Source organism: Electrophorus electricus, chromosome 10 (assembly GCF_041902795.1).
Source record: "Electrophorus electricus isolate QZ-2024a chromosome 10, ASM4190279v1, whole genome shotgun sequence".
Lineage (NCBI taxonomy): Eukaryota > Metazoa > Chordata > Actinopteri > Gymnotiformes > Gymnotidae > Electrophorus > Electrophorus electricus.
This window is the reverse complement of record NC_137506.1, coordinates 10,338,805-10,410,893: the sequence shown is the minus strand read 5'-3', so window position 1 is coordinate 10,410,893 and position 72,089 is coordinate 10,338,805. Positions and strand designations below refer to the sequence as shown.

At 40.4% G+C, this 72,089-nt stretch overlaps 2 long non-coding RNA genes across 2 annotated transcripts; both read left to right on the top strand.

The window, feature by feature from the left end:
* The first annotated feature begins 41,796 nt into the window (after nt 1-41,796).
* LOC145659478 (uncharacterized) lies at nt 41,797-45,119 on the top strand. The gene is made up of 3 exons (XR_014125705.1): nt 41,797-41,901; nt 43,731-43,805; nt 44,145-45,119. It is a non-coding gene; the product is annotated as an uncharacterized LOC145659478 (long non-coding RNA).
* Nucleotides 45,120-51,067: 5,948 nt separating this feature from the next.
* On the top strand, nt 51,068-54,767 carry LOC145659422 (uncharacterized). The gene is made up of 3 exons (XR_014125633.1): nt 51,068-51,280; nt 52,042-52,072; nt 52,337-54,767. It is a non-coding gene; the product is annotated as an uncharacterized LOC145659422 (long non-coding RNA).
* The last annotated feature ends 17,322 nt before the right edge of the window (nt 54,768-72,089 follow it).

Sequence of the window (72,089 nt, the reverse complement as noted above, 5' to 3'; positions counted from 1 at the left end):
TCGGCGTTAAAACAAAAAATGCTCAGATTAACTTGTGTCTCATGGCACGCAGCTGAGTTTAAAATGAAACACAATGAAATCAAATTAAATTGACCCAGCTGCAACAAGCTCAGCAACCACATTTAATTTCACTGATTGGTCAGTTAGCCAGGCTATACAAAACAGGCTATTGTTAGAAATTCTGCACATGTGCTTCGCTTAGCTTCACAGCTCACACTGCTTATAATTAGAAGATAACGTATCCACGTTCGTAATAACGTGGTGAAATCTGCCAAAAATGGTGAGACTGAGCATAATAAATAAGACAATCTGAGCACTTAGTCCACATATTTCTAAATGAGACGAAAAAGTTCTTCCAAACAATATAAAGCACACAATTCTATATGGGAAAACAGTTACATTTGTCATTAAGACAAGCACTACTTATTACACAAATGTCAATAACTGTCCTAATATTAATAGTTCAACAGTCTTCCTCTGTCTATTATACGCACTGTACACGTGTGAAATATCTGCCTTGAAATTACAATGAAATGACTTCCGGGCGCACTGAAAATTGTTATATACACACAGACACCCCCATACCAACATAAGCATAGTGCAACTCTATGTTTACGCACCAGAGATTGAGTGGGCAAGTGCGTATATATGCACGTTTAAATTATTATACACAAATGTAAGTAGTAGGCTATTTATGTGAAAATGTTTCATATGTATGTACAAGTAGTGTTTCCCTGATTTCTCCCTAAATGGCCCCTCATAGTTCAGCAGTAATGAGGCTAGTTAGATTTTGCTCAGAATTAAGTACACTTTGGGATGTTATATGTATCACAGTCTCCGGTGAGCCGTACATGGTTAATCAATCCAGGTTGAGGTAGAGTCACTGCATTAATGACACATCTGTTTGCATTGCCAGTTGTTGCTATGGCAGCAATGAAATTAGGAAATTCAAAGAAAAACAACTCATCTACTCTCTTGGAACTTTAGAACCCCATATGTCCTGTGGCCCAATGTCACACGTGAGGGGAATCCCATCAACACCTCTACAGATCAGTCTGTGGAAAGACACTGAAGAGGACAGAGGAAAAATGAGGCGTTTCTGGAGATGGTGTGCTGGACGCATCGAGGACGAATACACAGACACAAAGGATGTGGAGGGTAAATGTAAATATAATGCCAGTCACACCTGCGGTTGCTGCTGCTGCCACTCATACCTGTGGTTAAAATTCCTTTTTTGTCTTTAGCACTGCATTGTCGCCTCTATCTCCCAATAATTCATAGTCGAGGCTTTAGAAATCTAATTTTTGGGGGGGTATATGCCATTTCCTGTTATTTGTGCAGAATACACACACTTTCACTTAGGAATCCACAAAGTGTTATAAATGAGGTCCCTGAATAACATCAATCTATTTCTACACTATATGGCTTTCTAATTTCATATGTCTGTCTGTCTTTCTGTTTGTCTGTGTGTGTGTGTGTGTGTGTGTGTGTGTGTGGTTCTGTGTCAGTAGTGGGGCCTGTGGCCCGATTGGAGTGTTTGCGGTGTGAGAAGGAGGAGTTGGAGAACAGTTTGTTGGAGCAGCTGAAGGAGTTCAGGTGGCAGAAGCAGAAGGAGCTGCAGGTTCTTCAGGAGATGCTAAAACACAAGCAGCAGGAGGAGACAGAGCTCCTGCAGAAACAGCAGGAGGAGGAGGAGCATAACAGGTCCATCAAGAGTAAGTACTATGAAAATGCGATAATACTAACATAACTAATAATGAATGTTAGCCTTTAGGCTCCAATAAAAGTGATACTAATATATGTATAGTACTATATATATTATATTTTATAGATCCTGTAGAAATTATGTGGTATATAGAATCTGTGTTCTATATATATATATCCAGTAGTAATGATACTTGCTCTGGCAGATATGAAAATGGCCTGTGAACAGGAGAAGAAATCTCTGGAGGAAGAACTTGAGAAGCTTAGACTGTCACTGCAGGTAGAGATCCCTTATAGTGTCAGTACACATCCACCAGTACCTCCACCTTTCACTTATAGCAGCAGTACACATTCAGTACACATTCCCACCTTTCCATTGTACTGGCTGTAGTGATGATTCGTGTGTGTGTGTGTGTGTGTGTGTGTGTGTGTGTGTGTGTGTGTGTGTGTGTGTGTGTGTGTGTGTGTGTGTGTGTGTGTGAGTGTGTGTGTGTATGTGTGCGTGTGCGTGTGCGCGTGTGTGTGCGTGTGCGTGTGCGTGTGTGTGTGTGTGTGTGTCTGTGTGTGTGTGTTATACCAGCCCATAGAGGAGGACATTATGAATCTGAAATTGGCTCTGGAGATAAAGAACCTGGAGATCAAAGATCAGCACGATCATCTGGTAAAACTATATACTCTGTTTATATACTATATACTCTGTATGTAGTACCTGGTTTAACACAATATCCTCTGTATATATACTATATACTGTTTATGTAGTACCTGATTTAACACTATATCCTCAGCTTACTCTAGTCTGCAGATGTGAAGAAATTAAACAGAATGTGTATCTGTGTATATGTGCGCACCTGTATGTGTGCCTCTCTGTGTGTGTGTGGAGAAGCATGTTCTGGTTCTCCTGCAGCAGAATGCAGCACTAATTGCCAGGAAAGACCTGCATGTCGCCAAGTCCAGGTCTCTACACCTCTGCACTGTTTCACTCACACATCAGCATGTGGTATTAGCAGGACTAAGACCTTTAAAGGAGACTCCTTTAAACCTTTAAGGGACTAACCCAGTACTTGTTTTCTTCATATGGCTGGGTTTGACACCTTTCATCACAAGAATCTGTAGCACTCAATCTGGTAAAACAATGCGCTCTCTATGTATACTATATACTCTTTACGTGTCAAGTTGAAATCAGCTCATAATCAAACTCATAAACATATATATCAACTTATGCTAGTGTATCTACAGATGTGAAGAAATTAAACAGTATCTGTATGTCTGTATGTGTGCCCGTGTGTGTGCGTGTGCATGTGTGTGCGCGTTGTCATCAGGCCCAGAAGAACGTGCTGTTGGAGAAGCGTGTTCAGGTCCTCTAGTAACAGAATAGCACCAGAATGCGAGGATAGGCCTGCATCTCGCCAAGTCCAGGTCTCTACACCTATGCACTGTTTCACTCACACATCAGCATGTGGGATGAGCAGGACTAAGACCTGCAAGGGATTTAACCTTTAAGAGATAATCTGTTCAGAACATCCTAAAACATTTTAAGAAAGTTCTTAAGGGCTATGGTAGTGTTATTCAAATGAGTTCATGAAAGTTTGTAAGGGTTACATTAGGGTTGATCGAATGAGATAATTCCATATGACCTCTATAAGGCTTCATATAATAAGCGCTGTTAGCCTCACAGATGTACTATATCTGTAGCCTTTAACAGCAGGCTACGCTTCACACCACGTCTCTTCTACCCTCAGGCGGTTGGCAGAGGAGATGCCTAACCTGCAGAAGTACCTGGAAAAAGAGGACATCGAAAAGAAGCTTCTGAGCCGAACCAATGAGGAGCTGCCCTGTAAAGAAAATATAAATATCTGTATAATATGTAAATAAAAGGAAGATGTGGTTGTATAGTGTAGTCGTTTGATTATAAATAATCTCATAATAATCTTATCTACAAATTCTGCAGGAGTACCTGGACAAAGAGGACATCGAAAGAAGCTTCTGAGCCAAACCAATGAGGAGCTGCCCTGTAAATAAAATATAAATATCTGTATAATATGTAATTAAAAGGAAGATGTGGTTGTATAGTGTAGTCGTTTGATTATAAATAATCTCATAATAATCTTATCTACAAATTCTGCAGGAGTACCTGGACAAAGAGGACATCGAAAGAAGCTTCTGAGCCGAACCAGTGAGGAGCTACCCTGTAAATAAAATATAAATATCTGTATAATATGTAAATAAAAGGAAGATTTGGTTGTATAGTGTAGTCGTTTGATTATAAATAATCTCATAATAATCTTATCCACAAATTCTATTACATTTACATAGTAACATTCACTCATATACTCAAATTCCATATGATACATAGAAAACGTCCACCTCATCTATTTTAGTTTTTTCCTGATCAATAATACAAAAAAAAGAAAAGAAAAAAAGATGAACAGCACCTTCTAGCGATGAACCTCAATTATTTCAAGATAACTTTAAAACATGGCTAGGTTAAGTCGGCGTTAAAACAAAAAATGCTCAGATTAACTTGTGTCTCATGGCACGCAGCTGAGTTTAAAATGAAACACAATGAAATCAAATTAAATTGACCCAGCTGCAACAATCTCAGCAACCACATTTAATTTCACTGATTGGTCAGTTAGCCAGGCTATACAAAACAGGCTATTGTTAGAAATTCTGCACATGTGCTTCGCTTAGCTTCACAGCTCACACTGCTTATAATTATAAGATAACATATCCACGTTCGTAATAACGTGGTGAAATCTGCCAAAAATGGTGAGACTGAGCATAATAAATAATAAGACAATCTGAGCACTTAGTCCACATATTTCTAAATGAGAAGAAAAAGTTCTTCCAAACAATATAAAGCACACAATTCTATATGGGAAAATAGTTACATTTGTCATTAAGACAAGCACTACTTATTACATAAATGTCAATAACTGTCCTAATATTAATAGTTCAACAGTCTTCCTCTGTCTATTATACGCACTGTACACATGTGAAATATCTGCCTTGAAATTACAATGAAATGACTTCCGGGCGCACTGAAAATTGTTATATACACACAGACACCCCCATACGAACATAAGCATAGTGCAACTCTATGTTTACGCACCAGAGATTGAGTGGGCAAGTGCGTATATATGCACGTTTAAATTATTATACACAAATGTAAGTAGTAGGCTATTTATGTGAAAATGTTTCATATGTGTGTACAAGTAGTGTTTCCCTGATTTCTCCCTAAATGGCCCCTCATAGTTCAGCAGTAATGAGGCTAGTTAGATTTTGCTCAGAATTAAGTACACTTTGGGATGTTATATGTATCACAGTCTCCGGTGAGCCGTACATGGTTAATGGACATTCTCTTGCGACTTGGGTCTCGGACACATACACACTATCGGCACAAGACTAGAACCTCCAGAAAGTTGGACTAAACATTAAATGCTTATTTATTTTTTTTAATTTATGTCTCTCTTTAAACAGCCAGAGGAGGATGGGGCCCCCTTTGAGTCTTGGCTCCTTTCAACGTTTCTTCGTCATGCTCTAGGGAGCTTTTCCTTGTCACTGTCAGCCTTGGCTTGCTTACTGGGGGCTTGGACTTGGACATTTAAAAAAGCAGCTTTGTAACAACACCTGTTGTAAATAAAATAAAATAAAATAAAATTTTAAAAAGTACTTTATAAATAAATGTTGAATATTTGATTTTTATATGTAATCTTAAAATTCATAAAATAACTAAAAAAAAATTTTAATGATAACATTTTTTCACTTAAACCAAAAATATAATTTGGATAGTCCCAATAATCTAGTAAAATCAAATCTCATCATTACAGTGCCAACAACACATCAACATCACCAGACTTCAAAGCACTTGTCTGAGAGGAAGATTTGTATGCCTGTAATGCTGTTGTTGAAGAGACTATAAAATCAAAATAAGCTTTTAAATTTTAAATTTTAAACTCAAATAAATACAGCCTTATTTTACATGCCTAAACACACACACACACAGTTACCTCACAGTGTGAATATTGTTATTGGTGGAGACAGTATCATAGATCGTCTTTGCTGACACATCAGTGATTTCATTGTGACTGAGGCTGAAATTAGATGGATTATAATTACCACATTGTTCAGGATTCCCAAACACACCTCCCTCTACTAAATCACCGTGTAGTAGTACAAACACCTGTAGATTTATATATCAATGAATTAAATTAATGAACGAATGAATGAATAAACGAATGACTGAATTAGCAAATGAATGAATAAGCAAAGAAATAAATAGTATATTTGTGTCAGTGGACCTGAGTCATTAATGGCCAGATAATTATGCATTTTGACATTTTAAACAAAATATCATTTCTTTCAGTTCTTGTACACATGACTTGTTATCTATCAGGCATGAAACTGTAAATCGTAAAGAGTCTGTTATGCCTTATTTCTCTTTTTAATGAGAACATGTGTTTCTACAAGCAGTCTGGATATTCTGTAGACCACAGAGATCCATCCTGCCAAGTACAGGCAGTGATCAGTGAACCAGGCAGCCAGTGAGAGAGGTTGTCATTTCCAAATAAAATCACCAAGAAAATCAAGCTTTTTGCTGTTTGCTTTTGAAAAAAATAAGTCGTTGAAGGAACACAGGATATGACTGAATGAGCCAAGTTACATTTATATAGAGCCTTTCAAAGAACATACAATGATTTACAATGAACACACACAGCTTCTATGTTCAGTCACATGCCGAATTTTGTGTTAAATTGTGAGAAAAAGAGTAAAATGTGTTATATCTATGTTAGTGTTCACTGTGGACTCAACAATCAAGACTCTCTACACATCCCTCCTCCCGCTTGTCCACTCACTCCAGGATGTGGGCTTTGTGCTGGTGTGGGAACAGCAGCTGCGGGCAGTGGTCAGTGAGCTGTCAGTGGCTAAGGTCCAGTTCTGACAGCCCTTCAAAATGTTCCAGAAACAGCGCCAGTGACCTAGAGGCCTGCTGGTCCAGCCGGGTCTGACTGAGGTCCACCATCTTACCCAGAGCCCGGGAGGGAGCCACAGCGCATCTCACACACTCCATATCAGTCCACACACAGAGAAGAGACAGGAACTGGAGCAGCATGGCTTTATTGCAGCTGAACACACTCAACATTCACCAACATGTAGAGTCACAAAACACTAACACACTCACATAACTACTAACATTAATGCTATTTACACAAATTTTGTTTCAAATGATAAAATTATTTCCCCTTTTCCAGAATGTTTCCCTAGTTTGTGTGGTGTTGAGTCAGTGGCTTACTGAAGGGTGACTGTGTGTAAAATGGGGAAGAGTTGCCCTCACAGCCGTGTAGAGTGAGCTGTGTGTGTGTGTGTGTGTGTGTGTGTGTGTGTGTGTGTGTGTGTGTGTGTGTCTGTGAGCTCGCTCTCTGGATGACCATGGAGACGACTCTGCAGTCCTCAGTGCTCAGAGTCAGTGTGTGTGTGTCTGTTTTTCTGCTGTGAGGTCCAGAGCAGAGCAGAGCAGCAGGAGAAATCCAGTCTGTGCTGCAGAGCGAAGAGCAGATCTGCTGCTGCTGCCCCTTGCTGTAGTTCAGAGACACTGTAGCAGTTGAGCAGCCTCAGCAACAGCAGCCTGTCAACAAGGAGAAAACAAAACACACACAGACAGTGGCAGGGCAGTTAATTTCAGATTAATATAAATATTTCACCTAAATTTACCAATTTCCTCCAGAAAGTCATTTTATTCTGTCCTAACACACCTGAGGTAAATATCCATGGATATTGCTGATTACCTGACAGGAGTCTCAATAAAACCTAAATGATACTGGCACAAAATGACTTTTGAGGAAACTCCTGAAAAACACATAAACATACATAAACGTTTATATAACACTCCCTAAACAGACCTGTTGTGTGTTAAAATTCTGAATGTAAGAAAAGTTCAAGCCTGAGACGGGAGACGTGTTAGAGCAGTGGCTCGATGCTCTCCAGCTCCGCCTTTGGTATGGAGGTGAAAAGCAGGCTGAGAGAGACTGCTGTGCAGTGCTGGAGGGTGAAACACAGGGCAGCACAGTGGACAGAGTCCAGCTCTCTGCTGTCCAGGTTGATGCAGTTCTCTGCTGAACTCAACAAGCTGGACACACAGTGAGCAGAGCCAGTCTGATAGATCTCTCTGATGATGGACAGTACAAAGCTGGAGCTCAGCCTGGGGAGAAGACACACACACACACAGACAGACAGACACAGACACACATTTCCAGGTCTCATGCTGTACAGTATAATTAAAGTGTTTGGACTGTTACTAACTGTGTGAACAATCTGAGCCACACAACACATGACTGTATTCTCTCACCTTCTGATCTGAAGTCTGGCCAGTACAGGCAGAAGGTCTCTGGGGTTTTGCTACTTAATGGTGGGAATGTGTAGTGCTCCCATGAGCTGGTCGAAGCTCGTCTACTTTGCCGTAACGTCACCCATTTGCCTTGCTGTCTGGATGCGCACTTCTGGTGCTAGAGTCTTCTCTGTCAGACTAGCAATTCATCTACACTTCTCACAGATAAAACTGCCACTAATGACGAAGAATAAACATGCTGCATTCAGTGCTCTGAAGTAGAACATAAGTCATGATGAAAAAGCAAAATGTTAACATTACTTATGTTTGTTGTAGTTCCTTAGATATAGTTTGTGATGATAAAGTAGTTTTCCATGGAAGTTGCCAGTTTCCAGGTAGAAAGTAATTAAATCCAACGAAAAATTTGTTAAACAGATAGAGAGCAGTAAGAGCTAGTATGCTGAAACAGTTTCAAAAACAGGAAGCTTCTTTATGAAGGAAAGAAGTTCTTATGAACCTCAGCATTTTGACAGCAAGTATTAACCATGGCTATAAAACCATGTGAATAATTCAGTTATGGGATTAAGCCACAAAATAGCACATCAAATCTAATTATTTGGCCAGTACAGGGTTATGCAATATTTCTTCATCTCAGCATAATGCAATATCTTGACTTCCTTAACTGATTAATAATTAAAAAAATATCTTTCTTGACTATACGAATATATCTTACCCATTAGAAAGATTAAAAATCCAGTCAGTGTGTTTCCTGGCATGTTAATGTAAAAGGCAGCTCCTAGTGGATTTGGGGAAAGATTAGTAAAAGATTTCAAGTATCTGCAAAGCAGAAAACTGCCTATTCAACAGGCATGAATGATGTGCTACAGAAGTAGTTGTGTTATTTGCATAGCCTAATTAATATGCATGCAGATTATATTCTATAGTACCTATATTGTTATATTAAAATTTCACTATTGCTTTTTTGCTTCACAATTGTTACACATAATTGCCACACCCAATACAAGGATAGGAATTCCAATTTATTCATACTGGACCGAAGAATCATTAATGGCTGCTGAGTGAAGCACTTTCATTGAAAATTCATCCACCAATTATTATTTTTATTTTTTTTTTGTAACCAGAAACAGGGCACGTCAGCCAGGAATACATTCCAGCTCTGTTTTAGAACACTGGCTGTGATTCATTACATTTTGGCAATTGCGAAAACAAACTGGATGATACTTCTAAAAGTAATTGTGTTTGCAGGTTATTTGCACAGTTACATGAACAACACTGGTAGCATAGTCAACAGGCTTGATGGTTTTCCAGTGCACGACACTGTGATACCAGGGCTGGCCCAAGCCTGTGTGGGGCCCTATGAAGAAATCTGAGCTGCCACTGACATAACATAGGTAAAAAAACAAATAGAAATAAATACATGGTCTTTGGCACCCTCTTGGTGGCCTTAGCAGGCTCTCATTTTGCTTATATGGCAGGACAATTGTTCTGCTGTTATCCTACCTATTGAGCAGTCCTATCTAGATTTAATGCACTTATTTACATCACCCTTAATCCAGGTTTCTGGTGTTTATTTTAGATGCATTTTTGGTTGTATATATTATAATTAGGCTACTGTGAACAATTGTATACCGTATAGCTACAGCACCTGTACTTCACACACATGTAGTAATCGGATCTAGAAAGTTGCCAACCCTATTAAAATATTAGGTTTATAGTATAATATTTGAATTAAACAGACAAAGCGTTAATCACAATAATTTGCATAATGATTCAATCTTGAACCAAAAATGTATCAGAGAGCTGTAGTGTTTTTTAGAGACACACAGCCAATTAAACTGTGCTTGACCATTTCTTGCCCTCTATATCATTCTCTGCAGTTTACTGAGAAAGACCTGACACTGGGTAATGCCGTTGTCTATTTGAAGGCCAAAACAACAACAATCTTGGTTATCAAAGACTCACTCCACCCTGACCACAGCCTCTTCTTTTAAAAGCCATGAGAAAACCACCATCGCAGCTTGAGAGCACAAATCTAGCCTCTTAAGAGGTGTTATGTTCCACAGGCAGTTCGATATCTCAATGCAGTCCACATGAAAGCAATTTTCTTTCCATGAGTGCAAATTGCACTTTTAATGCCTGATATTTCAGCCACTCATTTCTCTCACTACATGACAAAACTCTCGAAACTTTTCTCCAAAAGTACTGAATGTTATTCTAACCATTTATGGCCTTTCTCCATTCATGTACACAAAGTCCAGTATGATTCCATATGTCATCAGATATATCTGTTTGTAGCTGAACAACTTATACAATGTGATCTTTCTTCTTTGTGTCAAATGAACTTAACAATTGAAACATCCAAAACTGGCTGTGTTTCTTGCCAACATACTGGTGTTTGGACATGTGGGATTACTTGCACGTCACTTTCAATAGCTCAGTTGGTAGATTAGAAGTTAAAACTGTCATCCTTAGGCTGTCGGTTCAACTCCGACTCCCACAAACTTTATGTTTTAATGCAGAATCTGTCATTTTATATGAGCAAAAAAAGAGATTTTTTGATAAAGCGCCGAATCCTAACCACTAGACAACCAGGGACAAAGCCGCAGAGATTACCTGACACTACCATTTTTCAAAGTCTGCACTCCTACTATTCTGACAATGTTTGGATGCATACTGGAATTGGTATGCATGAGTGGAAAAAGGCCATAAAGCGAGTTATTCATCTTTCTCTTTGTTCTTCAAAAAAATGAAGTTTGCAAGAGTCAGGGCTCTTTTTTACCATCTGGGAAAAGAGGGAACGCTGGTGTCACTAACACATGGAAAGAGCTGTTATATATTCCCCATTTGTCTCCTTAATGTTTCTGAAATTTTAGCCACTCATTTCTCTCTCTACATGAAAACACTCTAGAAAATTTTCTCCAAAAAGTACGGAATGTTATTCTAAGTACTCGGAAAATAGTCTTTGCCTCCCCCCTTCTGACGCGTGAACTTATAGACGCCCTTGATTGCACGGTGTCTCTGTAATTAACAAGGGAGAGAACGTGTGCCACTCCCTCTCTCCCTAAGAGTACAGCCAATTATGCTCTTTTAGACTCCCGGCCACAAATGGCTGTGACACCATCAGTTTCAAAGTTAAACACAACTCCTATAGTACTAATAAAAGCTTCACACTCACCTCAGCTGGGACATGGCAGACACTGAAGGAAACTCCTCACTTCACTCTCTTCATCTGACCAGTCATTAAGCTCCACTGGTTTCTTCACTGTTTGGAGTTTCAGTACTTCTAGCACTTGTAATATTAGAATAGAATCCCTTTATTTACTAAAGGTACACAGAAATGTACACAGCTACACAGAAACTTACTGTATGTAAGAGTGCCATAGTTCAAAGCTGTATTAGTGCAGATAAATACAACTAGAGTGCCATTGCAGCTTTTAATGCTGTTTCAGTATCAGGGTCTTCAGGTAGGCTCCACCTGGCAACCCTGAAGTGCCTTGCTATGCTTAAAACTACACACACACACACACACACACACACACACACACAAACAAACACAAACACTCAACAAGGTGAGTTCTGCTTATTTGTTATTGGAGATTTGTTAAGAAGGCTGATCGCCATTTAAAATTAGATTTCAAACACTGTAATTGTTACACTGGTGAGTTTGAGGTAGAGATGCACTTTCATTAATACTGCTTACACTGTGTTTCTTTACAACACGCATGGACGTGTTGAAGCATCTCATATGCATGGAACACTACTACTCAGAGCATTGGAAGGTTGAAAACAGAAGCTATCTGGCTCACACAATGTTTTAAATGTGCCAAGGGAAATTCCAAGTGTGGCCATCCTTGAGTGGAGTGGAAGATAAATATGTTTTTTTGTATTTCAAAGCAGCTGTAAGAGTATAACAGGCAGTTTAGAACATGTCAGTCCCTCCATGTAATTTGAGAGAAAATATCCTATGAAGATTGGACCAAGATTCCTGTAGAGTATTTTCAGCACATAGTGGAAACTATGCCAGAAAGAATTGCTGCAGTTCTGGAGGCCAAAGAAGGTCCAACATGCTACTAAATGGGTGTACTTAAGCCCACTGTGTCCTATAATAGGATGTTGCTGGAATGTATGTGGATGTTGTTGGAATGGCCGCAGAGTTGCGGCAGCAGTACAGGTCGTCTGTAATGCTTTCCCCCATCCGAGTGAGTTTGCCCTATTACACGGGGTCGAGTTATGATGTGAATGTTTAATTACACAGGATGGATTGTGGGCGACGGAACCGAACAGCCTTCAGGATTCAAGTAGAGAAAGGTGAAACTTCTCCAGCCTTTGAGTTAATCACATGACTATTTCATAGCAATTAGGGATACAGCTTTCGGGGGGTTTCGGTGGGTTGCCTTATCCGCTCCTTTAACAGAGTAGTCACAATTCAAATTTCCCTTCTTCCATTGTTTACAAGGCATTATACATGTGGTTTATTTATAGTGCACGGAGTAATATGCAGCAAGTCTGGTCTCTCTGCTTTGGAAGAGAAACATTTGGCCAAAAGAGCAAGACACAGCCAGGAGGATGATTGGTAAGAGCAAATCATAATATGCACCTTAAAGCTGTGCTCTACAGCTAGGTCCTGTTCCATGACTGCATATATACATTTACTACTGACATTGTCATTTGTATCTGGCCATTTACAGTGCACTCTAGCTCAATGCAGCACTTGAAGCTGATTTTCCATTGTGTAGTTATTATGTTCAAGAGATGTTTGACCCGGTCAGGGTGACACACTTTAGTGAGGGCAGCAGTATCCTAGAGGACACTACAGACAGTGACAGAGACATCTCAGAGCGCGAGGTGAGAGGTTGAGTTTTTTGTTACTCTCTCTACGACATACTTTTCATGCCAGGTACTATTGTCCAGTTCAGCCCAATTTAATTTACTGCCTTGTATTATATATAAATTGCTGAACATCTTATCACTCAGTTTCAAACATCCCCTCAGCTCTTTTAAGCCATTTTGGTTATTCAGAAGTACTGCTAAATGGATGTGGTGGGAAAATGAGAGCATATCAAACACAGACAGCTTTATGCATTGAGTAGTAAAGAGTAAAAGTTTATTGGGTTCTGTCCCCTGTATAACAGAGTAAGAGAACTGACCCGCAGTACGGTCCCCCTCCCCTTATACACAGAACAGAAGAAAGAGAAAAAAAGAAAAACGACTCCTACAGAGTATCTGCTAGTTCATGTTTTGGTTAGCCTGAGCGCTGAAGGCTTCTTCTATCTCTATGGTTAGAACGGTATCTGAGCAGCTGGTGTCCCTGACTCACATGCTTATCTGCAGACTGTTATGCTGTGACTATAGAAACATAAAGCAAAGTTAAATAAAGCAAAGTAAATTTCCACAAAATGAAACAAAGTAAATTTCCACAAAATGAAACAAAGTAAATTTCCACAACATTTCCCCCTTTTATTCTATATCACACATTATCACACATTTATTCAGCAAATAGTACTACGATGTCTTCATGTGGATCACCAGCACCGCCACTCTTGGGGAGCGGAATGTCTTCACAGAGCTGGGGTTGGTCATTGGCATGACCGCTGAGTGCTGGCATGGTGAACACACTAGAAAGACGTCTGACACGGTATGACAAAAAAGGAGGTAAACACAGAAGAAGAAGAAGAATGGGTAGCAGAATGGGCAACGCTACAGCTGCTAGGTTCGCTGCCCAACTGCCCAACCAGGCCGTCAGCCAGTCCCAGAATCCACCTGGAACTGTAGGCTGCGGAGTGAAGGCAGATCGCATATGATTCATATAATCCTCCTTCCTTCATGGTTAGGAGATTTAATACCATTCTATGTTGAAGGACTACTGCCCTTATCGCTTGTTGTTCTATCTTTAAGGCACTTGCTGCTGAGGTATCATTAACTACTTGCAGTAACTGATAAGCTAAGCCATTGATCTTTTGCAGGTCTGCTACTGTGCCACCGCCCAGGAAAAGGGACCAACCAATGGTTTACCCGGAATGGTCCATGGGTCCCTCAGAATTCTACCACAATAGTCTGTGCTGGTTATGTCTCTCCTCACCCTGTGCTGCTTGGCATGGGGAAGTGTATACACCTGCGTCCTTGGGCGCACTACAGCTGGATAACAACAACCAGTCCAGTTCTGTGGCAATTCACCATAGGCCACCGAACCACCGACCCACATTACATTCCAATACCCCTGCAGGGTTGTCATGGAGCAATTCCACAGGGAACTGCTATTGGAGTCACTGCAAGTGTCATTGCTGTGCACCTGCACATAGTCGACCCATCTGGACCAGCCTACCGGCACCTGCTGCTTCATCAATAGTAAGATTGACTGATCATAAGATCATAAGAACCAGACGGAACCCTAATGATTTGACACTGCTTTGTGGTGTTTTCTCTTAGGTGGCCTGTAATTGTCTGCTGCACTGGCTTATTGAAGGCTTGATATCATGGGATTTGTTCCTTGTTAGAGGTGCTAAAATAGCCGTTGTTTAACCTGGTCCAATAACCGGAGGAGGAGGTATCCCAGGTTATACGTTCGGATGTACTCAAGTGGACACTATGCCAGACCCCAAGTATCACAAGCACCAACACACCCATCTTATGGGTTTCTTGACGGTTCCAAGTGTCAAAAGGGTAGGCCTTGCCTTTAACACCCTACTCAACACAGTTCCAACTCAACCAGTACTTTAATATGCTGTCCACGATTCCCCCTTTGCTCATATGGCTACGCCCATGAGCAATTCTGATTAGGCCCTGCACGTATGATTTGGGTAGGCAAGGTTTGCCCGTAGGTGTGTGTGTCCAAGCACCATTGTACACTGTGCAGTTATCTCCACCTGGTGCGCTCGGTGGCGGTAGCCCCTGACTGAATCTCCCATAATGTGGCCTGCAGGGTAGCAGCGGTTCCTGTATTGCTTGCACAGCGGTTTTAGTTGCAGCTGCCTTTGCTACTCTATCTGCAAAATTATTCCCCTTGCTGATTTGGTCTTTTGTAGTCCTGTGAGCTGCACACTTAACAACTGCAATTGTCTTTGGCAGCGAAATGGCTTCTAGCAAGATGGTGATGTCTAATATATTTACCCGAGCTTGTCAGGAATTGCCTATGTTTCCATATGGCTCCAAAATCATTAACAGTTTTGTCTGCAACTAGTTTGCATGCTTCCGTCAGTGCTACTAGTTCAGCAGCCTGCGCTGAATAGGAGGATGGTAATACTTCTGTTTTAAGTATTTCATGATCTGTTACTACCGCGTATGCTGCCCTATTGACCCCTGTGTCGTCCCTGCTTGCTGACCCATCCACATAGAGGCATAGGTCTGGGTTACTTATGGCTTCTTCAAAGAGATCAACGCGCGGTATATATACTTCAGCTAAGACTGCTGTGCAGTCTTGTGGATCTCCATCCTCCTCCGTAGGAAGGAGTGTAGCTGGGTTCAGTGTTATACACCTTTTGACAGTTATATTAGGCATATCTAAGAGGGTGGTGTGGTATCTCAGCTACCACTGGGCTGATAAGTGTGACACTCTTTGGTCCTGCAGTATTCGGTGTACTGCATGTGGGACTAAAACAGTAAGAGGGGAGTATGCCACTATGGTTTAGGTAGCGAAATTATGGCTTGTGGTCGGTTTTGAGACAGCTTGTGTGTATTTCCCTTAATGATATTCCCCAAGAACGTCACTTCCTCCTTACAATTCTGTAATTTTGCTCTACTAGGTCAGTTACATGTATGTTACATCTGAAATATTTCCATGAGCTTTTACGCAACATACTAAACAAAGGTTAGGAACAGGCTGTCAAATCAGGCTAACTCTCAGCAGGTCAAAAGTACTTCAGACTACAAACTATGATCCAGTATTTTATCAAATTTTATCATAATTGTAACGCAGGGAGGCTTGGCAGGATACAAAAGAGGAGCAGTGATGCATACAACGATGTTTATTTAGAGACTTGGAAGACAACGTAGCACTAAGGCTATCGTGGGATCAAACACTGACAACGTTAACGTTTACACAAAGGACTTATATACGCAAACAATAACAACACAACGAAGAGCAGGCATGAAACACAAGGGAGCGTGGCCACACGGATGAACACACACACACACACACACACACACACACACACACACACACACAAAAGCAAACACACACGGGGAGACGTTTGGGGGGGGGGGCGTACCGTGACAAGAATATATTCACACATGCTCGCTCCCTCTCTTTCTCTCTCTCTCTCCCCATCCTTTCAGCCTTTGGGTTTCAATAATACCCCCAGGGCAGACAGAGCCACTATTCAAGCAATGTAATATTCTGTAATATTCTGCTCTGGCTCCTCCTACCTCTGCAATGACATCCTCAGCTTTTATTTCAGTGGGTGTTGCATAGCCACTCATAAATATAAATATGCCCCTGCCTGAGCTCCTGAAATTACTACAGCCTATTAAAAAAAACCCTAATGAATGAGCTTTTACGTAACATACTAAACAAAGGTTAAGAACAAGCTAAATCAAATCAGGCTAACTCTCAGCAGGTCAGAAGTACTTCAGACTGCAAACCATGACCTAGTATTTTGTCAAACATGTTTGTTATTACATTATCAGTGACTTAGCCTTGTTAAAGTAGATGAGGGCTTGTGCTGGTGAGAGAGTGACAATAAGCAGCAGCATAACCTTGTAGAGCAGCACCTGCTCCGAGTTACGCATACGCACCAACGGGTCCGTGCATCTCTGACTACAGGTGAACAAACCGGTACAGTGTGCTGGTGTAAGTGCCGTTAACCACTCTAAACTGGAGTTTTGAGTGTATATACGTGGAGGAAGGACAAGTAGTTAAAGAGGATTACGTCTCCACGTGTTGTGGTTGCTGGCGGTACTGGTCAGCGCAGGGCACGTGTGTCAAAGCTGGACATACTCCTGTCCAGCGATCTGGCAATGCAAAACAGAGAGAGTGAGCTGCAACAGAGTTCCAGAGTTTTAACAAGAATTTTGACTTATTGACAACTCGCATATAAGAACAAAGTGAAAGATTTAGGGTCATTCTTTTATGTTTCCAGGAGATTAACTCACCTGCCTTTCAGAGACGTGCAGAGCGGAACTTTCAAAAAGCTTATCAAGGTGACGAGAATGTGAGGTTTAGGTTCATCTATAGTGTTACATTAACAATGTAAAATATGGATATTGAGGTCAGCATCACTTAAGAGTGTATGTGTGAAACATCCTTGTCACCATAAATGTTGTGTTGTTACAAAATTAAGCAGTCCATCCAGTTTCATTTCCCTGATTTATTAGCAGCCTGTGCCCACGGTCTGACTCAAGTATTTTTATTTTAATTTCCTCCATGTTGTTTATAATAGGCCTACAGTAAGAAATCCTTTTAAAGGTGATCGCCATTTCTCCCACTGTATACTGTTGAAGCATACAAGTTTTTATTCAGTGAGAGATATGTCATTTATGGGGATTAGGTACAGCACGTTTTGTTCAGGACATTCGCGACGATATATGTGCTAAATGGGATTGTAAAATAACTAGCTAGCTAGCCATGTATTTAGACAGAACCTGAATTGTGTTACATCGGGATTTTTATCCCATGTTTTTAAGGCTGCATTATGTACAGCCTAGCATAAATAAATACGCAAGAATGCAGAGCAGGAATAGTCCATAGTTTATTTTCCCTTCTATATAAGCCCGCAGGTTCATAGGTGACTAGCTTTTATAATGTCATGTGTAATTTGAGCATAATGGTGGAAACTACAAAGAACAATATGGAAAAAAAGGAGGGTTGTTTCCATAATTGCCCTTGAAAAAAATTATAAGAATTAAACTCTTGTTTCCCCCTCAGACAGTCTCCGGGGGGTCCCTCAAAAGCATGTTTATATTTAAGTTGCAATAAAGGACGGGACCAGCTATTCTCTTCAACTAATTCTGGAGTCTGCATCTTTATTTTCTATTGAAATATTTAATCTTAAAACTATCTAATTGGGGATGGGTTTTCTGAACATACAGGCATCTGTGATGGTAATCCCTTAATATTAGAGGGGTAAAGTTATATTATCAGATAACTAACTAGATTGCTAGTTTTCTGTCTCTGCCATGGTCGATTGTACTTTCATCAGTAGGCAAGGTAACCCGGGTGCACTAGCGAGTTTTCCGTCATATCTGCCATTGCTTCAACAAATACAACGCAGCAAGTCCATTATTTTAGATCTGGTGTCTCACAGCAAGCTGGCTACAATTAGTTGGTTAAAAAATTATAGTAAATAAAGAAAATAAAACACTAACATGATAGTCAAGCTAGGTTCATTCGCAAAGCTAGCTAGCTAACGATAACTCAACAGAAAAATTAAAGTTCAGTGTCAGTCAATTTAGCCAAAGAGGAACAGATTTTGTCGCATTTTGTGACTGGCTCTTTAGACATTAATGTGGCAGACTACCTGAACGTCAGCCCTCATTTGTTCTGTTAGTTCAACCCTTTTAACAAGTGCCGTCAAACAAGAGAATGGGTGCATTTTAAAGTGGTCAGCATTGCTATCCATTGGAGCCTGCTGTTTGATTAGAAAACCAGCACACACATTGTCATGTATGACCTATTTAACATATTTGTCCCAAAGTAATTGATCCACGGAATGCAAGGATCAGCATGGCGTGTTCTAAACTATGCTTACTCCTTGCTCCACTGGAACGTTTAAGTGCGCGGGTGCCGGTAAAGGGGAAAAGACAGCGTGTGGATTGCGTTTGGGGTGACTGTTACATAACATCTGTAGCCAGTGTTGAATACATAATGGAATTTAAATGGAATTTAATTAAATGGAATTTAATAAGCCATGGATGTACTAATATCGATATACCGTTTTTCTCCGCAAATACTAATTCCACCTTACTCTCTTCTGTTCACATTCCACTTGATCCGAAATAGTCCATACAATATGGGTAATGCATTGTCCATACCAATCTGTGTTAAGGATTATGGCGTCTTGGATTTGACAGCATCTCAGATAGAAAAGAAAAAGAAAACCAGAGTCAAGAAATGCCAGTTCTTTACCCTGCTCTTCCGAGGACATTCTGGCAAAGCTCTGTCACCCAAGACAAAGCGGTTCATGAAGCTTGCCTCTGGCGATGGCCTGGATGGAGTTACTGTGAGTACCGTTATCAACCAACGTGAGGACAAAAGACAGGAAGGTGTTGAGCCCACTGTTATCACTCATAATCCGGTTCCAGTTGTGAACTGTCTTTAGTGATGTTTCTTTAACCCAGTCCGCCACTGCGAGTAAGCCTGAAAGGCTGGGCCAGGCCAGCACTGAAAGCATGCCTAGACTGCTCATGCAGTCCTCCACCAGCGAGCTGCTCACATGCCTGGGTGCGTTCTTGTGCCGGCGTTGCTGCCTGCTGAAGGACCTGACTGCTGACGAGCCCGTGCAGTGGCTGCGCATTGTGGACCGCTACGTGACACTGACAGAATGGCAGGAGCAAAGCTTCCTCATTCCAGGCACCGTGGTCTTTCTCTTCATGCTGTGCCGTGACATCATTTCAGCTGAGGTGGCCACCAAGGAGGAGCTGCAGGCCGTGCTGCTCACATGCTTGTATGTGTCTTGCTCCTACATGTGTGAGGAGATCAGCTACCCAGCCAAAGCTTTCCTGGTGGAGGAAAACAAAGGGGCCTTCTGGGCCCGATCCCTGGACATTGCTAACCGCATGAGTGGCAAGATGCTGCAGATTAACAATGACCCGCAGTATTTTTGGCAGGTCTTCACTGACCTGAAGAACATGATGCTTCATTAAAGGATTAAAGAATAAAATGTTTTATTAATTAAACATTTTGTTAAAATTTAATTTAATTTTAGTTATAAAAAAAACCACATAACTGCAAAGTCAGTTGTTATAATGTGTGATGTAATTTCTCCCCACCTAGCGTTATTACATCTCCTAATCTTACCAAAAATGTGCCACTTGATTTAGTTATGTTAACTTGATATCAAAGATGTCAAAAGCAGCTATTAATGTCAGCTGATGCTTGTTGGCATAAGCATTTATAAATGTTCAAGTATGTTTATGTCAATTGTCATTAAGGGCTTATGTGGGAGTCATCTAGCACTCTGAACAGTGCCCTTCAGTAATGTTACCCAAATTTCTTATCTGCACCATCAAATGAGCTCCACTAGACCTAATCTGCCATATGACAGCACTCAAACACTGCCAGTTTGAAGTGGTTCTGCTGTGCCCCACAACTCTAGATATGTCTCCCTATTCTGAGGGAAAACATTTATTTTCACAAAATGAATTCTATACTCAGCTCAGCAGTGAGAATACTGTGAAGTAAGAACTGAAGCCTGAACCAGGCCTAAAAGCTATTTAACTTTGTGGCTCAAGGTGAAGATGCACTGACATGCAAAACAGCCCTCTGATGTATTGTGGTTGGGTGGAATGAGTCTTTGATAACTAAGATTGTAAAAAAGATTGAAACTGCTCACTGCACTACAACAAGTACACAAGGTGTAATGAACTTGCTATGAGAATGACCTCAGTAAGTAACTCAACAAGGATAGGCTCATCATGATGCATTAGCTAACATTCGGCACTCATACACAAGGGTGAATGTTAAATTTTTATTCAAGCATCTCATGGTCACAGTCTGTAGTGTGTACAAAAGGAATCTAAAGGAAAGGTGTGAGCAAGTACATCTTCCACTGATAAGAGATGTAAATTAAGACTCGAATTGTAACGTTAGAAAAAAGATGTACAGTTCTATCAATTTATTTAAGATGCCACACCTTAAACATTTAAAGCTGTTATTTACAGTACATTTATTATAATGCAAAATAATTTTAAAATGTTATTACAATGACATCTCATGAACTATTACACAATTATTTTACAAGCGACAGACTGACTAAATTTAAAATTAAGAAAAGCTTAAACAAATTTTAAACAATACAGAAACTCTACATATAGAATATAAAAAGTTAATAACAACAATCACAATAATAATAAGAATAATAGCAATAATACAAACAAGGATGACAATAACAGTAACAATAATAATAATAAAGTCAGTGTCTTCGGCTTTTCTTCTTAGGCTGTTCAGGCATGGGTTCTCCACTCATGTCCACTTCAAAGTGCGGCACGAAGCTGTTGAAAATTGGAGTAGAGAAGCTCTCAGTCACGTCGAACTGTCCATCAGGCTTCACTTCCTCTCGCAGAGTCGGACAGAAGAGCGCTTCCCACAGGCGCTGCTTGATCCTGCGGCCCAGTACAAGGCTGTAGGGCTTGGCCTGTCTGGAGGGACTTTAAGTTCAAGTTCAAGTTCAAGAGGTTTTATTGTCATTTCAGCTATATAGAAGTACACAACAAAAACGAGACAATGTTCCTCCAAGACCATGGTGCAACCTGAAAACAACAGTGCAACAGACAACATGCTACACAAGTGCAAACAGTCCAATATAGTGCAAAATGTCATTAAATAAACATTAAATAAACAATAATAAACACAGGACAGGACAAATAAAAAATAGAAAATGAGTAGACAGTGCAATTTAGTACAGTACACAGTACTGGGCATATGTAAAGCGATTTGTGCATAGCAATCAGTGATATGCTACCCTGAACATAACAGTCACCGGTAGCAGCCAGAACAGTTCAGAGTACAGTGTTGGTTTAGTACAGTACTCTAGCAGCAAGTAGGATAATGTGCAAGACTGCAACAGGAGTGCATAGTTTATTTGTGTGACGTTTGACTTCAGCACTGGTCCAATGCAAAACAATGTGTGAGTGTGTGTATAGATATGTATATATGTGTGCATGTATGTATGTACGTGTGTGTGTGTGTGTGTGTGTGTGTGTGTATGTGTGTGTGTGTGTGTATGTGTGTGTGTGTGTGTATGTGTGTGAGTGTGAGTGTGTGTGTGTGTGTGTGTGTGCCCATTTTGGAATCTGAATTGGAATTGGAGTTAGCCAGAGTTCAGGAGTCTAATGGCTTCTGGGAAGAAGCTGTTGCACAGTCTGGAGGTGCGGGACCGGATGCTGCGGTACCTTCTTCCAGATGGCAAAAGGGTGAACAGTTCATGTGAGGGGTTTGTGGGGTCTTTCACAATGTTGGTGGCTTTCCGGATGCAGCGTGTTAGGTAGATGTTCGTGATGGAGGGAAGAGAGACCTCAATTATCTTCTCAGCTGTTCTCACTATTCTTTGGAGGGTCTTGCGGTCAAAGGTGGTGCAGTTCCCAAACCAGGTAATGATGCAGCTGCTTTTGGCCAATGTTTTTTTTAAAAAAGAGATAAGGAGATACCAGAACAAAATAGAAAAGTAAATAATAGAGGAAGATGGCATGGGATGGAGGGATGGAGGGATGATAAAAGACAGGGGTAGCAACGGATAATTTATTCTATTCCCTCAGCTATTTAACTAATTCTGAAGTCTGCATTTTTATTTTCTATTTGAATGTTAACTTCACGACTAGCTGATTGGGGATTTAGGAATGACACTGATTTTGATTCTAGCCACAGTTCTAGTAATAAGCAGAGTTACAACTCTGCATGCAAAGTCACTGAACTTTTGACTGTTAATTCTGTAGTAAGCATAATGCAAAAAATACAACAGCATATTTTGTTGTGATTGAAAAACTTACATGTCCTAAATGCATATGTCGTAAATACATTGACATTAGTATTTTTAATTAATTTCTAACTTTCGGAGACATTCAGAAGTGTTTCTATTAGGCCCAGAGTCAGCTAGGTCCCCACTCTCTAATTACTCAATGAACCTCAATGGTCTCCCAATCACATCTTATCTAACGGTTAAAGATCTTGGAGTTATGGATCCCACTCTCTTGTTCGAAGCTCACGTAAATAAATAATGTTTCTAGGACTGCTTTTCTCCATTTTTAAATAGACTTTATTAAGAAAATTCAATTCAATTCAATACAAACACTCCATCACAAAAACCTCACAAACAATATCTATCAGAGGACACAGACTACCTTCATTCTATACATTAATAATTAACAATACAATTTACATCTGTAAATTAGGTATACATCATCCATTTATATGTCCAAAAGAGTCCAGGGAATTTTTCCTCTCATATCAAACGTCTTCAACCTTTTTAACTCACACACAATCTGTTTAAAAACTATTTCTGCAGGTATTATACATTGCTCAATAATCATCTTACATCGTGTTTTCCAAATCTTCGAATTTGTCACACAAACAATCATCCAACAAAGGTCCTTCACATTCTCAGTCAAATTCTCATTAAACACTCCATACCTAATACTTTTCCTGTTAAGATCCCATTTAAACCCAATACCTTTCATTTTCTCCCAAATTTCAATAGTCCTTGTGCACTGCAGTAATAAATGTTCTATCGTTTCATCGGCTATGCAATTATACATCGGACATTCCTTTGTTGTAACAAAACAACTCCATTTGACAATACATCGTACAGGCAGTCTTCCAACAGATATAAGCCATGCAGTATCACGAACATTTTCCGAGATACTTTTTGACTGCACATTTTTAACACAGGTTTCACATTCTGTCACTGTCAGACCCTTATAATTGACATTCCCCCAAAATCACAGTCTTGTATTGTTTTATCTATCATTTTATTTGGGGACTTATTCCAATCAATATTAAGCTGCCTATATTTAAACAAAAAATCTCCATATACTAATTTAAAATTAGGAGCATGTTTCCTTGACTTGCCTCTTTTCTTTCCACTGATTTACATCTCCTACCCAAATTGCTTTCCGAAATATAGCTTTCGTTACATTTTTGCAAAAAGCATTTTCTAATTTCCGAGTTAACTCAACTCCCCCTAATCTGCCTTTATCTTTCCATTTGTACATAATTTCCCGTGTTGTCACTTCTCTGTTATTTCCCCAAATAAAACGAACACACATTTTATTCAACCTCTTAATACATTTCTCATTTGGAGGGAAAACCGTAGTCAAAAACAACAATTTCGACAAAACAATGGTCTTAACCTCCTGTTTTCTAGTCTTATAGTTTGACACCCTCCATTTTCCCAATTCTAGTTTAATTTCACACTCCTTCTTCTCTCAATTCCATTCGCTACATCTACCATTTACTACCATCAAACCTAATATTTTAATTTCATTTTTTATTTCTAAATTTATTGGTACAGGTTGCCCATCTCCTATCCATACCCCTTCACTTTTACTTTCATTTAATTTCCCTCCAGCCACAACTTCATACTTTTCAAAGTGTCTCTTAACTATATGAAACTCATTTTGATTCTTGACATAAACCGTCACATCATCTGCGTACGCAGATATTTTCCATCTTTCCATAACTAACATTTGAACACCTTGTAATTGCTGATCATTTTTAATTTTATATAATAGTGGGCTAATAGCGATGACATATAATGCAGCAAGACATATAATGCAGACATATAATCCTTCAGTAACCAAACTCCTTATTACTCCTAAACTATCCCACATGTATCTTCCTCTTATCGCACATATCTGTTCCAACTCTATGATATCATTCAATATTTCTGACATCCTATTAACAATTATTTTTGCACAAATTTTGTACTCCAAGTTCAATAGGCTGACCTGTCTCCAATTATCCAACTTACAAGGATCTCCTTTTTTATATATTAATGATATCACACTATGATAAAATGAATCATGCAATTGCCCCCCATCTAATGCTTCATTAAAAACCTCAGCTAGAAGATCAGCAATTTCACTAACGCACACGTTATGAAATTTAGCAGGTAAACCATCAGCTCCTGGAGTCTTGCGTATGTTTAATTCCTCTATTGCTCTGATAACTTCTTTTTTTCTAATTAATTCTTCCAACTCCTGCAGCTCCTCCCCTTGAATTCTAAAATAATCACTTGGAATGTAAACCTAGCCGAGGTCCACAACGAGGTGCAATTTGTAAAAGGACATTTTTTTTTCTCTCAGAGATAGAAATCTGGAGAAATAAATATATTAATTTATTACCCCCCATCAGAGGACCTTTAGAGCTTTATTATTAAAAATAAGACAGACAGATGAACAGACAAACGCAAAATGTATATAGAATATTTTTAAGTATTCGCCATCTGCACCATTACAGGAATGATGTGTGTGTGTGTGTGCGTGTGTGTATGTATGTATGTATGTATGTATGTATGTATGTATGTATGTATATATATATATGTGTGTGTGTGTGTGTGGTTATGTGCGAGTACATGTATGTTGGATTGTATATGTACACGTATTAGAGTGTGATATTTATCGTTTATTGATTCGCTCTGTATGGATTTTATCAAAGGTGTCCAGTCTAGATTATTGGTTCTGTTATTGATTAATTCTGAGAATTATTCTATTGATATATAGTCTATCAATAGATTTTTCTATTGGGTGACACTAACATTATTTTTTGTTTTCCAGTTCTTGAGTATGTTTTTTTTGTTTGTTGTTTTTTTGCAATAATATTTTTATTATATCAATATAATAATGTTATACATAGTATCCTGTCATATTGGTTGATGATATGTCTCCTAGGAGACATAAAGATGGTGTTGGATGGATATGGTTATTTAAAGCATGGGATATGTTGGTGATGACGACTTGCCAAAATTGCTTGATAGGTGTGCTCTGCCGAGTGGTGTGAATGTAATCGTTAGCTGTGTTTTGAGTAAAGTATGTACAGATTGCTGAGCTTGTGAAACCAATTTTAAACATCCAATGTGTAGTATAATGTACTCTGTATTATTTTGTACTGAATGCATTGTAGGTTAGTGTTGCTGTCATGTGGTAATGATTAATCCAAACTGCGGCGCCGGGGGCTGGTAATAAATCTTCCTCCCATTGTCTCGATGGTAGGGTAATTGTGAGATTTGATTTCACTATTATTTTGTATATCTTAGATAATAGGTTTTTTGTATTAAGAATGTTTGTTTATAAATTCTGATATAGATGTAGGTATCGGAATTGATTTTTGAACACATAGGCGATCTTAGCTGATGGTATTATAGGAACTGGGTGCTTTCTATACCGTATTTTGGGGCTAGTTGTGGGCGTGACATGAAAGAAGTCTTATGATAAATATGTTTAAGGTGTGTAATGCCCTTTTCTATCCAAGATGTAAAGTTTAATATTTTTGTTCATGGTAAAGCCTGGATTGTTCCAAATGGGAGAATGAATAGTTTGTGTGAGTGTGGAGTTTGATATCTTGTGGAATTTCCACCAGACTGTTAGTGTCATGGCCACCTTCAAACTGTTGAAACATGGATATTTTTGAATATGAGTCTGGGCACATTTGAAACACCTGCCGCAAACATTACTGACATTATATCTTGTTTATGTGATTGGCTGTGTTTCTCTAGCCACAAGTACTTTTTGATTTATTTATTTTTTAATTTGGTAATTTTATATATAACAGCAACAACTGACATCTTAAGTTTTATGACAAAATGTGCAAACAAGCTGGCCTGAGAGGTGTGTAGCGGGATATGACTCAGTGCATCTCTGGTTCTGCTTTTGATGAGTACAGTGTCATAAGTGTGTCTGTCCAGCAGTGCAAAGAGGAGATACAGCTTCTTCTCCCGGAGGTTTCCGATAAATATGTAGATATGTTAGCACAATATAGAAAGATAGCTGCCCATTCTCATAGTCTAGGTACATGCCCAAATTCCTGGGCAATTGTGTCAGTGCCAGAGGGGTCTCAGGCTTGGTGCAGGTGTACAACTTCTGGATGCTCCTCCAGAGCACCCAGAAACCCTCATAGTGGGTTTCTCAACTTGCTCAGACTCAAATCTGAATATCGGCGTCCGAAAGGTCTTAGAGAGGAACAAAAAACACAACACATTTGATTAAATTGTTCCAGTATAAATATGGTTATCAAACATGCTTTTAAAAATATACTTCCATGGAGATGGTGCCCTACAGGGTAGTGTTGGAACAGTGTGTATAGGCTTAGTGTCATGTTGTGGCCCCGCCCCCTCCTCAAACATCTTGGTTTGTGTGTGTTCGTCTGTGTTGCCACACCCTCTCGTGTCGTTCACCTGTTCTCTGTTATGTGTAATCGGCTTGGGTGTATATATGTCTCGTGTGTCATAGTACGTGTGTTGGTGTTTGAGATGTGCATAGTGTTTGAGCTTTGTTGTATGTTTTGCATGTTTGCAAAAATAAAAGTGCGTTTCATCGTGCCTCGTTCCCGCATCCTGCTTATCCTCGCAACGTCACAACTAGACCACTTTAGATGTAACTTAGAACCTCCAGTGACCTCTGTATGTGTTTCTTTAGTTGTATGAGCTCCACTGGAGGACTCTGAATAGTTGACAATGGAAGAGGGGTATATCAGAGTCACCCCTTCTGCCTCAGTGTGACAGATTAACACACTGCATTAACGTTTAGAAATAAAAACATATGGTAAACACAGTCTAGAAAATATTACCTTGTAACAATTCATTCAGTATATGAACTGTTTTCTCTGTCCTTATGTCTATAAACTAAAAGTAATAAAACATTTAAATGATAAATAAATTACATAAAATGTATAAATGTTCACAAATAAGAAACTACATTGGTCTGCACTTTTCTCCACAGATTCAAGGAACTCATGAAAGTTGGAAGCTATAGAAACACATAATACAGAATTATAGACTAACTGATGTGTGAGCAGAAAGATCACTGTGATGTTCTCATATCTAAAGCACTCAAAGCATTGATGTTATGTAAATGAACTGTGATCTGATTGGTTTAAGGAAATAGATTCACCTACTTTGAAGTTCAAGTTTTTATCAAAAGGTTAGAACTGGTTGACTATACTTTGTCTGTTCTGCAACAGGAAATGTAAACATTTATATCCAAAGTATTACGCGATAGAAATCAATTCAAGACTACCCGTTATTGACCGCTAGATGGCGGAAGATACGAAGAAATAAATGAGTCCAGATCCTCCTGCCCGACTTTACGGTGAGACTCTGCTTTTACGTCATTAAAACGCTAAAGAAAAAAGGCCGCCATATTTGTAGTTCCACAACGTGAAAAGGCGTCATTTTGTATGCCAACGAATGAATAAACACCATGCCATGCCTTGAAGACGACGAAATTGCAATCTATTTAGCTAGCCATAAGAATAAGAATAGCTGTATGATTTACACAATCACAAATATATTACATGTACATACATTTACATTTCAGTCGATCAAAATGTTTCACGCACTTATAACCGCAACTTTATGTTACAGCAGTCATATCAGAGATTTACCAATATAAAACGCAACAGGTGTCGTGTTCTGTAATAGAACATTTTAACATTTATATCCATATTACACTGCAGAAATCAATTCAAGGCTGTAGATTCGTCGTACCAAATGACGTAAACTCAATATAAACCGCTGACTTAATTTAATGAACAGTATTAAGATAATGAGTGAGTACAGCGAGTCTTGTCTTACTGATGCCTGTTCTAACTGAACATAGGCAGACTCCTGCATGTTGACTGGTCTAGTCACCAAACACCTGCAGCTATGGCAGCTCGTAGCAGACAAACAGGACAGTCGTTTATTCAAATGATCTACACTGACAACAGTTCTGAAATGTTACCCCTGCTGACATCCGAATTAATAACATTCAAGTTCAGCAAATGTTAGCACATTTGACAATGGGACAGAGACAGAGCAGGACGAAAATCCACCCTCTACCGACTGAACAAGAGCGGCGGAGGATGAGCAATGACTGGCCCATTAGACCAATCTTGAAGCGGATAGATTTCTGGGCAGAACGTGACCAAAGCTGGAGGTTTGCAGCACGAAGATGAGGCACTTCTACAATTAATTCTCCAAGAGGCCTAATAAGAACACCTGTGGAGGAAAACGCCATTATTCCGGGTGCCATGTTGACCTTTCCATCAGTACCGTCAAAAACCAACAACTTCACGGTATCTTCAACCACGTATTTTGACTGGTACTTACCTGGTGCAGTGATTTGTGAGCAGAACCGCACCCTGGTCGCCTGGAACAACGGAGGAAATTCGAGTCCCGCACCTGATTTTAAAACGGACACCTCTCCATGAAGATTATTTAAAACGCCCGCATGTACAGTTCTTTAAAAATAAACAAATAGCAAACAACACACGACCCATTGTGTTTGATTTTATGATGTATATGTACTGAACAGATATAAACAGCCTGTGTATTGTGAAAATACATGCATGTGTCTTCTACAGCAATTACTGTGCCGTGCACACTACGTTTGGCATGAAGTGTTTGCTTTTTCCAAAGCAAGTAGTATTAAATTATTCTCATAGAACAAATTTCACAAAGACATGGACTTATCGGTTGACCGTAGAAAGATGGTTTTTTTTGTATTTAATTTCTTTAATGTGAATCGTATGTAGGTTACCACTGCTAAGCTTCACCAATGCCAAGGTAAGACCTCGAAACGACGCAGAAAATTATTTTAATAACAGCTTCTGCTGATTTATTCAATAACTGTATGACACCGTTTGAGTGTACGTACCGACTGAAAACAAACTCAAATTATTAGAGACACTCTTACTGCGTCTCCATATTGAAACATATCAGTTAGCTAGGCTGGCTAACTAGCTTAGCTTTATTAGCTAGCTAAGCTAATGGCGAAGAGGATTACGTTAAAGAACCCCCGGTCTACAGTTGTGCACATACAGGAAAATTAATGAATAGCATGGCAATACACGCATTTATTCAAACAGTTATGTAGCTAATATGCATTTGTAGTATGTGTGCCTGGCGTAGAAATGAGTCTTTTTTAGCCCATTAAGGCTATCTTAGCTAGGCTAGTTCGAGCAAGCTAAGTGCTGGTTGCTATGACAACGGGCTTGGTGTATTTTGCGAGCTTGTCGGCTACATAAGACAAGTGTTTATTGCTTTACTGCTGCGGTGAACTGTTATTATTGTAACACTCTGCTAATACCAGATGTGTAGAATAACTCACTAGTGATGTTTACTTCGAGACTTTGGCAGTTTTAAGATGGATAGAAAGTGAATGAGCCAGCTAGCTGTCCTAGCTAACATGCAACCTTCTGTACATCCCGGGTACTCCCAGCCCTTATCAGGACCTCACAGTTCCCTTTGAGAACTCCCTGGTATCACGATCATAACTTTGGACAACCAGTTGTCATTCTCAACTTATGTTTCAGATGTCTCCTTTGTAACATACGAAGGATTCGGCCCCTTCTCTCGCAGGAAGCTACCCAGGTGCTTGTGCGGTCTCTTGTGATCTCAAAGCTAAACTACTGCAACTTACTACTTGCTGGTCTAGTAGTACTCTAGTACTTATTGTTTATTGCACTTATCAATGTTTAAGGTAGATCTTATGTATTTCGTACTTCTTGTTAGGAACTGGTTCAAAGTGACAAGTCCTTGAGTTTCGATCTCCTCCAAGTTACCCTCTGCCCTCTGTCCTCTGTAGCCGGATCTCAAATTCAAGTTCAAGTTCGGTTTATTCGTCACATACATAGTCATACACAGTATAACTCACAGTGAAATGGTGGAGAGTGCTCTGTCCAAACTGAGGAAAAGAAACAGGGGTGCATAGAGAAAAATATATATATGCAAGATAAATATATATATTCTATGTACAAAAATATATTAACAATGTATGTACAGTATATGTATATTATGATTATATACACAATGTACAATGTATATGGTTGGGTATATATGTACACAATCTACAGAATGTACAGATCCATTTTGTATAATAACATATCTACAGTTGTTGTGTAACAAGGTAATTGAGTATAAATCTATATATACAGATGTACAGATATACAGTTATGTTACATGGTGGTGGTGGTCCCCACAGTTTATCAGTTTCCCTGATTCAGGGCCCGAATGGCCTGTGGGAAGAAGCTCCTCTTCAGCCTCTCTGTCTTGGTCTTCAGGGAGCGGAAGCGTCCTGACCTCCCTGACCTCAACAGAGAGAAGAGTCTATTGTTGGTATGGGTGGGGTCCTTCACAATTTTCCTGGCCTTGGTCTGGCACCGCTTGTAGTAGATGGTCTGCAGGTCAGGAAGTTCCGTGTGTGTGATGCGCTCTGCTGAGCGCACTACCCTTTGGAGTGCTTGTCTGTCCTGCTTGGTGCTATTCCCAAACCAGACTGTGATGTTCCCCGTGAGGATGCTCTCGATAGTGCAGGTGTAGAAGTTCCACAGTACTTTGGAGGGCAGTCTGAAGTCTCTTAGGCATCTGAGGTGGTAAAGACGCTGACGAGCCTTCTTTGCCAGGGAGTTGGTATGGCGGGACCAGGACAGGTCCTGCGAGATGTGAACTCCAAGGTACCGGAAACTATCTACTCTCTCCACCGTGGTTCCACCGATCCTCACTGGTTGGTAGTGCCGCTCCTGCTTCTTGCTGCAATCCACGATCAGCTCCTTTGTCTTACTGACGTTTAGGAGGAGATTATTTTCCTGGCACCAGTTTTCCAGGTGTTTAATCTCCTCCAGGTAGGCCCTCTCGTCGTTGTCCGAGATCAGACCCATGACAACGGTGTCGTCAGCAAACTTGACAATGATGTTAGAGCTGGAAGTGGCTGTGCAGTCGTAGGTGTACAGTGAGTAGAGCAGGGGGCTTAGGACACAACCCAGAGGAGCTCCAGTGCTGAGGATGAGGGTGGATGAGGCGCAGTTGCCCACCCGTACTGATTGTGGTCTGTCTGTTAGGAAGTTGGAGATCCAGTCGCACAGGGATGTATGCAGTCCTAGATCCCCCAACTTAGTAATGAGTAGGGAGGGGATGATAGTGTTAAATGCTGAACTGTAGTCGACAAATAGCATTTTAACATAATTTCCCCTCCCTTCGTCCATGTGAGTCAGTGTAGTGTGGAGCAGATGTGCAATTGCATCGTCAGTGGAGCGGTTGTGGCGGTATGCAAACTGCAGTGGGTCCATGGAGGCTGGCAGTGAAGATGTGATGAAGTCTCTGACTAGCTTTTCAAAGCACTTCATCACGACTGATGTGAGGGCGACAGGGCGGTAGTCATTGAGTTCGGAGGGTCGAGGTTTCTTTGGGACGGGGACGATGGTGGACTGCTTGAAGCTGGACGGGACGATACCGAGCGTCAGGGAGAGATTGAAGATGTCGGTGAATACCGGGGCTAGCTGATCTGCGCAGGCTTTGAGGACCCTCCCGCAGATACCGTCTGGTCCCATCGCCTTCCTGGTATTCACCCTTTTAAACACTCTCCTCACGTCACTCTCCGTGATGATGAGAGGGCGCTGTTCTATGGTGGGCCCCGCGCATGTGCCATTGGCTGCGCCGATACTGCCATTTGGACTAGCGCTGTTAGCACTAGCGCCGTTAGCATTGGCCCTGTTAGCATTAACGCTGTTAGCATTAGCGCTGCTAGATGTAGCCTCGAAGCGAGCAAAGAATGTATTCTAACCCTAGCACATTTTTATGACAATGTTAGTCTTTATAGTTTCCATAACTAGGTGCTTAACTGAAATCAGCTCGCGTGATCCACTCCACAGGTCAAAGTACTCTCTCATCTAGTCCTCCCTCATAATAAGCTCTGAGCTGGTTGTTTGGTTGTTTGGCTGGCTTTCATTGTCTTGTCCTATTAAAAGCATCATACAATCAGCAACAAAAGTTGATGGTGTAGTTTGATTTCCAGCCATTCTCTCTTCCTCCTTCAGTGATTCGGTCGCACCGTTGACCCTCCTCCGTCATATTTGACTTGTTCCAGTAGCTTGTGTGATTGTGGCTGTTATGATTTAAGAAGGCTTCTCAGATGTGTTTTGATGTTCCGACTTGCCGTGCCTATTCTTTCATCTGCCTCCATCTTAGTTCTCCCTCACAGCCACTCGAATCCTCCTGATCTTCCCTCGTATTCCCACTATACAGACAGCCCACATAAAGGCCCTATAAGAACGATTCAGCCAAATCCTGAGCACCTCAGCTTCTCTGAGGAAAGGCCTCTCTGTAAACTTTAATTATGCTGTGCTGTGCTGTGTTGTGCTCACCCCCCCACCCTCGTTGCCATTCCCCTTCTTCTGCATGTGTGCAGTCTCTCTCTCTCTCTCTCTCTCTCTCTCTCTCTCTCTCTCTCTCCATCTTTTCTGTCTTTTGCTAGTTTTTATGTCCACACCCTCATTATTCTCACATTTTCTACCTCAAATCCCAGCAGCTGAACAGCCAGGTAGCAGAGCAGGGGAATGTCATGTATAACGTGGACAGTGCTCAGGTCCTTCCTGCTCCTGTGGACTTGAAACCAGGTCAGGCCTCACTGTCCCTTTCAACCCTCTAACTACATCACACACACACACAGCTGGTTTAGGGCTAGCTAGCACATGCATGAACTTCCTTATGAAACTAGTACTAGTTTTGTGGATGATTTGCTTTTGACTCCACTGATTATTATTTTATTTGAATTTTTTCCCCCCTTTTTGGTGGTTCAACTTTCCCAACCCTCATCTGTGATTGGCTGTAGATGACGAGCCAAAGCTTGAGTGTGCAATGCTGAAGTCTTCATCACCAGCACTACGGCCAGTCGAGCCTCCTGTGCAGAGACGAGAGCCCGGCAGTCCTGCTTTTGCTCCTGCCCCTGTCTCTGCACATGAACCCGTCCCAGCTCCAGCTCCCACTCCTGCCCCCACCCCAGACTCTTATCCCCCTGAGAAATCAGAGCTTCCTCCGCAGATGTTTAACCAGCTGATGAAGCAGGTGATGGACCTCACCATCGACACGGAGGAGCGCCTCAAAGACGTGGTTGACCTGGTTTTTGAAAAAGCCATCGATGAGCCCAGCTTCTCTATGGCCTATGGCAATATGTGCAGCTGCCTGGCTATGGTGAGTAACATGTTCCCATACATTGCTGCTGAAGTTCCATACAAAAGCAAATGCCACACAGAAGTGAACTCTGTTTGAACCACTTTAAACTGACATGGAGCTTTAATCAGCTTCTATTTAGTAACAACTCTCAACACTGTCTTATACCCAAGTGTTTCTCCTACATGTCTTTCCTGTGTAGTTAAAAGTGCCCATGGCAAACAAGCCCACCAGCACTGTGAGTTTCCAAAAGCTGCTGCTGAACCGCTGTCAGAAGGAGTTTGAGAAGGACAAGGTCAACGATGATGTTTTGGAGAAGCTGCGGCACCAGCTGGAAGCGGCCACTTCAGTAAGCAGCACTCCTGTCTAGTTTACCCGACTCACCAACCCACAGATCAGGAGAAAGGGACTGAAATCGGCAGCAGTGCTGGGAGCCAACCAGGTCGTTATCGGGTCCAAACGCGCTGTTTCTTGCTTTTGTCTTTGTTCTGGTTACTCCTCGCAAGGCCAGCGAGCGGGAGAGGCTGGAGGAGGATCTGGAGGAGGCGAAGGACAAGGCCCACAGGAGGTCCATCGGCAACATCAAGTTCATCGGGGAGCTGTTCAAGCTGCACATGCTGTCGGAGGCCATCATGCATGACTGCGTGGTCAAATTATTCATGAACCACAACGAGGAGAGCCTGGAGCGTCTGTGCCACCTCCTCACAGCCATCGGCAAAGACCTGGACTTGGAGAAGGCCAGGGTAAGCAGGCCGCGGGCCTGGTCTGGGTTGATTTAATATTCTCAGCAGATGCTCAGCACTTGCATCGGTTTATCTTTAATATGTCATGTAAAGGTTTACGGTGCATGTGTAGATGAGTGCTAGTGTGCAGTGCAGCGACTGTGCCTATTTTGTCCAGATTTGGTCTGTGTTGCGTTTTTCACAACAAGTACTTTACACATCGAAACTGGATGAAGAAGTTTTGGATATTGTATCTTGACTGTCAGTTTTGTCTCTAGTAGGAACAGCAGTTGTGATGTTGACAGTTCAGTCACCAACTAGTTTGACAGTTATATGTGTTCAATTTTCCTGGTCTTTTTTATTGTGTATTTTTTTCTCCATGCACGCTTTTAACCAAAAAACAAGCATGTTGAAATGTTGTCTATAAAAGTTTTGCTGTCAGTGTTTTCTGTTGCTTGCCTGTTGCCTGCACTCTGACTACAGGGTAGCCAACTAATTAGGATCATCATCTATAGTGCGACTAGCATGCTGTGCTGATATCAGTGTATTATTAGGCCTTGGCAATGATTTTAAAAGTGTCCAAGTTCATGTTGTTTAGTGAAGTTGTCAGTGTGGTTGTTAGCTCTGCTCCTACTGCAGCTGACAAAATGAAAGGCTTTTATTCAGGACTGGTCAGCTGTTAGAAGGTTTTGCTCTCACAGCCTCCTCCACGTTTGCCGCCTCCTGCTGCTGCACCCTGGATTCCCCAAAGCCAAGTGCAGCTGATGACAGCACAGCTACACCCACAGTGGCAGTGAACTGCTTTACAGCACTGACCAACGTGCAAGGCAGCAGGGTTTACATAAGAGTCATAAACGTCTTGCGACATGAGTTCAGCTGAGAGCACACCTGATCGAATCGAAAGGGGTAGAATACCTGAAATTTTTCTACGTTTCTCTTACACTCTCTCTCTCTCAGCCAAAAATGGATCACTACTTTAAATATATAGAAAAGACAGTGAAGGAGAGGAGGGGTTCCTCACGCATTCGGTTCCTGCTCCAGGACGTCATCGACCTGCGACTGGTTAGAGACTCTGCCTGTGTTTGTGTGTTTGTGTTTGCCATTCCAGCGCATGGTGATGCAAAAGTATGCATCTGCTGATTTGCAAGAGTCTGAATCTCAATAATTATTTAAACAAAAACCTGACATAAAAATACAGCTGTCCTATTGCAGTCTAATATTAGTAGTACAAAGTAGTAGTACAAAGGTTAGGCTTTAACCTTAACTTTAACTAGCTGTAACTCCTGAACGACATGTTCAGATTTCATGAAATTTAAAAGACTTATACCAGTGTTGACTTTGAGGTAGCTTACCAAATGTAGCAGTTTTGTCAATATGGGGCATATAATAATATGCAAATAACTGTTTCTCAACAACTGCTCTTCTGATCAAGATGAAATTTTGCATACTGCTTCTGTAAGCAAGCTGGAGGATTGCTAAGGCTGAGTCAAACATTGGCTAATGTTTTTCAGGTAATTGGCTAATCATTTTTCAGTGGGCTTCAAAGGATGTAATGTAATTTAGTAAGAAATGGCTTCAGTGGACTGCTACAACGTTGATTCTTGTAGAAATTACTTTGAATTTAAATATCCTACTGCTTTTTATGTTGCTGATGAACTGTAACACACTAGTCATAGGACCTTTCTCCAATCTTCACAAATTTGGTATCAAAATATTGATGAGACTGAAACATGTTGATATTTGTATGGAGTATGGCCCCTACATACCTATCAATCCTTCCAAGGTGTACTGATTCATTCAAAACAGCAGAAAAAAAAATTAAGACTTCTTTGAGTAATTCTTATGAAACTTGACATGAGTATTGATTTATGGACTTTAAGCTAGCATGGCAATTATAGGACATTTTTGCCAACAGAGCCCCTCTGACATATGAAAAGGTATTTAAAAAAAAATGTCAATCCCATTGTGTACCAGTTGTGCATGAGAAATACAGTTTATACAGTGCAATACTTTGTGACTATTCCATAAAAAAGTTCAATACGTTTCGTAAACCTTTTTTTAGCCTGATTTTTGATACCTAAATTAGTTGGGCAAATGCACCTTTCAAACAAGTCAGTGACCTTTTGATCTAGAGATACCTTTTAAATGTAAAAAATGCAGATCTTCTTGTAAATAATTATCAAAAATATGTGTATTTAACTATCAATCCCCAAGAGCAGGATTTTTATTAATAGGCTAAAACTTAGCCATAGAGTGTTAATTATTACCAAACTTCAATGGTGTATATGAACATACTGTGAATGCAAGTACATTTGGGGTGAACTGACATTCTGTGGGAACTATATTTCTTAGTCATGTCGAATCAGAAAAAATATTTATATAAAGCAATTCAGCAGAGAAAATTGAGAGATTGGTTTCAAAATACAACATTCCTGGAAACAAAACCTCAAAACCAACCACAAAGGCTGGTGAACTTAATATGGGATGTCATCAGCAACCAAGTTGTGCAGATGTGATAAAATGATTGGACCCCTTAATTGCCACCTGCAGCTATAATAAATGTAATTCTAATGTATGTCATGAATTCCCTAGATGAAGGAAGTTAGACATTTCAATAGCAACACACCTCCCTTGATGGAATGACTGGGTACAGAAACTAGTTGACCAGAAAGGCCAGAAAAATAGCACAACCACAGCCTTCAAACCAGACAACAAACCTGCTTAATGCTGACAAAGTTTTATTTTTTTTCAAATACAAAATGCAGACTCACTCTCAATAAATAACCATTTGATGAACTAATGCAGAATAAAAATTAAGACAGTGACAAAAGCTTTACTGTAGTTACTAAGCATTTAGGTTTGGGTGTTTTTAGGACTTGGTGGGATGGTTACGAGAAAATATTGGCATATTAGATAAGCAGAAAAATACTATGGATGGGTTCAACACATGATGTGCGTATTCGTTTGACTTTGGATCTATTGGATCACGCCAATAACTGTTGAAAAGAAAAATGACCACCTGAATGCTAAAACATATAATGGAAATAAATGTCTTATGCAATACGAGAATTATGGAAATCGGGTCAGCTTTGGAATAGAGAGGAGCGTTAGGCACATACTAATAATATTAATACATTTTCAGAGACACTCAATATCCATTCTGCCAAGGACAGGCAGTGATCAGTGAACCAGGCAGCCAGTAAGAGAAATAAAATCACCAAGAAAGTCAGGCTTTTTGCTGTTTGTTTTCAAAAAAATGTCCTTGACAGAACACAAGATATGACTGAATGAGCAAAGTTACATTTATATAGAGCCTTTCAAAGAACATACAATGCTTTCCAATGAACACACACAGCCTCTACATTCAGTCACATGCCGAATATTGTGTTAAATTGTTAGTCAGTGGCTTACTGCAGGGTGACTGTGTGTAAAATGGGGAAGAGTAGCTCCACTCCAGCCTCCTCTATCTCACAGTCATGCAGAGTGAGCTGTGTGTGTGTGTGTGTGTGTGTGTGTGTGTGTGTGTGTGTGTGTGTGTGTGTGTATGTATGTATGTATGTATGTATGTATGTATGTATGTATGTATGTATGTATGTGTGTGTGAGCTCTCTGGTTGACCATGGAGACGACTGTGCAGTCCTCATTGCTCAGAGTCAGAGTGTGTGTCTGTGTGTTTGCTGTCAGGTCCAGAGCAGAGCTGCAGGAGAAGTCCAGTCTGTGCTGCAGAGCAGAGAGCAGATCTGTTGCTGCTGCCCCCTGCTGGAGGTAAGAGACACTGTAGCAGTGGAGCAGCCTGTCAACACTGAGAAAACAAAACACACACACACACACACAGTGGCAGGGCAGTTAATTTCAGATTAATATAAATATTTCACCTGAATTTACCAATTACCATGGACTGTAATATGTTGATTACCTGACACAGGAGTCTCAATAAAACCTAAACAATGCTGGCACAAAATGACATCTTGGAAACTTTCCAAAACACACATAAATGTATATATAAGTGTATGTAAATGTATATAAGTTTTTATACCATGCCCAGTTTCCTGCTTATTTTCAGCCACTTTTTGGTAACTGCATTTATATTATGTCAAATGAGATTTTAATGCTTTAATTTCTGTGCATTAAGAAATGGTCAGTTTATGTTATTTATCCTCATATGGAAAGATTTGCTTCCATATTTTCCATATATCAAATTTTGTGGGAAAAAGATGTCTGGAGATTTTACACCCTCTTATAGCTTGCAAGTTATAGGACAGTGCCAGACCTGTGAAACAGTGCCACTTCATCCAGTGTTTAGATGATGTTTGATGCTTAGACCTCATTAGTCATATGCTAATAGTATCTTTGATACAATCTTCAATACAGTGTTGAATCACTGTGCTTTGCAATAGTGAGCTTTGATGCCTCAGTATCTAACATCCCATCACTATTTTGGAGTTCTACCATATGTATTCTTGCTCTGCCTGTTCGTTTTCCATATTGTTCTCCGTTCCTGTGTTCTTAATATCTGTGTTATCTTACTTTTACCTCTGAGTTTTCTTCTTCCTGGTTAGCCTCACTTTGTTTTTTGTTTCTCATGTATTCTGGTAACCTGCTCTTGGATAATGTTTCTGCTCCTCCTAATAAACAAAGTTCGACAACACGCTTGTGTCCTGCCCTGCCTGTCTCAGCATCACAGCTAATCTAAAGGTCAAAGCATAAACTTCACTGGCAGATACACCTATTTTTAAGCATTACCATGTATGTACACAGTTTTCGTGTACACAGTACGCCAACCATAGGCAACAAGCAATCCTTGAATTAGAATAAGTTATTTCTGTACGTGGGCAAAATAATAATATGATTCTTAGTCCAAGTTATATTTAGGTTCCATGCATGTAAATATATCTTTTATTTAAAAATGAACACATTGTCTTTTTTCATCACTAGTCACTTTGAAACCAGTTAAGACCACTACACTCCATTTAAGATGACCTTAGAGTGTTTTAATGAGGAGTTCCTTCAAGTACAAACTTGCATCAGTTTTCACTGTACTGGCTGCAAGTAAGAAATTATGATATGCAAAATAAATGCTGTTTGATGGAATAAATGAATGACAAATATGAAGTTACGCTGTGATCATAAATGGCTTAGGCTAATGTGTCCATGTGTTCTTACAATCCTGGCAGGTCATGTGTGACTGGGGTTGGAGCTTCACTGAAACAGAGGTTTTACATCTTGTTCTGGATTATAATCTGGCTAGTGGAATTCAGAGCCCTTTCCCCAATGGGAGAAAATGATTTTATTGTTTTATGTGAGATCATCCTGAGCAGACCATTCACAAATCAGAACAGTTTCCTGTGGCTACAGTGAGGACCTCAGCTGATACTGGAATATTCACCCACTGCTTTGATATGCTTATCTCACAGATTTCACAACAAAATCCCAGAATATCTACAATGTAGATGAGACAGGATTTGTCACTGGTCCATGACAAATCCTGTAAGATTATGTACCAGACTACAGGTGGAAGTGGGAGGGAACAGATAACAGTCCACATCACTGGGAATGTTGTTGGGCAGATTCATCATCTACAAAGGGAAACGGTTGTACAATTCTTGGTGTCAAGGAGGTCCAGACCGCAACCCCATTTTTGTAACAGAACATGGATGGTTAGACAAATCTCTTCCTTAAATTATTCACTCAGATCTCAGACTGAACATTTCTCAGGGTTTTAATATTTGATGGTTAAACCTTGCATGTGACTCTGGGACTGGGGGCAAGAGGGCTTCTTAACATTTTTTCTACTCCTGAACCTCTTACTGAATAAATGTTGGGCTGTTAATTCTTTCAAAACTATACATTTTTAATATTTTGTCAATAAATCATGACATGATCTTACTTGGAACACTTAAATGGACTTAAATGGTCCAACTGTACCTATTAAGCTGATGCCAGACTTTTCACTTATTTAATAAAATATCTTTATTTATATTATAAAACAGACATGAACTAATAAGCACATTTTGAAATAAGACATTCATATTTAAATCAATTCAAAATCTATGAAAAATGTCTGGAAAATTATTTTGGCCTGCTTATTGCATACAGTATAGGAGTAAAGTTATGTTAATATGGAAAGGACATGAAATTCTATACCACAGCTATTTTTGAAAGAAAGACTTAATTCCTTTAAATCCTTTCCATACAATCCTAATTCGAAATCTTTTCTTCTCACATTTTCTTGCTTCTGAGGCTCCATTCGCTTCTTTCGTTGTCTGCTCTATGTCTTTTTGATGACGTTTCAGTTTCTTCTTCTCATGTGTCTTTTTCTCCTTGAACAGCTTCTTCTGTGCATTTGGTGTTGGCCTCACATCTGAGTGAAAGGACAGGGGAGGCAGTAGTGGACGGCAAGGCCTGTAGGGTCTGGATGATGGGGCTTCTTGGAGCCAGTGGGGCTCACCAGGTGCAAATCTGGTAGGCTGTCTGAGGGAGAGTGAGCGAAACCTGTTGTCTCGTGGTTTGGGAGACTCCAGGGGGAAACTGGGCCTTGGGCTTTCCAACTGTGAAAAAGCATTTCATTTAGCATCACTATTAAATATATGCATGTGCACACACTTTGATATACTATCAAAAATATAATATAAGTTAGACTGTGATATTGTAGTGTCATAGGCAATCCATTTGTTGATTTGCCCTAACACATTTATGCTCACTATTTACCTGGATTTTAATTATAGTTCCTTATTTCAATCTAAAATCATCTCCTGTGTATAGCAGAACATTGCTTCATTGGATGTGCACTGCAGTGTAACTAAGTGTTTCACTTTTCCTACTTTCTCAAGCTGTGCTCTCAGCCTGCTCAATTCAGCTTTGATCATCACATTCTCCCTCTGCAGTTCTCGCACTGCTAGCTCGAGGTCTAGACCTCCAAGATACCGCCCAACACGTGCAGCCTTCCGTCGGTTGTCCTCCCTTGTCTTCCTCCGACATTCACCCAGGGTCTCTTCCTCCTCCACCTTATGGTTTCCCATTTGAAACATGCAGAGACATATGACCCAGCAATGTGTATTCGGTCCCTAGAGATCTTCGGCCATCAAAGATTCTATATATATATTTTTAAATCTGAGATGCTGCAGAGCCTCATTCTAATCCCTAACAGGCAATCTCTATCTAAAAAGGGCCTCATATCAAAATTTAAAGTGGTGTGTTAGTTGTAACAGTCGCCAGCTGTGTCGATAACTCACTCTACGATGCGCTGACACGGCGGAATCTTCCAGCTGCTTACCGTCCTCCTACAAAACAGAAACCTGCTTAAAACACTGATATCCAGCTCAACAGGAGGATGACTTACAATGTAGGTCGGATCTAAAGTGGGAGAATTGCTGCAACTAACTTCAAAAGGATGAACGCTGTTCTGCCAAAAATGCATCTCACTTTTGTAATCGTATCTTTTTGAAATGTTTGTACTACTGTTTGTCTTCTGTTTATTCTGACTAGCAGTTGCTATCACACCACGCGACTAGAATGTTATACGTATGACGCCGCATGGTTACAGAATTCAAAAGATTACAGCTCGGACGATATTGAACGCGCGTTAAAATACGCTCATGAATGAGTTTAACAGACACCTGTTCATTTCAACACACTGGCAGAAATTACTCTGCTCACAGAGCTTAGTAACGCGTTAGAAGAAAATTCGCTGCTGCTCTTTAAAACACTGAGCGTTTTTCTTAAAACACATAAAAGGTGCAAGATCACGCGTTGTCGTGTGAGCACCTCAGTCGTAAAAAGGGCTGAGTTGTCATGAATGCGTTATGATCAGGAGTAGTCGGCCGTACTGCTGCGACATCCGGTCAAATCAACTGTCCTCTAAGAATCAGCGCAGTAGTATTTTTGGTAATAGCAGCATCTATGGACATAAACGGCTGCGAAACGGATGGTTTCTTTCTCGTCAACTTTATAGTCCATTACACCTGCTCCTATAGATCGGGATAAAATCTCCATACCAAAACCTCTGTGCATTGGCATGATGAAAATTTAGAGCACGCAAATCCTTCACTTCTGAAACAGCAGAAATTACGTAATTTTACACAGATTGAAAAAAAACCTCAACGCTAAAGACTGCTGTTGACGGAGTTTTAATGTAAATATAGTAGGTTGGGGAAGTGTAACGATGAGCAGTGTGTGGAAAAGAGTGAGATTTATTAGGGGCAAATCCAAAGTCCAGGGTCAAATTATTAACATGGAGAGTCCGAGAATTCATGATAAACTAAAGTAAAGAAAAGAAAAGTGCACGAAGACAAACCAGGGATGCAGGCTATAACATTGGGGCGAGGATAAACATTCAGGCTTATATTCACATGCACGGAAGCCTCGATTAACAAACAGCAGCTGGACTTACAATAAATAGCAACAAGACTAAACTAAAACAGGGCTTAAAAACATGGTCAAATGAGCATTAAACCAGACACAAGTGCAAATTATGAGGGGTGCAGAAAACGAAACGAAGGAATGGAACCACAACAAGGGAGTAAATCAAAAATAAAGACACTAGACAGGGAAACCGTGGAGACATAGACGCTAGGAGGGTGGTCAGTGGTGACAGGAAGCTTGTTTCAGTCATGGATGTCTTTGGCAAAATGAATGCAACTAAAATGCTTTCCTCATGTGTCCTAATAACCAAATAATAACCAAGTTCTTCTTTATTTCTAAATAATATGCCTTTTGGAAATTGTATAACTGCGTGTGTTATATTACTTTCTTTTATTCAGAAACACGGGAGACTCAGGTGAAAAGTGTGATGGAAATTATACACTTATTATTATATCCTAAAACTTGTCTCACCTAATCATAGTCATCAGTTTATTAGATAAATGCATACCTATTTTTATGTTTGTGTTTCACATGTTCCATTCCTTTTCTTTTCTTTGAAAGGAAAATGCCTTAACTTAATCAAAGACTAGGATTAAAATAATAATAATAATAAAATCATAGACAGGTCAGCTGAGTCCACTCCCTTCTCGTAATGTCCCCATATTGACAGTTAAATATCACATATTAAATACATTAGAGACTGGAGTGTCTTGTTTTTCTCTGAATATTCCACAGTGCATCTAGAATTTTAATAGTTGTTTATTTCTGCTCAATTTTTCTGCTCTTATGTTAATTTGTTTTTGTCTTAAGGAAAAAAAGGCGACAAACGAGACCTGTGACCCCAGGGGGAAATCATGGATCAGATGCCTCACACCAAGTCACTGTGTAAACAACACCAGGTTCATGTTTTAGTGTGAGGAATGAGTGCAGGAGTGTTTTGAAAGAGCAAATACAAACACTAACAAGAAGAGAACAAAGAAAACAGGAAGGAGAAGCTCCTTTCCTTTTTGAGTTACTTACTGAGATCATTCTCATAGCAAGTTCATTACACCTTGTGTACTTGTTGTAGTGCAGTTAGCTGTTTCTATATTGGCTGAGGGAAGGAGCAGACCTGTTCAAGTCACAGATCCATTTACATTTAAACAGCAGAATCTTGTCAGTGGAGGATGTACTTTCTCAAACCTTTTTAACTGATATCTCGCCTGTGTCTCTCTGTGTTCGCAGGACAGTGACCACTGCACGCCTCGCACCAGGACACCTTTCCAGTGATGATTTTTTTTTGTTTTTGTTTTTTGCTTTCAAGTGCTAATGCCATTATGAGTTGCTAGACCATGAAGACATTTAAAGAATAATAAAATAATCTGATTTTGCTGTAAAAGACAGATGTCATGTTCACACTGCACAACTTCACTGCTTAATGTGATCTCCTGTTTACATCTGGCAGACACGCTTATCTATAGCAACTTACAGTTTCAACTATATTACAGAGCTAGGTCCATATAGCGGTAGGAGTTTGATTCAGTTCAGTTTAGCTCACTCAGGCTTTCATTTCTGTTGTCTTGTCTTCAGGTTTTGTTTCATTGTCCCTAATAAGTCCAACTTGTGCTCGTCTACTCATGTCTCACTGTCCTCCTTTGCTTGATGTCACAACTTCATTGATACCTAAAGTGAATGTTGAAAGTATCACATGTTCTTTGAGTAGGAATCAAACATCATTGCACTAATACACTGGACTGATAGTGGACTGCTGAGGTACACCTACCCCTGATGTCGTGATGTTACTGAGCTTCATCTTGTCTCAGATGCCTTCAAGACAACTGCTCCTATTATTTAATGGCCCCTCCCCCAAGAGAGAAGGAGGAAGAGACAACAGACAGTTTTGTTGGTTTGTTATTGCAATTTTGTATGACCTCGTGTGTGACGTTGTTTTCCCCCATTTTAGCCTTCGCCTTTGGCTTCGCCCCTCCTGTTTTTTTAGCTGTTTTGTTTATTTACATTATATATATATATTAGTGATGGTTGGATGAAGCCCCATTGAAGCTTTAGGAGCTTCTTCCTGATTGTGCCAAAAAAGATTCGATGCATTGGAGCATTGAAATCCGACATCAGAGAAGAGTGACATCTGTTGGCCAGAAAAAAATGATTTCAGCCTGCGAAGTGTGTTAATGCTGTGTGGTCTTACAGTTCAACTCATGTCTGTTCAGATCCACTGAAAATCAAGTTTAATTATTAAAATGTTGGAATAAATGCTTGAATGTTGTCATTATTGATTGTAGAATGAATAAGGCCTACGGAAAATTAATATCAGTCATATATTAGCAACAAAGTAACCACTCATCTGTGAATCATGAAAACGTGATTTTATAGGGAATAGAAAAATCATCTACAAAATTTGAAAATATGATCTGAGGAAACATATTGCTGGGGTATAGTGACTGTGGAATTTAATTGATTGCGCTTGTGGTTAACTGGGAACAGAACATAATACAGAAGAGGAGTTAGTATTCAGTTTAATAAACTGAGCCCAAACGAACACAGTGTTGGGGTTTAAGACTGTTTCTTCTCTGGTTCACGATTTTACCTGTATGTGGTGCTGATGTGCTCTAATGTTTTGCAAGAAGGTGTCTCAGCATTTCGGACGTGTTGTTATTAAAGGACAACTCCTGGGAACACTGCTGACATCGCACCTTTAAAAATACGACATTTCATTAGAATAAGACTCTTATTGTGTTATTCTACATAAACCATAAAGATACATTATGTTTCGTACTTACCCTATTTCTAGATATTTTATCAAAATTTTCCCATGCTTTGGAATGCTTATTTGATGTAGAAGTTTCCATTTTTAAATGACTCTCTGCCATAGAAAAGGCGCTCAGGATTTTACTGTGCCTTAAATAGTCATTGAGATAGCGGATAGCGCCAAAACTTTGAACCATCCCGCCCATTTCCAGTGTTTCATTGTCATTTTCGAATCTTCAAATGTCATAGTCAAGTGAGGGTAAGTGACTCAATACAAGCTCCGGTACACTGTGTCGAATCAGCAAGTGTTGGAAAACTGACACGAGCTTCGAAGCGTCTGTATTGAATGTCCCATCCCTAATATTTATATATATTTTTATTTATTTCTATATTTATTTATTTATATGAGAGAGACAGATTGTATAAAGATCACTGCAAGTGATTGTATAAAGAGTGTAAATAGTATTTGTTTGGTACTTTGGTGTTGGATAATGGTGGTAAGGAGTGACTGGCATTTTTGTTAGATGTGGGTTTTGCCTCTGTTTGTGTCAGGAAGTTAGGAAGGTCTGTTGTATGTTTCTTTTGTTTGTTGGGTTTATTTAGGGTATTTTTTTTTCATTAGTGTGGGTCCTGTAGAATTTGCACCAGTAAGATTGTTTGTTTGTGAATAATAATATCCTCTGTAAAATATATCTAAAAGGAGACTTCCATTTGTGCTTCAGTTTTGTTGCTATTTGTTTTTCACAACTTACATTCTGCTGTTCACGTTTCTTTTTCCTAGTTACAACCTCACAGCCTTAGATGGGGTCATAACAATTGTGGGCTCGTCCTCTGTTTCTCCTCTTCTTCTGTTTGCCTGTTCCGTTTGTTTGTTTGTTTTTTTTGTGTGTGTGTTCCCCCTCTCTGGTTGTGGTTGTGCCTCACTCTGCTAATACAGCAGAAGCTGTGGCAACCCTGTAGTCAGGCCACGCATGAATCCCAGGTTTTCTCCCAAGGTAAACCCCATACTAGAAATGAAATTGAAGTAGTTGGAGCTGGAAATAAAAAAAAAAAAAAAAAAAACAGGAACGAGAGGCTGAGCTGCTATGTCTTCGGGCTCTACAGGTAGAGGCGGAAAGGGAGGTGACACTTAAAAGCTTGAGTATGGGCTTGCAAAAACATATACCTCTTCCTCAGAAAGCTGTCTATCCAGCACTAGTAAGCCCTGTATCTTCGGGTACACCAGTGCCTAAGCCCAGTTTCCCTCGGGTTGCTGTCACCCCAGCTCCTTCCGACTCTGTCACTGGACGTTTTGATATCAGTTGACAGATTGCCTTGGTCCCTAGTTTTAGGGAACATGAAGTTGATGCATATTTCCCAGTGTTTGAGCACATAGCATTGACACTGGATTGGTCCAAGGAAGTATTGTCTCTCTTACTGCAGTGTAAGTTAGTTGGTAAGGCCCAACATGTGTGTTCCTCCCTAACGCTTGAGCAGAGCCTAGATTACGAAAGTGTAAAAATAACTGCTCTCCGAGCATATGAACTAGTGCCGGGAGCATACACACAAAATTTCATACGCTTAAAGAAAAACCCCTGCCAGACATTTGTAGAATTTGCCAAGGAAAAGTTTTATTAGACAAGTAGTGTACTGCATGTAACATTACCACAATTGATCAATTTAAAGAGCTCATACTGGTTGAAGAAATCAAGAACTGTCTTTTTGAGAACATATTAAAGTATTTAAATGAACAAGAAGTGTGTAACCTATCCTTTGCTTCTACACTTGCTGATGAATTTGTGCTGACTTCTGTGAGCTCCCTGAAATCTGATAGCCCTGTTTCGGCTGTTTCTGTGGAAACAGAGAGTGCTTCTATTGCCATGAGCGTGGACACATTATAGGTAATTGTCCTGCGCTTAAGTGCAAGAATGCTTGCTCACAAAAAAACGGTAAGTGCTGTAAGCACTGTATCCACAGAAGTCTTCGCTTCGTCCCCCAGATGCTGTGTTTCAGCCATTTCTTTTTGAGGGATATGTTTCTCTTTTCAAGACAGATGAAGACAAACAGTCCATCACAGGTTTACATGCTGCTGTGTCTCTTATGTTGGATAATGTGTTGCCTTTTTCAACTCAGTCATATTGTGGTAGTGACCATGTTAGTGCAAGGCGTTAAACTAGGAGTACTCCGGCTCCCACTGTATAACATTTATGTTAGAACTGATGGAGTCACAGGTATGGTTAAAGTACCTGTTAGGTCAGCTTTGCCCATGATTGGGGTGTCCTTTATATTAGGAAATGACATTGCCGGTGGAATTGTATTCCCCTTACCTGAAGTAGTTTCAGGCCCTATTGATCTTATTGTCGTTGAACATGCAGTATTTCCTGCTGCTGTGTTAAAGTGTGCTCAAGATCGCAAATTTGGGAGTACTCTGTCTGACATGGGGGGGGGGGTGTCCTGTTTGGGGTGTGTGCTCCAGGTTCACTTTCAGGATTCCCCACGTTTGAGACTCTGCCCCATTCCTCTGCTCTTACAGGTGTGAATAACAATAAGAGCGGACCCTCTGAAACAAGCTTTTGTGAAAACACGAATAACAACAAAACCGATGGGTGCATCAACGCACCGGTGATCGCGGTCATTCGAGCTGTGATCGGGACTCAGATTTATAGAATTATTGATGAAGACAGAGAAAACTGTTACGGTTGTGCTATTGACCATCCTAGTCAGTGTCAACACACATGCCTTTACGATCCAGATGAATCCTATTTCAGCCTCAACGCACCTAAGCTGATAAAAAAACTGTTCAAGCCATGGTTCATGCACACACTGTCAAGAGCTTTGAAGCTGTGTGGCATTCAGATACCTCCATCCTCTAGCAAGATTCAGGCTATCGCTGGGGTAGTGGTAACCGACCTGCAGGAGGAACAGAACATCAAATCCGCTCTCAAAAACTATAGCGTGTGCAGGGAGCAGGTACACGAAGACGTCGTGGACTAATGGAATCTGCAGGAAAACCTGAACCCTGGTGATCAGGTCATATGGGAAACCTCTTCGACACCTGCACTGATCCTTCACCTGAGAAAAAAAGAGTGCTGAGGATGGAGTTGATCACATTGTTCTGTAAAACCCTTGAAAATAGAGTCAGAACAGTAAACGTTACCGATAGGATCTGTATGTAATTATATGTATATAATTTTTTATGTATATAATCTTTTGCTGAAAAGATGCTAATAAAACCATAATCCATTCTAGCACTCTCCTCATTGTGTTTCAATCATTTCACCATGACTGATCATCTGCTGAAAAATATTTACTATACTCCCACAAACCCCGGATCCTATGGAGGAGTCGAGAGTCTGCAAAGGTCCGTGGTGGATGAAATCGGTAAAAGGGATGATGCTTACACACTACATAAACCATTCTCTGTGAAATTGAAAAGAAACAAAGTCATTGCAAAAAACATAGATGAACAATGGCAGGCCGATTTGTTGGACATGACCAGCATAGCGGAACATAACTGGAACATGAAATTTATGCTAACGTGTATAGATATACTTTCCAAGTATGCTTGGATACGCATGATGAAAAACAAGACCAGTGCCGAGGCCTTTGTTTTGATTCTAAAAGAAGGCAGAGTTCCTAAAAAACTTCAGACTGATGAAGGGAAAGAATTTTTAAATAAGTTTCAAAACATTAATGAAAATACATAACATCAATCACTTTGCTACTGGAACAGGACAAAAAGCATCAGTGTGTGAACAGTTCAACAGGACATTGAAAACCAGAATGTGGAGATACTTCACAGCTATCAATACGAGAAAATACATCGATGTGGTACAGAACTTTGTTCATGCTTATAACAACAGCTATCACAGCAGCATTAAAATGAAACCCGTTGAAGTGAATGAAGGAAATTCCTTCAAGGTGTTTAAAACCTTGTATGGGTTGTTTCAATGGAAAAAGGTGGAAAAACTAAGATTGAAGTTTAGAGTCGGTGAGACGGTGACAATTTGATAAAGGGTACGAGCAGAACTTTATGGATGAATATTTTACCATTTCTGAATGTCTAAGGAGACACCCTCTCATATACAAATTATGGGATTTCAATGGGGAAAATATACATAGGACCTTTTATGAACAGGAGCTGCATCATAGCGGGAGCTGATTATAGTGGGAAAAGATAAAGCCATTAAAATAGAAAATATTCTCTCTGAAAAAAATAGGAACCGAAAAAAGATTTGCTTGATCAAGTGGATTGGATGGCCCGATAAGTTTTACTTCTGGATTCCGGCGGAGGACGTTCTTAACGTTGTAAAAGATTAAAAGGGGGTGCTAAAATCAAATTGAAATTATAATCCGGTCACCATGGAAAAGAACGGATTCTATGTAACTCTACCGTGCAATGCCTCCAAAGACATGTACCTCGATAATAAGATTTCGTGCTACACAACCAAATTTTTGGAGCCTATAAATTTGGTGGGGGGCTGGGAGGTCACACTCACCGAGGTACAATAGCTGCACACATGGTATTCGCTGAAGGAGTCGGACATGAAAAGTATCTTTTTTGTTAAACTCTGCAGAAGGAGAAGATGGTGTGGTATTTACATGTATTCTGAACCATGGGTATTATAATAGTATAGAACATCTGGTTAACCCCTATACACACCAACGCCCCTAGCGGGCTCATGGGTAGGTCCAAACAGGCATGCTCAAATAAATTACTTAATAACACTGAATATTCTTAAAGTAAAGTACATTTATCAACATAACATTTCTTAGGACTAATACAAGTATCTGCTTACTGATTTTCAGCCGTGCAATGCATCCGTTTGCCAGAAATTGCATGCTGAAGACATGCTGGTAAAATTTCCACAAAAATGTGCCTGCCCTTTTAAGTTGCCCTTTAAAACATTCTTCCGGTATAAGATCAGATTTTGTTAAGTTCAGATTTTGTCATAAAAAATTCAATTACCATCAAAACAACTGTGTGACATGTTTAAATGGTATACAGAGTGTTGCTAAAGTTCTTTTAATTGCGTGCTCACTTCTTTGCGTAAAAGCGACGTTTTTCTTTCGGTTCGGTTCCTTCGGAACAAACCCAAACTACACAAGCCTTTGGTTAACTGAAACACTACTGCACACTACTGACATTAAAGTGTTCCTGAATAGAGCATTAGACCCCCCGTTTCTATTTTATATTGATTTTTATTGGCCATGGCAGCGCCATTGTCTTGGAGTGACAGCAATTCACACCTATGTGTCCAGGCGTTTCCAAGAGTTTCCAGAGCAAGCTGCTTGATTGACAGCAGTTTCATCAAATAGAGGAGGCTTAGATGAAAACGTAGACCCCTCACTTACCTTATTTAGTCATCCATTTAATGCTTAAAGGTATGCACATTGTGTACTGTCAGTGCTTCAGTGTTGTTAGCAGATAGCCTAGCGCATGGGTTTGACGTACAACTGTAAGAATGATTTGATCGCCAATACTTTTGGACATCATGGAAAGGAAGAGGCTTAGTTTAACTGAAGTTTATGTGGAGTTGTTTGGGTGCTGCTAGCATGGACTAGCTTCGAGGTTTGCATAGCAAATCACTGGATGTTTCCATTCACTGCTGGAAAAATTCGTAATCCTATTACAAATTGTAAGTATAAATGAGAAAGTATACTACTTCTTTACAATATTACAGCATTTACAATATTTTCCACAGCATTTACAGTATTAGCTACAGTATTTTCCCCTAATGATGCTAACAATGATGCTATGAAGCTAATATTGTTGTGGAACTTACTAAAGTAACTTACTGTGATGTTTTATCAAAAAGAAACGTGAAAACTTGATGTATAGTGATTGATGACTTTGTGTGCATTTGGAGAGGTTTTTGACTAGGAAGACTAGGACACTTACTGGAAAACATTGTGTAGCTACTTAGTCATTTCATGTATATGCTCAAAACTGTTCAGTTTATTAGACAAGACCCTGGTGAATCAGGAAATGTAGAGCATGAGTGAAGCTGAATCTCCAGCATCAATAGACACGTTACACCAAAAAAATCAAAGGCGTTTTATGTTGGGGTTTTTTTACATTTTCTTCTGTATTAGATGAGCTCAAATGGAACCTAAATGATGGACAAATAAGCCTGGGTGTAAATGGATGTCTAGTCCCAAGAGTCTACTTCAATTTGAATACTGAATAATCATTGTGCCATGTGTACAATTTCAGATATCTAGTGTTAAACTCCAATGAGTTTTTCCTACTGTCACCCTTGCCAGTGTCATTTGGCTTATTTATCAGTTGTCACAAGGTGTTAACGTTATTATGCACATGTATATAAAATGTGTATATACTGTATATACATAAATATTTATATTGCATTATTCTCTGCACCTTACATGTTATTTGCAGTTTGGATTGGATTATAAAGTGAATTTCATTGGTGAGTACTATATTTTTTGGTGACAAAGTATAATCTAATCTTTACAAAGCAGTGACCAGAAAGGAAGAGCTGGATGAGGCTTTGGTCCCCATGATAGTTAGAGACACACAGCCATTTAGCATAGTTGAGGATAAAAGCTTCAGGGACTTGGTAGCAAAATTGGATTCAACTTATATTCTCCCAACTAGGAAGGTATGTGTGGTGACATGGATACATTATGAGAGTAGTATTAAAAAAAATTATAATTTTCTTCCTTCCCTTTAGACTGCAAAGGCCATGGTTGAGGCCAAATGTCAACAAGAGAAAGAGAAGGCCAAAGCTGAGGTCCAGAAAGTTCCTGCAATGAGTTTGACAGCAGACATGTTGACATCTCTTAATGTGGATGCCTTCTTGGCTGTGACCTGCTATTTTATAGATGACAACACATTTCTGAAGTCTACAATACTTGGTGTTGTGAAATTCCTGCGGGCGCATACGGCTGAAAATTTGGCCTGTGTGAAATCCTCTCTTATGGAAGAATGGGGAATAAAATAAAGTCACATGTCTGGTTACTGATGGCACATCTAATGGGACTGCCTGTGGCAAATAGCTGAAGCTGCCTCATGCGCTCTGCATTGCTCACACCCTGAATATAGTTGTTAAAAAGGCTCTTGAAATAACCCCAGTGCTATCTGACATTTGTAGAACGTCAAGGAAGCTGGTGGGCTATTTTAGAAGCAGCACAACTGCCAAAGCTAGTAACATTATTTTCACATTGTTTACATATTGTTTTATATTGCTACATGTGTAACGTTTACTGTTTTATTGTTAAAGGAGATGTTGGACCTCGCTCAAGAGGATATGGGAAAATTAAAAAAAAAAGAAACTGAGGTTGAAACAAGGTGTTGGAGCGATTAGTAGAACTCAGGGAGCCTGTGGGGGCAGATTTGGCGGGTTTACAAACTGACATTCCTGCGCTGACCTCTGATGTGTACAGTAATGTTTGTGGGTGCCTGTCTATACTGTATTCTTTTCACAAGGCAACTGTGGAGCTGTCAGAAGAGAAAAAGGTATCTGGTTCGAAGTGGTGCCATTATTGAAAATGGTTTAAAAAATCTTCCAGGAAGAAGCACATGGCCCATATGGAGATCAAACCCCTGACATTGGCATTATTATGTCTGATTCTGTGAGCCAAGGAATATAAACCTTTTAGGGACATATTTAAAATATCAGATTTTCTGCCTGAGCACAGAGTGGGCATTTGTTTCTAGCTTTAACCATACCTCCTCTTTCTTTGGAAATCTGGCTCATTGCTGCATGAAAAAGCAGAAATATTTTGAGCAATTTTTTGTCTGGGTCTAAGGGGCAATTTAATCAAACCAAAATATGCTATTTTAGCTAGTTTGTCAAATGAACATGTCAAACCTACAGAGACAATGTGTCTAGCTACAGAGCTCTGCAAGGTTTAATTCTTGGAAGTATTTGAAGCCATAGAAAGTAATTCTGTAAGCATTGCTTAACTCATTAAAAAGAGACAGTTAGAGCCAATGGCTGCCAGATCTAACATAGCTCACATTTTATACTGTTTGCATAGCATATCAGAATCTGCAAGAACTATTCCTGTCATTTCAGGAATAAGCTTTTTTGACTTCACAGCTAGATGAAATATTTAGGGTGGATGCAGGATTTGGTATGATCTCCTAGAGAATTGCCATTCCACTGTGTCTTCAGCTTTTGTCCGATCTGCAAACAAGTCCCACTCTAGGAGAACTAGCTCAAGTGGTAGAGTGCTCTTTTAGTATGTGAGTGTTAGTGTGATTGATGCTCACATTCTCAAGTCTAGAATTTGTAGGGTTTTTTTTATGATGAAATCATTTCTGATAGCAAATGTTTTTGGGACCTGCTGCTGATATGCTTATGCCATGCACACATTACGTGACTTTTGAAGTTTTCAAATTAATGTATGGCTCACACTGTACAACTCTATGTCTTGGAATCTGGAGTGCTTAATTTGTGGTATCTTAGTGGCAGGCATAATCATATCCCAACACATTTCAGACTAAAGGATTTGAACTCCCTGGCACTGCCAGACACCTAACTTGCTATAATTTGATGGGGAGGATGCAGGTCATCTGCATGCCTCTGGAATGGCTTCCTTGACCAATTCACACAGCGATCGAGAACCTTACACTAATGCCAGAGTCCCTCTGATTTCATACTTTTCTCCACAATGTCCAAAATTTGTAAACAAGCACAAATCCATGGGTAAAGTTGTGTAATAAAAAACATACTCTCACTTTCCTGTACTTGGAACATGTCTTAGCAGATTGTGGTTTACAAGCAATGTTATAAGCAACACAAATTCAAACAGGTGCCCTTTTTGCAACAGGTGGTTTGTTGACAAGGGGTCATTCATCAGCCAAAACTCACATGGCCCATATGGGGATCGAACCCACAACCTTGGCGTTATTAGCACCACCTTCTGACCAACTGAGCTAATCGGCCTTTCTCAGTTCATTTCCCAGTTCTCAGTGCAGCAGTGAAGGGAACCTTTCCATGAAATTGTAGACTTGGTGTCAACAAGATTACGGCCACTTTTCAACCGAGCATAGGTGAAAGTTGACACATATTGTTCCCTCTGACAAATGGTTATTCTGCAGCCAACTTTTGAATTAAACTTCAAAAGCAAATGTGCAGAAGCTTTTGTTAAAGAGCAATTCAGTGCAGTTGTACACAGTGACGAAATCATCAATTGCAAAGTCCACTGAGCTTTATTGCTGCGAGTTACATAGTGCTGTCTATTACACCATGAAATTTGCCATAACAACAAAAATGTCATGTCTGATTCTGTGAGCCAAGGAATATAAACCTTTTAGGGACATATTTAAAATATCAGATTTTCTGCCTGAGCACAGAGTAGGCATTTGTTTCTAGCTTTAACCATACCTCCTCTTTCTTTGGAAATCTGGTTCATTGCTGCATGAATAAGCAGAAAGATTTTGAGCAATTTTTTGTCTGGGTCTAAGGGGCAATTTAATCAAACCAAAAGATGCTATTTTAGCTAGTTTGTCAAATGAACATGTCAAACCTACAAAGACAATGTGTCTAGCTACAGAGCTCTGCAAGGTTTAATTCTTGGAAGTATTTGAAGCCATAGAAAGTAATTCTGTAAGCATTGCTTAACTCATTAAAAAGAGACAGTTAGAGCCAATGGCTGCCAGATCTAACATAGCTCACATTTTATATTGTTTGCATAGCATATCAGAATCTGCAAGAACTATTCCTGTCATTTCAGGAATAAGCTTTTTTGACTTCACAGCTAGATGAAATATTTAGGGTGGATGCAGGATTTGGTATGATCTCCTAGAGAATTGCCATTCCACTGTGTCTTCAGCTTTTGTCCGATCTGCAAACAAGTCCCACTCTAGGAGAACTAGCTCAAGTGGTAGAGTGCTCTTTTAGTATGTGAGTGTTAGTGGGATTGATGCTCCCATTCTCAAGTCTAGAATTTGTAGTTATTTTCTATGATGAAATCATTTCTGATAGCAAATGTTTTTGGGACCTGCTGATACGCTTATGCCATGCACACATTATGTGACTTTTGAAGTTTTCAAATTGATGTATGGCTCACACTGCACAACTCTATGTCTTGGAATCTGGAGTCCTTAATTTGTGGTATCTCAGTGGCAGACATAATCAGTGATAAACCACTGATATGTCAACTGGTCTTAACACAAACCAGATTTAACTTTCTCTGTGGAGACTGTGTCTAACTTAAACCTTTCCTTCAAATAGAAGAGATCCTTGTTGCAGAGGTAATGTTTTTACCTTTGTATGGTTTTCCCACTCATAGTCAGGCAACACACACAAATGCAAACCTCTCACAGACTCTCTCACACACATCCAGAGCAGACATTAATATCTGACAATGTATATTTTACAGCACACTGCTGGCCATCTGAACACATGATGGATAGATATGGTATAGACTGTAGATATGGTATTATACAAAATGGATCTGTACATTCTGTAGATTGTGTACATATATACCCAACCATATACATTGTACATTGTGTATATAATCATAATATACATATATTGTACATACATTGTTAATATATTTTTGTACATACATAGAATATATATATTTATCTGTATATATATATATATATATATATATATATATATATATATATATATATATATATATATATTTTGTTGTTGTTTTTTTTGCTTTTTTTAAAAAATTTATTTTATTTATTTATTTTTTTCCTCTATGCACCCCTGGTTCTCTTCCTCAGTTTGGACAGAGCACTCTCCACCATTTCACTGCGTGTTATACTGTGTATGACTATGTATGTGACGAATAAACCGAACTTGAACTTGAACTTGATATGATTCTAATCTGCACTATTCATCTAACACATTCATAGTTATTCATCTGAACACATGATGTTTCTGTCTCTGTACCGCTATTAGTTATGCAATGGTGCCTCAATACTAGCAGTAACTGAACAGGGTTCTGTATAAATATGATCTTTATAACAGCTGCCATAACAGCAAAAATGTAATGTCTGATTCTGTGAACCAAGGAATTATTATTGATATTGTGAATATTTAATAACCTCCAATGCCAGCAGATTAAATTTTCACAATATTGTGAAAATTGTAAAGGATACTTTATTCATGTCCTCATTGCTAAAGATTGTATCGCTTTATCACAGAGATAAGCTAGTTAGCTAGCTAACAGTTGGGGTCAGCAAGTGTCAAACTCGGGGCTATAAACCATTCCTTGTGGAACCATTTCATTGTTCAGCTTTCAACTTTGATCGTTTAGGTGCTGGTAGTTTGTTAGCTAGCTAACTGTTCAGCAATAGAAAACCTACTTTTGTATGATTTAGAGACCCAAATTCACAAACCTGTGGGTTTTCAAATTTATCGTTCTCTCTAAATAAGCAAAATGAGTTAAGCCATTACTACAGCTATTGGACTGTTTGAACTACAATATTCGACTGTTCATTTATTGTTAATTAGATTAAATTAACTTTCATAAACATTCTGTATTAATAGAATGTAGTTTTTAATGACTGATTAACTGTGTATATTCAACATGAAGCTATTCATATAAAGTTTGAAGTTTGGTTTATTTGTCACATACATTTATTTGTCACTTTCATTTTTAGGCTGTAAAATGAAAGATCCTTGCTCACAATTATGTATATATATATATATATATATATATATATATATATATAAACTCCCTATTCAATTGCTGGTTCTGTAATCAAAACACTGAGGTTCCATATGGGAACAGAAACTGCTGGGACTGTCCATTCTGTGTGCAGTACAATGGCTTCTAAGAGGTATTGCTGTATTTGAGACATGGTGAGGACATATTTTATTGAAAGTCTTCCAATGATGCACCCTTAACTGAACCATTTTATGTTGTTGCTGCTGTTAAAAAAAATGCAGAATGGTGATTATAACGAACCGATCCTTGCACAATATATGGAGCACCTCAACCATGGGGTATCAGCTGGTGTCCCTGTGCTTGATGCATCCAAGACTCAACCAGACACTGAAGATCAAGCAGCTGGCTTCCTTCACTCCCAGAAAGGAAGTAGGTTTTCCATTTGAACTGTTGCCTTCTTAGTTAAAACATATGCAGGGTTGATTGCAGTGCCAGAGTTGTGAAACTATGCAAGGTAATGCATGTCCAGTGCTGGAATTAAGATCATAGCTGTAAATAGTCTCTGACTTGAGCAGAGATTGTGAGTGGGTCTTCAAGGGCAAACAGGATCTGATGGCCCACATGTAGTTTGATATTATTCCTAAATAACTAAGTTGACTAAGTTTACATGGCTATTTGAAAGAAGCTGATCATGTAAGCAGCAAAGACAGAATATCATTCTCTGACTAAGGATTTAGTTGACTCATGTTTAGCCCAACTAAACAGTGGTCCTGGCTGATTTTAGTTGGACAATTGAGCCACTGACTCATGCACAGAGTTCTCTGAGTATTTTGCAGTTTCTTACTGTACTGAGTTCTTACTGAGTATAAGAACAACTTTGATGCATTTGTTTTCTTTTCACTGAACAAAGCCTTCAACCTTGACTGTGGTGACATGAATTCCAGATCTGCAGAGTGTTTTTTTTCAGTAATGCATCTTTTGCCCGTGCATTTTGATTGCAGTGTTAGGAGGTCATAACTGCTGATCAGAACTTTGGACAAGAGGGCTCATCCTCATGGCTCACTGACTTTCATGTACAACAACAAACAATCTTTTCTTATTTATTTTTTTCCAGTTGTAACAAACCGTTCTGCTGTTTTTTAACTTCTGTCAAATTTATAATGGTTGTACAGGACAATTACGATGGAAATTGAGGTGTACAAGCGCCACCTTGAACAGACCTATGAGTTGTGCATGCCTGTCAGACCGCTGAGCAGTATGACATCCAGCACCAGAACCGACAGCTGCGGGCCCTGCTTTTCAACCACCAGCTCAGATGCAGCCAAGATGCGGACAAAGCATTCATTAAGGTGAGTAATTATTGTCAATGGTTGTCTTAGAATGGTGCTGAAGTGCTTAAGATACTTTTTGGCGATTCCATAGCCAAGAATTCTCAAGGTCACAACAAGCTGCATTTCTGTTGGGTGTGAATGACAGTTGCTCCTTCCCGGTTGATACAAAGTGACGATAGAAAAAAAGGCGTACACGGAACTGGTAGTGAACACTGTCCTTCAAGTGCATATAAGTGCATACAGTGTTTGAGCCTGCAATCCAGTTCATTACCCTGTCCAACAGGCTCCCAGGTTCCCCTCCACATCTTCCTTGTCAGAGATGAAAATTGATATTAAAAAAATGGGGAACAGTTGAAATGACTGAGCCAATACACTGCACATTTCACCTTGAATACTTTTGGTTACTTTTTTGTTCTTGGCTACCATGCTTTTTTAGGGATTGATTATCTCAAACATTGATTTATCTAAAATAAGCAAAGACCTGTTCTCTCTTGCTGCATTTTGCGGGGTGTTTTGTTTTTTTGTTTTTTTTCCAAATGAAGCTGTTGTTTTCGTTTTTGGTGGGTTTCATACTATCCACACCAGCTTCCAGGTTTCTCTCCTTTTACATACCAAGCAATCAGCTTCCTTTCTCTTTGCTACAGAGCACCTCTTTTCTGTCCACACCTGCTTGGCTGGTAGCTCTCAGAAGCCTTGCCTTCCTCACCTGTGCTTTTCTGGTTGCGGTGGCCATATGTGGGTCTGGATGTGACTCTGGAGACACATCCTCTCTCCACAACAGCCCGCACACTCTCAGCGGGGGAATCATCCCACCCAAAGAAGCCCACCAAAGTGACATTGAAGCCAAAGCAAAGAGCATCACCAAAACTATGCAAATGTGGAATGACCTGGTGGGTATTCTGCCAGAGAGAGGCAATAGAGAATATCAAGCTGATCTGGTAGTCTGGAAGCAACCACCAGATGGCTGTTGCTTCTGTTGGCCTTTTGACTTCCATCAACATCTACTCAGGCAGTAAAAAGAAATGGTGTACTGGGAGGTAGCAAATCTTGCTAATCAGTACTTGTTTTTGGCCTGTGAAAATACAAACAAACAATACACATATTCAAACACTTCTAAACTACAATTGCTTATCAGGATTTACACAGGCTTATGTTCTTAATACCTCTTTGCTTACAACTTCATCAAAGCGGTTTTGTTCTACAGTGTGTGCAAAGTCTACTTTCCCACACAGTTCACATCAGTCTTGGTTCGTCCTGCTGGTTCTTCATATCTGTGAATGTGAAAAATCTAACTTTTTTGCTTGGCTTCAAGCAGTGATCCTTTGATTGCATCAATCATGATTCATTTAGGATTACAACCAAGTGGTTCAATATCCAGCCAGAGGTGTACTCAAGTGAGGTAATAAAATGAAATTATTAATGTAATAATATGATGGCAGGAATTGTAAAAGACCAAATTAGGCTTCGGAAGTAAGCAGGAAGTGAGAATGACCAAATATGGCCTCTGTGGCAAGTGCGGGATTGAGGCCAGGATACCACCTAAAGATACAATTTTAATAAAAAATGGTTTTGTAACTTGATGAAAATGTATAAAGATTGAACCCACCTGAGACTGTTAGACATTCTGTGGACAATACCTCATCTGTATGCAACATTGAGCTCAGAATAAAGATGGCACCGGCTATTCTCTTCAATTAATTACTGCGTCTATATCTTTATTTTCTATTTAAAGTGTACTTGAGAAAAGGACTGGAATGTGGGAAAAATCTAGGAACCACACAAGAATGTCTGGAGGTAAAAATTCAAGGCTGCATAGCTGTACCTTAATGTGAGAGATCCTCCATTTCAGAGTCTGCTGTGTGAGAGTCCTGTGCCTTTTTTCTCTAGCTTGGAATAGGACAGTTGCTTCTGCTTCTTAAGGTTTTCAATCAACAAGGACGGTGGCTCCACTTGCAATGAACCATGAGCTTGTTATATTGAACTGCACAAGACAGTAAATTAACTCTTGTATTCATTCTGTATGAAGTGCACCTCACTTGAGATGTCAGCCAAAGTTTAGCAGTAAATATGCTTATCTGCAGTTAAGTGTGTTGCTATTGATAGACATCTTCAGCTAAAAATAAGTCTTCCTTGACCCTACTACACCAAGCCCAAATACAACACAGACATGCATGTGCTGTAGTTGGCTTCAAAACATTCAGTGAACTTGTCAGCAACATGGTCCAGATTCCTGCAGCATGTGACATGCATCTGCACGCATCCTGCCCCCACAGTCTCTGCCTGGCTCCCCCCACTCTCCTCCACCCCCAGTTTGCTCTCTCGTACTGCCCACCAGCAGCTAATGTCTGCCGCCGCAGCGCAGCACCTCCCACTGTATGCTGCATGCTCCTCTGTGTGCCTGTGGTAAAACCTCGCCAAGTTTAGTGTTCTAGCCACTGCACTCCCCTCCCCAACTCACACATCAATCTCAGAGGCAGATGGATTCCTGCCTCCCAGCCGCATCCCAACTTTTTGACCTGTACACATACTTGGATAAATGTTCTCTGTGAATACCAAACAGCAACATTTGTCTAGTGTACCGGAGACCTCTTGGAAGTTTTGTAGACAGATGAGGCCGGGCTGTGCTAGCTGATAGAGACGATATTTGAGCTTGAATCTGACTAGCACATGCACAGAAGCATAGGGTATTATGAAGGCTCTGCATGATATCGTGACCCAAGGTTGAGCTTACAGTTGGTGGCCATATTGCCTCATATCAAGGGCAGTGTACGTTGGAAGACCATAGCAGAGACGTGTGACCGAACTATGTGCACGAGTGCCGCATTCCTTGTTTTCTCCCATTTTTGAGTGAAGCTAATTGATAGTGCCATCTGCCATCTCCTTTTAGAAAGCCAGTGCAGTGCCTTGGCTGTTGATGAGTTGTTTTGTCAAAGGAAAGAATTGAAAATGTGAGCGGTGATCTCCATGTAATACTTAGGCTTTAATGCCCTTTACCACTCATTCAGTGCTTGTCTGAGTTTGTTTTCAGTGTTAGTGTGATTTTATTTAGGTGAAATTTGTTTTCAGTCTATCTGCAGTAGTGCACTTAAAGGGCCAGGAAGGTTAGTGGAACACATTTGCTCTGCCTCTGACCTCACAATTCCACTGTAACAACAGTGTTCAATTCCGTAATTTAAAAAAAAAAAAAAAAAACTTGGTTTGGTTTAAATTTGTTTAAAGATTTGTTTAAATTGTGTGTGCCAGTGTATGTGAGCGTGTTACAGTCTCTCTGACCCTCCACACCCATTAGTGCGTTCTTCCACTAGCTTCTCTCTCGTTCCTGCTTCAATATTCAAGGGAGGATTGAGATCCATTCAGGTAATTTTGCAGTCTTCAAAAAATGCATTGAAAGACATTCCAGTAGCTCAGTGGTGCACCTGCGCTCCACTCTGCTCCCCAGTTCGGAGGATGCCAGCACCTCTGTTTAGTCTTTTATGTTTAGTCTTTTTTAGTCTGTTTCTCTTTATTTCCTTTGGACTCCAGTGCTTTTTAATAATCTGTTTTGGACATGGTATGGCTGCTCCATTACCCAGGAGCCCATACAAAGGTTCATTTCTGCCTGCCTGCATAACTGCTGGAGGGAGGATTTTATGTCCAGAAAATGTTAAGATGGCAACAGCTCGGTGGGAGACAGTATGTGAGAATCACCTCTTAGGCTCATTTTACTGTTTCTCATGTAGAAGGAATTCCTTCACTATGTTCCCATTCTGAGCATCAAAGCCAACTGGGATGGGGGTTTGTCACATTCTGAATTCTAGCTCATGTCATATTTTGTCAGCATTGGCTTTGATAGACTCAGGTTATCAGTACAAATTTACATTCAAGATTAGTTGTCTTTTACATATATATCCCCTCTCCTGCAATCATGGCTAATTAGCTGCATCCGTCATTGTAATTGTTTAATTTTTCATGCTAGTTCATTCACCCTTGTATTAGTGCCATGCATGTGAAACAGACTCTTGAAAGGTTTTCTTTTTGTATCTTGCATGCCTAGCATAATAGGACATTCAAAATCCCTTGAAAATATTAAACTTTTTTTTTTTATGTATATATCTCCTCAACATTCCCAGTACAACTGCTGTAGAGTCCACGACTCAACTCTTGACTAAAGTCTTCACTCCGAGCGTCTGAGCCGGCTGCTGCGGCATACGCCACGCTGCTCTGTGACCCTCACTCTCCACTCCTCTCCTCTCCCAGCTTTTCCAGATCCCTCAGATGCAGACAGCCCAGCCTGCCATTCCAAGTAACAGCCCTTCCATTCGACCCGTGTCCAGCCAGCCCATCATGATGTTCCTGACGCCCATGCCCTTCACCTCATCCCAGACCACCCAGTACTACGTACTCCAGTATTACGTGCCCCAGGTACCCAGAGCAGAGAAAAGCGCCTGTGCAAATATGTACACAGTGTAGCAAATGGGTTGAAAATCTGTCTATAAACAGGTTGGCCAGCAATAAATAAACTGCTCCTAATATGTGTAGATAAAAATATGTTTTATCTTGGAAGCAGAAATGAGAAGTTCTAGTTTAGTTTTTTTTTCAGTGTAAAAACTAAATGTTTTTGTATTTTTTGTTTGTTTACTGCTTCGAATATCTCTTTTAGGAGTGTCCTATATGAATGGCCATGTCTGGTGCTAGGCCCTTTACCTCTGCTGTTCTGTTTCATTCTCAGTATCGCCACAGTGGCCTTCCCTCCGTGGGACATCCCCAGCAGTACTCCGTCCAGCCCACAGGACCCAGTACATTCTACCCTGGGCTCTTTCCTGCAGACTGCCCACTAGCATATGGTGAGTTTGGACTTCCCTTTCTCTACCCCCACCTGGGAAACACACATGCGTGCTCTCACCGATAAAGAGACCTTTCTTCTGGGTATTCCCGCTTGCTGAAACTGTTTTTTCTTTTGCTCTCTTACTGAAACAAGTGCTTTTTTTGGTCACCACTAGTGGCAGGGCCTTCATACTATCCTGGCCAGACCATATACACCAAATCTCCATCCATAATAGTGCATACAGCTCAGCAGCCTCCACCCACTAAGAGGGTAAAGAAAACAGTGAGTATTCCCCATGCCTCAGAGGTGAAATTAATTTAATTGTAGCTTGACTTAATAGATGCAATAACTTGCTGTTTGCTAAGATCCGTATCCGAGACCCTAACCAGGATGGCATGGATATCACAGAGGAGATCATGTCAGGAGTAGGCATTAGCCAGAACACAAGCCCACCAGTGGGACGTCCCTGCACTACCCTTACTGCTCCACAGGTAAGCCATTCAGTCCCACAGCCCGAGCCCCTGATCGGCTGCAGACTGCTGCTTCGCGTGATCCACTCCACAGGTCAAAGTACTCTCTCATCTAGTCCTCCCTCATAATGAGCTCTGAGCTGATTGTTTGGTTGTTTGGCTGGCTTTCATTCTCTTGTCCTGTTAAAAGCATCATACAATCAGCAACAAAATCTGATGGTGTAGTTTGATTTCCGGCCATTCTCTCTTCCTTCTTCAGTGATTCGGTCGCACCGTTGACCCTCCTCTGTCATATTTGACTTGTTCCAGTAGCTTGTGTGATTGTGGCTGTTCTGATTTCAGAAGGCTTCTCAGATGTGTTTTGATGTTCCGACTTGCCGTGCCTATTCTTTCGTCTGCCTCCATCTTAGTTCTCCCTCACAGCCACTCGAATCCTCCTGATCTTCCCTCGTGTTCCCTCTACACAGACAGCCCACATAAAGGCCCTGTAAGAAGGATTCAGCCAAACCCTGAGCACCTCAGCTCCTCTGAGGAAAGGCCTCTCTGTAAAGGGAACACTCACTACTGCGCTGTTGCACTTACTTTGTGTCCTCTTTCCCTAAATGTTAACAGTGTTCCTCTTTCCTCTCTTTCTCTATTTCTCCTGCCCATTTATTTAAGCACCCCATGCTTGTCTGCTGTCTCTTGCTGTCTTTGTGTCTTCACCCTCCACACACACACACATTTTGTGCCTTTGCAGCTGGATCTTTTGCCCTCTTGTGCTTTCTCATTTCCTCTCTCTCTCTCTCTTTGCCTCTTGCTCTACTCACTTCTCTAATTATGCTGTGCTGTGCTGTGCTGTGCTCACCCCCCCACCCTCGTTGCCATTCCCCTTCTTCTGCATGTGTGTGCAGTATCTCTCTCTCTCTCTCTCTCTCTCCATCTTTTCTGTCTTTTGCTAGTTTTTATGTCCACACCCTCATTATCCTCACATTTTATACCTCAAATCCCAGCAGCTGAACAGCCAGGTAGCAGAGCAGGGGAATGTCAGTGTCGGCCTGGCCCTGGAGGCCCACTGTCTGGCGAAGGTTGCAAGTCCAGCAGCCGGAGAGGCGGTTGCCTCAGGCACGCTGACGCCCTCATTGCCTTCCAGCACTGCTGCTCCTTCAGGCCTCACTCTCCCAGGCCAGGCTGTTATAGAGGCAGTCCAGGCCTGTGGAGCCTCCACTGGGGCAGAGCTGAAAGAGACTGGGAAGGATCCAGAGGTCTTGCTGGAGGATAAAGTGGGGCCCATCTTACAGTCCAAGCTTAGGCAAAGCTTGAGTCAAGGTAAATAACCACATGCATGACATGCTATGTTAGAACACTAAAAAGACACCAGACTGATTTGTTATGTTTTACAGCTATTAGTTTATCCAACACCTGGAAGAAGCCAAAAGAGGACACTCCTGTGGGGCAGGCCCAGTGTCCTGACAGAGAGGTGATTCCTCTCTCCAGGTGCTCACTGTACCCCTCTCTGCATGCAGAGCCAGAGCTGAAGGATGGGAAGAGGCAGTATGATAGAGACTTCCTTTCGGCCTTCCAGTTCATGCCTGCCTGCATGCAGAAGCCAGAGGGGCTTCCTCCCATCTCTGATGTGGTACTGGACAAGGTTAGCCTGCTAAAACATTGGCCTTAGGGGACCTTTAAAACCATTCCATGGAGAGGGGCTGATGGACTTCGACTTGACTCTGTTGTTTTCTAGATCAAACAAAACAAGCTGCCCCTGCAGCAGGTGGACCCTCGCCTTATCGCCAGAGACCCAGGCTTCAACCCAGCCTCTGCAGACTTCAGCAGGGCAATTCCTGGAGGCAGGGGTGCACCGGTGGGTCTCTACGCTCGTCCCTTCTCTTCTGTCACAAATTAATGAGCGCCTGGTCATCTTATGTGACCGAGGTCTTTGTGACATTGTTACCGCCCATAATAAAGAGCACCCATTCGTTGCTTCAGCTGCTCAGTGTAGGCCCGAGACGGCCGTCTCCCCGCAAGATCATCACCAACGTGTCCATGAACGACGAGGTGCAGCTGAAGAAGGCCGAGAATGCCTGGAAACCTGGCAGGAAAAGGGAGAACACCCAGAACCCCGAGACCCAGAAAACTCAGGTCAGCACCTCACTCCGCCATGCCCTGTTTTCAGATTTCAGAGTCACAGCCTGTTATGGTTGGCTTGAAAGCTACTTATTTTTTTTTGCGATATGCTCTTCAAGAATTGGATATTTAAATTATAGAGTCGTTGTTTAATTGGGTGGGTGTGGGGAGTGTGCACGAATGTAGCTATGCAGGGGGACATTGGTTTCTAGTGTAAACAGGGGGTGTGATGATACTGAGGGCCAGATCTTGTGTGCTTGTTGTTCCTTTTGTTGATTGTGGTGTTGATTTTGGTGAGAGAGTATTGTAGATTATTGAAGTGAGGTGTTCAGACTTGAGTTAAAAAAGAGTAGTTTTGTTTTTGATGCATGCATAAAACTTTTGCCATTGCAATTCAGTAGTAAGTTTCTCTAGTGAGTAATGGTGCTTTCTTGTTTGTCAGTTCAGAAGTATGGTTTTCTTGGATTAATGGTGTATGCTTTGGAGGCCCTCTCTGTCCCAGTGATTGCTGATGTGTCTCCTAGCAGACACTGCGGGAGATGAGGACCGAAGGATATTTAGAGAGTGTGATAAAAGGTTGGCAGCTTCCTGCCAAAAATGTTTTATGGGTGTACTGTGCCATATGGCATGCATAGTTATCTACGGTGTTATGTGTGAACAGTAGTGTATTCTGTGGATGATCTTGTATATATTATAGGTTAGCGCCCAGTGGTTGTGTTTAAAATATTCTTGCAAATTTGTGCGCAATTCAGCATTGGGAGAGATTGACAGATCTTCATTGCATTGTCTGGTCGGTAGGGTTATTATTGGATCAGATTTGGTTATTATGTATATATTATTTTGTTTGTAGGAGTTATATGTTGATTAAATCTGAAATTCTTGTAGGTAGTTCTAATGGGTTTTCTTTTAATTTGAATTTGGAGCACATGAGGGGTTTTAGTTGATAAGATTTGATAAACTGTTTGCTGCCGGTGCTACGCTTTTCGGAAAGTGTGATTGATGTATGATGCCTTTATCGGTCTATATAGTAAAGCTGAGTGATTTTTGTTCATGACAAAGTTCCAAATGGCAGAGTAAATATTTGGTGAAAGTGAGGAGTTAGTCATTATGTGGAAGAACTGCTGAATTTAACAAAAGATTGGGTTCTTTGTAATGGAAAGCTTAGTTGGTAGTCTGTTTTCCTCTCCAGGAGCTTTTCCAGAAGGTGCGCAGTATCTTGAACAAACTGACACCACAGATGTTTAACCAGCTGATGAAGCAGGTGATGGACCTCACCATCGACACGGAGGAGCGCCTCAAAGGCGTGGTTGACCTGGTTTTTGAAAAAGCCATCGATGAGCCCAGCTTCTCTATGGCCTATGGCAATATGTGCAGCTGCCTGGCTATGGTGAGTAACATGTTCCCATACATTGCTGCTGAAGTTCCATACAAAAGCAAATGCCACACAGAAGTGAACTCTGTTTGAACCACTCTAAACGGACATGGAGCTTTAATCAGCTTCTGTTTAGTAACAGAACTCTCAACACTATCTTATACCCAAGTGTTTCTCCTACATGTCTTTCCTGTGTAGTTAAAAGTGCCCATGGCAGACAAGCCCACCAGCACTGTGAGTTTCCAAAAGCTGCTGCTGAACCGCTGTCAGAAGGAGTTTGAGAAGGACAAGGTCAACAATGATGTTTTGGAGAAGCTGCGGCACCAGCTGGAAGCGGCCACTTCAGTAAGCAGCACTCCTGTCTAGTTTACCCGACTCACCAACCCACAGATCAGGAGAAAGGGGACTGAAATCGGCAGCAGTGCTGGGAGGCGGCCAGGTCGTTATCGGGTCCAAACGCGCTGTTTCTTGCTTTTGTCTTTGTTCTGGTTACTCCTCGCAAGGCCAGCGAGCGGGAGAGGCTGGAGGAGGATCTGGAGGAGGCGAAGGACAAGGCCCACAGGAGGTCCATCGGTAACATCAAGTTCATCGGGGAGCTGTTCAAGCTGCGCATGCTGTCGGAGGCCATCATGCACGACTGCGTGGTCAAATTATTCATGAACCACAACGAGGAGAGCCTGGAGCATCTGTGCCACTTCCTCACAGCCATCGGCAAAGACCTGGACTTGGAGAAGGCCAGGGTAAGCAGGCCGCGGGCCTGGTCTGGATTGATTTAATATTCTCAGCAGATGCTCAGCACTTGCATCGGTTTATCTTTAATATGTCATGTAAAGGTTTACGGTGCATGTGTAGATGAGTGCTAGTCTGCAGTGCAGCGTCTGTGCACATTTTTCCGGATTTTGTCCATGATGTGTTTTTCACAGCAAGTACTTTACACAACAAAACTGAATGAAGATGTTTTGAATATTGTATCTTGACTGTCCATTTTGTCTCTGGTAGGAACAACAGTTGTAATGTTGACAGTTCAGTCACCACCTAGTGTGACAGTTATTTGTGTTTCATTTTCCTGGTCTTTTTTATTGTATATTTTTTTCTCCATGCACGCTTTTAACCAAAAAACAAGCATGTTGAAATGTTGTCTATAAAAGTTTTGCTGTCAGTGTTTTCTGTTGCTTGCCTGTTGCCTGCACTCTGACTACAGGGTAGCCAACTAATTAGGATCATCATCTATAGTGCGATTAGCATGCTGTGCTGATATCAGTGTATTATTAGGCCTTGGCAATGATTTTAAAAGTGTCCAAGTTCATGTTGTTTAGTGAAGTTGTCAGTGTGGTTGTTAGCTCTGCTCCTACTGCAGCTGACAAAATGAAAGGCTTTTATTCAGGACTGGTCAGCTGTTAGAAGGTTTTGCTCTCACAGCCTCCTCCACGTTTGCCGCCTCCTGCTGCTGCACCCTGGATTCCCCAAAGCCAAGTGCAGCTGATGACAGCACAGCTACACCTACAGTGGCAGTGAACTGCTTTACAGCACTGACCAACGTGCAAGGCAGCAGGGTTTACATAAGAGTCATAAACGTCTTGCGACATGAGTTCAGCTGAGAGCACACCTGATCGAATCGAAAGGGGAAGAATACCTGAAATTTGTCGACGTTTCTCTTACACTCTCTCTCTCCCAGCCAAAAATGGATCACTACTTTAAATATATAGAAAAGACAATGAAGGAGAGGAGGGCTTCCTCACGCATTCGGTTCCTGCTCCGGGACGTCATCGACCTTGACTGGTTAGAGACTCTGCCTGTGTTTGTGTGTTTGTGTTTGCCATTCCAGCGCATGGTGATGCAAAAGAATGCATCTGCTGATTTTGCTTTTCTAGCATAACTGGGTGTCGCGGCGAGCTGACCACGGGCCCAAGACCATCGAGCAAATCCATAAGGAGGCCAAACTTGAGGAGCAGGAGGAGCAGAGGAAGGTGCACCAGCAGCTGCTGTCCAAGCAAAACAAGAGGCAAAGGTGTGGCCCTCAAATCCGTGACAGCCTTTTTCACCTGGCTGTGTGAGGCCGAGGACAGGTCCAAGGACAATTGACAGGAGGATGGACACATTTGCCAACGTGTGCTAAAAGACAATACAATAATTCAAAACAATAATAAAACTGTGTGACAAAGAAACAAAAGTTCTGACTCTAATGTATTTTTGCTTTTTCCTTTATGAACTGCAGTTAAAACTAAATGTAACATTTGCAGATGTTCCAAACAAAAGGCAGAGATGAATATAGAAATATTATTATTTATTTTTATTTTATTCTTCCTTGGCTTCTCCTGAATTCAGATAGGCTCTGCCCATTAGATTTAACTTTTTTTGTTTGTTTGTTTGTTTGTTTTTGCTAATTTCATACCAGTCCTAGGATTTTCACACAATCTGAGTGAAATTTGTGTCAAAATATTTGAATCTGAATCTGAGTCGGAATCTCAATAATTATTTAAACAAAAACCTGACATAAAAAATACAGCTGTCCTATTCCAGTCTAATAGTAGTACAAAGTAGTAGTACAAAGGTCAGGCTTTAACTTTAACTAGCTGTCACTCCTGAAAGACATGTTCAGATTTCATGAAATTTAAAAGACTTATACCAGTATTGACTTTGAGGTAGCTTACCAAATGTAGCAGTTTTGTCAATATGGGGCATTATAATATGCAAATAACTGTTTCTCAACAACTGTTCTTCTGATCAAGATGAAATTTTGCATACTGCTTCTGTAAGCAAGCTGGAAGATTCCTAAGGATGACTCAAACATTGGCTAATGTTTTTCAGGTAATTGGCTAATCATAGAACTGGCTTCAGTGGACTGCTATAACATTGATTCTTGTAGAAATTACTTTGAATTTAAATATCCTACTGCTTTGTATGTTGCTGATGAACTGTAACACTAGTCGTAGGACCTTTCTCCAATCTTCACAAATTTGGTATCAAAATGTTGATGAGACTGAAACATGTTGATATTTGTATGGTATATGGCCCCTACATACATATCAATCCTTCCAAGGTGTACTGATTCATTCAAAACAGCTGAAAAAAATTAATACTTCTTTGAGTAATTCTTATGAAACTTGACATGAGTACCGATTTATGGACTTTGAGCTAGCATGGCAATTATAGGACATTTTTGCCAATAGAGCCCCTCTGACATATGAAAAGGTATTTAAAAACAGAAAAATGAGTCAATCCCATTGTGTTCAAATTGTGCATGAGAAATGTGGTACAATACTTTGTGACCATTCCACAAATAAATTCAATACGTTTCGTAAACCTTTTTTTAGCCTGTTTTTGATACCTAAATTAGTTTGTCAAATGTACCTTTCAAACAAGTCAGTGACCTTTTGATCTAGAGATACCCTTTAAATGTAAAAAATGCAGATCTTCTCGTAAATAATGCTCAAAAATATGTGTATTTAACTGTCAATCCCCAAGAGCAGGATTTTTCTTAATTAATTGCATAAAACTTAGCCATAGAGTGTTAGATTATCACCAAACTTCAATGGTGTATATGAACATACTGTGAATGCAAGTACATTTGGGGTGAACTGACCTTCTGGGGGAACTATATTTCTTACTCATGTCAAATCAGAAAAAAATATATTTATATAAAGCAATTCAGCAGAGAAAATTGAGAGATTAGATTTAAAATACAACATTCCTGGAAACAAAACCTCAAAACCAACCACAGAGGCTGGTGAACTTAATGTGGGATGTGATCAGCAACCAAGTTGTGCAGCTGTGATAAAATGAATGGACCCCTTAATTGCCACCTGCAGCTATAATAAATGTAATTCTAATGTATGTTATGAATTCAACAGATAAAGGAAATTAGACATTTCAATAGCAACACACCTCCCTTGATGGAATGACTGGGTACAGAAACTAGTTGGAAGGGCAGAAAGGCCAGAAAAATAGCACAACCACCGCCTTCAAACCAGACAACAAATCTGTTTAGTTCTGACAAAGTTTTATTTTTTTCAATTAAAAAATACAGACTCACTCTCAATAAATAACCATTTGATGAACTAATGCAGAATATAAATTAAGACAGTGACACAAGCTTTACTGTAGTTACTAAGCATTTAGGTTTCAGTGTTTTTAGGACTTGGTGGGATGGTTACGAGAAAATATTGGCATATTAGATAAGCAGAAAAATACTACGAATGGGTTCAACACCTGATGTGCGGACTCGTTTGACATTGTATCTTGAGTATATGGCACAGTAGATTTCACGCCAATAACTGTTGCAAAGAAAAACAACCACCTGAATGCTAAAACATTTAATGGAAATAAATGTTTTATGCAATACGAGAATTATGGAAATCGGATCATCTTTGGAATAGAGAGGAGCGTTAGGCACATACTGATAATACATTTTCAGAGACAAACATTATCCCTCATGTAGATAATACAAACTCGCTAGACCTAATGGTACAGAACCTATTATTAATACAAACCCACTAGACCTAATGGTACAGAACCTATTATTAATACAAACCCACTAGACCTAATGGTATAGAACCTATTATTAATACAAACCCTCAGCAAAACGCCAGCAGAGGCACAGACCAAAAGGGTCAGGAAATAATTGGAGACAGCAACAGTACTAAAATGAAGCAAGTCTAAAATCAAAAGCAGACAGAGACAAAAAAAACAGGTAGCAAACAAAACACCGGGAAAAAAAGTTTCAGAAATGCCCACAATGAAAGGATGGCAAGACTCCACAAAGAT